Source organism: Lagopus leucura, unplaced genomic scaffold, assembly GCF_019238085.1.
Source record: "Lagopus leucura isolate 7727_CA_CO unplaced genomic scaffold, USGS_WTPT01 Super-Scaffold_100012, whole genome shotgun sequence".
In the NCBI taxonomy this organism is placed as follows: domain Eukaryota; kingdom Metazoa; phylum Chordata; class Aves; order Galliformes; family Phasianidae; genus Lagopus; species Lagopus leucura.
In genome coordinates, this window is record NW_024962267.1 from 2,722,703 (window position 1) to 2,794,791 (window position 72,089).

The following is a 72,089-nucleotide window of genomic DNA, read 5'->3' on the forward strand; positions in this document are numbered from 1 at the left end:
ATAAATCCCTTAGGCATCAAATTTGAAAATATTTGAGAAGAGCCTCATGTTTTCAATGTGCAGAGTTAGCACAGGAATGAGCTACAGATATTCCAAAGAGAAGAAATAGCTTTTGTCAGTATGACTTACAGACCAAACTGAAGATACTCTGGGACTTGAAAATAAAACTGAATTTTAGAAACCAGAGGTCTACAGTTTATCTTTCTTGCACAGCTATTAATGGCACTGAACCATGAGTGCATTAGAACTTCATAATGATTGCTCTGATATACAGTAGATTGAGAAAAACAGTGAAAGATCGTAAATAAAATGGCTTCCTTTAAGAACTTAGCGTGAATGGTCAGTGAAAGATCTCCAATAATGTATCTTTCTTCACAGCTTAATGGTATTGGATAATTGCTATGTGATATGCTACAATGTACGGTTTAGTAGCTTAGTGGGTAGTAATGATGATAGGAGAGCAGCTGGACTAGATAATTTTGTAGGTCCTTTCCTACTTTGTGATTCTACGATTCTATGAATTTATACTTCACACTGGGTCTCAGGCAGCTGGACAACAGCTTTCTTATAAAAATCCAAGACCAAAGCAGCAACTAGTTATACACTCTCATTCTGTTTTATTTTAGGCTTTGAAGGAGTAGTCTGTTGTGGGTTTTTTTTGTATTTGCAATGAATCAATTAATATTTGGGTTACTTTATCACTATTGACTGCTGATATGGCTACAGTGAATCCCAGGACTTCATGTTTCATTTCTGTTTTTCCATGTGGACTCCACAGATCTGTGCTTTGTAAAAGAAGGAAACATCTAATCGCTATAATAAAACGGGCTGCCAGCGCAACCTTTCTGTGTCTCTTTCTTGAAATGAAACAGTAGTATCGTAGATAGAAATGACCTCATGGGCTATAATACACTAAAGATTAATGGAACAAAGGACAGAGGGTACAACTGGAACAGCATACAGTATTGAAATAGAAATTTTGTTCAGATGTAGACGCAGAATAAAAAGAGAAGTACAAATGTGCAGGCAATTAGATGTAACTGAGGATCTCTGCAAGAATATGATTTGGTTCTGGTTCTCCAAAGTCTAAAACCTCTGTGCCAGTACACAAAGATGACACACGGTTAAGTGCCACAACTGAAATGTCACAAAGGGCTCTTTCCTTTGCAAATCTTTCCCTTGCTAGAGAAGGATGACTGGTTCCCTGTTATGATTTGTGTTCTCCAAGTCATTATGTTTATTTTGTTTTGAGATTCTGAATTATCTCAAGATGTTCTCTAAATGCTAATTTCCTTCTAATAGTATGATATAGCATATTTTGAAACAATGTGACCAAAGATATGAGATGCCTTAAGACAAGTTTAAGTATTTTTGAAGTTGGAAATAGGCTTCTATGAGGTAAAACCTATTTGGAAATTAATGAGTCAGATTAAGATACAGAATTTGAGATGATGCTAGTCATTTCTGGATGGAGGTTAACATATATAAGAGCAGAGATGTGTAAGAGTTCATGTATCTACATACTGCAGAGCTTCTGGAATCTGTTGCAGTGGGGTAAAGTCAAATTTTTAGGTAACAGCTAATTTCAGAATTCAAATGCCTAATTTTTTTCCACTTGAAAATGAGTGACTTGATGGAACTTGATTAGTGGTGGTACAGCTATGGTAGATAATGACTGTTGAGATTAAACTCTGACAAAATTATTAAACGCAAACTATGAGAAACACGAGAAACACCAGGAAGCATCTTATTTCAAATGAACTGATGGCAACCTAAGGCAGATACAGAATCATAGACATCTCCTTTAGGCATACCTCAGTGTGTTATGTCCTCTAAATGTTACTATATGTTTCAGTGGAATTCATTTCACGTCACGTATTGAATAACTGATTACACCTTTAGAATTAATATCTTGAAACATTTTAATTTGGTTGAGGCTTAGGAGACTGGAAAAAGTGATTTTCCTGCCACAGAGGAGAAATAGTTTGAAGAAACTGTTGGAACTGAAAAAGTTAGTAATCGTTTTGGAACTGAGAATCTGAGACCTGATAATTAGCAGTTTTTTAAAGCCTGGGCTTTGTGGCTAAAGACAGGGTGAGGTCTTCTTTCCTGCCAGCCCCTTACAACAATGCAAGTTCTTTTGCAGGTTACCCATGACACACGGTTAAGCGTGTCCATCTTCCTGCCCACGTATTACAGAAAAGGTGCAAGTTTACATTTTTCTAAAAGCTCCATGTAAACTTAAAGCATTATCATTAAACATCCTAAACTATTACAAAGCTTACATTTTGTGTGAGCCACAGGGGTAGAAATATTCAGTTTGCTTATGAAGTATTCTTGTCGAAATTTAAAATTTCAATTTGGACAGATATTTTTTCTGCACAGATTTGGAACAGAGTCCCAGGTTTTCAGGCAACAAATATTTACCTTAACGCAGTAACTACAAGTGTATGGGAACTTTGGTTCATGACAAAAGCAATTAATATTTTGCTTTAAATTACATCTTATTGGAGAATGGAAACCATCTTTGCTGTATCATGTGACAACAGTTGAAAAAGTCCTCCACACCTCCTGCCAGCAAGTAAAAGGTAATTTTATGTCTGAACAGGAGCATCAGGAAAACTGCAAATGCAACTCAACTTCTGCTTTACTGTCCAAAATCCTGCTTGGTCTCCTCTAGTAGCAATGTATCATGTACAACTTCCCATATGTTGCCTCTCCATATTAATACAGGGCGGAAGTATGCTTTAGGCAATGGAAGTGACATAAATCATGTAAAGCTCCCTGTGTACAGGCAAAGGGAAAAAACTGGAGAATGGCTAGGAGAACTGCGAGCTGATGCAGCATTCTGGTTTCTCATTAGATAGTGTTATATCTTCCAGTTTGCAATAGAAGGCTAAATCACAAAGCATGTCACAAGTCATTGTTAGAGACAGTGGATTTGCTTCACTGGGCAAACTGCAGCCCCTTTTAGTTGTGCCTGTAGTGACATAACAGTTCTAGTCTCCTTTTCTGTAAGATTTGTTTTGGTTTTTCCTCAGCGCTTTGTTGTAAAAGTCTCTGATTGTTTGGCTGTGCACCTGTGCCAGGATTTGATAACTTTAGAACTCTGTCTTATTTGACTTTGCACTAGTGACAGGGTTTGATAGCTCATTTTGAAGTGCATGAAGTAGTACCATCTGCTCGTTAGCATTTCCAAGGCAAGCCAGGGAAAGGCTGGAGGTCAGCAATGTGTTCTACTTCTGACAAATCTTCATGGACTGTTTTTCTGAGATTGAGTTTACACTTTTATTTCCTCCCATGGAAGCCTACTTATTTTTCATTGATTTCCATTAAAGTAAGAAGAACAGTGATCCAGAAACAGTTCATGAATTGCATTATCCAGTTTAATTAGAGTGAAAGGAACGTTTTTCCACAGACAGAAGACTCAGCATTCAGTCTAAAATGCTACTTTGGACAGTAATGGCTGGTTAGCAATGAACTTAAGTCACAGCTTAAGTGCCAATTACTCCTTCCACTTGCAGTATGTTAAGAATGATGGTACATCACATTTTCACTACTTTACCACTTGGTAGTAGATAGTAAAAATGGTTTAGAATTGAGAAATTTAAACAGACATGTCAGAATCAGACCAATAATGATTTTGTTTGTTCAAATTGTTTATGTTTTTGTGCAAGTTTATCAACGAGAGGGCAGCTCAGCATCACCACACTGCTCTCTAACTCCCCCTCCTCAGAAGGACAGGGGAAGAAAACATGATGGAGAAAGAAAAGCTCATGGAAGTTAAGGAGCAGTTTAAGTGAAGGGGAGAAAGCAAAGGCCCTGTGGAAGCAAATACAGGAAAAATTATTCTCTACTTTCCATCACCAAGTGATGTTCAGCGACTTCTTTTGCAAAAGAAGATATTTTTTATGTCACATTAGAATACCACTCTTAACTGCTCAGAAGTTCACAGGAACTCTTCACAATTTCTTTGTCAATAAAATAATAATCTATCTTTCTAAATGGAGATGCTTACGTGCGTAATATACAGTGAATGCTTAGTATTCAATTTGGTTTTCTGCTGGTGAGAATTTTTTTTTCTGATACTGTGCAACGTTTTCATAATTTGGAAATAAATCTAGCTTTAAAAAGAAAAACAGTTGATTTACATGGTCATTCTCCATATGAATGATATACATGGAGAATGTGCTTTGGGGTAAAACTATTAAAACTATTCTCTCTTCTCCTTTATGCACTATAATGTATCTGTTTCTGTAGCGATAATTTAAAACTCCTAAATGTTGCTAATGAAATCTTCTGTTATTACAGTTCTGGAAAAGAGCTATTTAAATAAAAGTTTCTGAAATGTATGGCCTAGGGAAATGCTAAAAAGGTGGCACTGAATTCTTTGCATTAGAGGGAGCAATATTAATAAGGAATATTACTTATGTATTCTGCACATGGGAATTTTTTGTTACTAAATGCTCCCAAGATAGTTCTTTTCTTACATGTGGTGGTATCCTCTGGAGCAGAAAGCTCCAGAATTAGCCAATATTTTCCATCACAAATATATTCTTGTCTTTGTTATTCACTTTACATTTCTACTACTTCTGTCATCTTCTACCAATATACTAGACATCTAAATGTAGTGTAAATAAAGCAGATTTGTAAGCAAAACAGGTGCCAGATATACAAATCTGTAACTTCTAATAAGAAGTTTATGGAGTTCTTACTCATTTTGATAGTTCTGCTCTTTTTTTTTTCAAGTACTCATTCAAAGGATGGCTGCACAAGGAGTACAGTGATATCTATAGTCTACTACAAAATTAATAACTTGATTTTACTGTCAATGTACTCTTGTGAAAAAATGTCTTGTTACGCCTTGCAGTTGCACACAGACTCCAGGATATCATAATTGCCATATATTTTATATATTTAGTTGTAGTGTTTATTTTTTCTTTATATGTGTGCATGCAGTATATTTTATTTATTCAGTTAATTCTCTAGCTTCTGTCTTCACATCCGTCATACTTCCACACAACTGTAATCACCCCCTATTGATTTTGATGAAAGTAGGGCTGGAACCTCCCCATCTTTTCCAAAGTTTAAAGTAGTCAGATGAGTCACATATCAACAGTTACTCTAAAAGATCAAAATTAATAAACTTTTAGGATTTTCTCATATGCTACAATTCTATATAGTAGCTCTGACTGTTTCATTCTGAACAGAATATTCATTGATGTCTTCTTATTGGATTGGACTGCCCAATCAGTTGTCTAATGCTTCTGGAAAACAGCAACTGATACAACAGATTCTAAGTAGGAAAATGCCACTCTGAATTTTAACAATCTGTTTTCATTGCCAATGAAAAACACAGTGGCTCATTCAAGAGTAATGGACACTGGGCCTAGAGGAGTAAAGATTGGAAAGAATTAACTCATTAGAATCTACTCAAGGATTGAGATTAATTTTTTTCTGACATTAATTCTACTGTACACAATCTATATGGCAAGTATAATGGAAAACAAACAAAAAATAGGATTAGTTTGTGTAAGTTCTTCTAAATATAGAAAACAGATAAAGGCTGTTTTCCTAATTGTTAAAGACACTGTTAAAAGGTAGTGATTAACCAATGCAGTGTGGTGAAAGCAATATAAACTAGGTTAATCATCCGAAGCTCATGCAAGCCATGTTAGCCTCTAGTTAGTCTTTTCCCTAAGGTATAAACATAATTTGAATTTCAAAAAAGAGCTTAACAGAACATAGTTCTCTCTTTCCTATTAAATAAGGATTTGGACCATAAGGAAATAAACTTTATCTTTTCAAAATTTCTATTTAATGATGCAGTAAAATAGTAGGGCGTGTATGTACAGACAAACTACCATTTCTGAAGTCAGCTAAACTGTGCAATATAGGCAAAGGCTGCCTAATCCAATGCTGCCTGCATAATACCTTGATGCTGGACCAGAAGAACTAGGTTTTTTTGCAATTTGAGGTGTTCTGAGAATACATACAAAAAAATTAGTAATTGATACTGATATTTTTCAAATGCACAGTAATAATTAACGTAAGATGATAGAAGACATTTCAAAATAAAAAGAAATAAAAAAGTTTTAAACAAAGAATAAGCCAAAATAATGAGTCAAAGATTAATAAATAACCTCCCACCTTGTAACTGAGCAGTATTTCATAAACTACCTAAAAAGACAGAAACTTCAAACGATATATTTGTGATGATTTTGCAGCTAACAATTACTCTGCTGTACATGTGAACAATATTCAGGGCAAAAGAAAATGTTGCCTGTTGCAACACATAGTAATTAGCAGGTTAGTTGAATACAATGAAAACCATATTAAAGACCATTCCTGACAAGTAATTTCCTATCTCAACATGCAAAATACATAGCATAATCAGTTTCACATCAAACCGCTGTATTATGTGGCAACAATTAGCATCAGAATGAAATTATTAATGATACAATGGTATCAGGATCAGTCCACTTTTCATAATAAGGATTGTGAATACAAATTAAAAGAAAACAATGTGGAAAGTGTAAGCATATTTAATTTTTCAACTGAATTTGAAAAGGCTGAAAGAATAAAAAAATAAGGAACTTCTATTTATTTTTTCATTCGATTAAGCATCAGATGTTAGTTATTATTTCATATGGAAACTGGAGACATGTTGGTTGCATGTCAGCTACTGAAAAAAATCACACTGTGAACGTAAAAATGCCCATTCGAAAAGCACAGTTCACTTAAGCATTGTCCACACAAATCTGTGAGAGAAGGTCGTACTTTACTGACATGTGGGAGTACTGTAAAGATCCTAATGCCAAGATTGGTGAGAGGAATGCAGTGAATTTATGGTACCCTAATTTGACAATGCCCTGTTCTCAGAAATTAACGTCTATAGGACAGTGTTAGAACATGTGGAGTAAATGAGGCTACCTGTTAAAAATGTGCTACAAAGAGGTGGAAAAAATGTTTGTTTTTTCAAGTTATTTTGGTAGGAATTTTAGGTAGAGCCTAAATCCAGTTTCCAGAAAACTTACATTGTTTGGCATAGGACAAAAACATTGACTTTCTCGTCTAGAATTGTCATTGAATTTCAAGGTGTTTCTATTATCTAGATGAACAAGTATTTGACAATCAAAGTCTAGTCAATACAAAAGTAAACCCATATAAAAGATATAGCATGCATATAATTTGCATAGTAATGCTATTGAGAAAGGAGGTAAAGACACGAGAGTCACTGAGCAATAGTGTATAGTTAAGTGCAAGCTCTGATACTAGCCGGATTACAAAACACTGCAAACATGAATTTGTTTTGTACATGAATTTGTATTTAAGACATGTAATAGGACCAGCTGGACAATCACTTATCACAGGAAAATAATCTTTTTGTCACATCGCAAAACCTGAGATCTTTACCAAGTGTTTAGACAATCTCAGCTGTAAATGAACAGGTGTGTACACACATTCAGTAGCTTTTGGCATGTCTGCGTGGCACATACACAGTGAAAAATTATTTTTCATTAATTCTATTTGTGCCTCTTATGGAACAAAAATTTTCTATACAAATAGGTAGGTACCCAATACAACTCAGAAAAGCAAATCTAATATAGAATTTTAAGAGCTTTTAATTATACAGGTAAGGCATCATCCTTTATGAAATCATTAAGTTTTCAGAATAATTGTTGAAGAGCTGTATCATCTCCATGTTAGAAATTCTTCAAAGATTTCCTTACAGCTGTAACTTGTATTATCCCTGAAGTATTTAAGTTAGATAAAAAATATTGATTTTTTTCCTAGCTGAGATTTGAGACCAGTAACCAGAATTATCATCACAAAGTCAAACTAGTCCAGAGAATCAGAAACTACGAGAGCATGAGAAAAGCTTGAAACTAAGATACAGAATAACAAAAGGCTGGATAAAATATTCATAACCGCAGTGATAGAAAAACATCATAGGATTCTTAAAACCAATTAAAACTCTCATTTGCTTTTCTAACCTTTTATTTTGCCTTGATCTGGGCTGAAGGGGAAATTCTTCTACCTTAATGAAAAGCATTTTCTAGAAGGGAGATCCTGTACTTCTTCTGGTTCTTCTGCTATCTTTTAAGAGATAGTACTGTCCTTGGGGCTTTCAGCCCCAGTGTGGTTACTGTACTCACAAGGACCCTTTCCTAGTGAGCTCAAGTCGCCAGAACTTAACATGCCTTATTCTGTACTTCACAGGATGCAATATGTTACCACTGGTCAGTACCCAAATTCTGTGCGTGCAATAAGAACTGATTGATTTGCTTAGTGAGACAGTGTTGTAGGAGGTAAAGAAACTAGAGCAGATGGAGGGACACCCCTAACTGAATGTTGTTGAATAGTGAAAAAGGTGTAATTGAGGTATAGGCAGCCATTCCAGCATTAACATTTTAACCAATTCAATTTTATATAGAGGTTTTAAAACAGAACCAAGTTACCATGGAAACCAATTGAAGCAGAGACTTAAATTCTAAGACTGTAAATTCTTTTCTAGACAAAGATAACAAGAATGACAGGTGGGCTGTAAAAGGAAAATGAGTGCAATATAAAGTTAGGCATGATGGTCTGTTTTCTCTTCCAAAAGGTGTCCTTTATAGATCTGCTTTATCTCTACTGTTTTCCACAGTTATATATTTATTGTATTTTCAAAGAAACTCCCACCCAAATGTACATTTTGTTTTGTCATAATTCTATTTATAAGGGGATGTAAGCACCCTGGAGAAAAGAGCCAAAGGGCAGGGCACTCCAGTTATTTTTCCAAATTATTATGTCTTGCCAGAATCATCAGGGAGGCAAAGCCATCATTCAGAAAACACATTTGCATAAAGTGCCCTTTGCTGCCAGTGTTTATATTTTGCTCCTGAAATATGCGCTAGGTACATTCATATTGCACAGCCCTCTCTTCGTGCAATATGAAAGATTATAACAAGGGATCCATGTGTTTTAGTGAAGAAATATCCCTTTTCACTTTCTCAAAAATTGTGTACCAATTTGTTGCAATCAGATTCAAAGTCAAAATGATTTGGCATGTTAAATATTTTTCTTCATCCTAAGAGCGATGGTAAGAATAACAGAGAGTAGAGTATACAGCCCCCAGAATTTGATGCCAGAATTTTAAAAAGTAAAATGGGCAGAGAATGAACAGCAGCAGAGCTTACAGCCTTTGCTCTTGCAGTAGTTAGCTGTTAGCACTGGAAAATGCATGAATATGCAATATCTTTTGAAAACTGTGCCGGATGTTTCTACCTGCTGTGCATAATTTCAGAGTCTTCTATAATCATTAGAGAAAAACAGTTTTCAGTATAATTTTCTACTGGAACGAAGGAAGGAGAAGGGGCAAATTCGTACTTGAACTTATCCTGATACTTTTCTAGCCTGAAGTTTCACTTCTTTGTTCCAGTTCCCAGCTGGAACTCTGTTTGTATATGCTCTCCTGACAAGATCTATAAAACAAATTTCCTCAGGACTTCAGGAGATTTGCTATCACAAGTAGTCATAGTTGGTCCCAGTGCACTAGAATCACAATAGGTAGCCACTTCTCCAGCATGTTTGCTCTAAAGCTAGGTAAATGTAATGGCTAGAGGCTCTAGCCATTGTCAAAAGTAAATGTGCTGCTTACCTTCAGCATCTGCCTTCCTCAGTACAGTGAAAGTGGGGACATGACAGATGGTTCCTGCAAAAAAAAAAAAATCACAGAAAACATTGTATTTTGTGTATTGCAGGTATTTCCTGGCAAATAACAAACAATCAGCATTTAATATCTTCTCTGTGAAAAGCAGGGCACCTTAATAAAATTTGTTGTGCTCTGTGAAAATGTATGCTAAATATCTTAAAGTTAGGATGTGATTAATCACAGAACTCTGCAATAAATGATACGAATGATCTTTAATCATTATGCTAATGATTACATAGCATAAGAGAATTCTGATGTTGATGTTTGTTACATGTAAAGCCTTTTAGTAATAACAGTGGGAATTGTGGGACCAAATTGCTCTTATCAACCTATCTAAGGTCATCTTTGATGCTGGGCTCTGCCCACTTTATCTCTGTGTCTTCAAGCCTCAGAAGGCTGCCAGTCCACGCCCTCTGGCAGGCAGGCTTACAGTCTCATGCAGTCTTTCAGATGGAATGACAACTATTTTTATCATTTAAAGGAAGCTATCTTAGGTATTTCTGTACTTTCTGTCTTTGTGTAGACAACATCTGTTGTCCTTTTCAAGCAAATAGGTTCCCTGTGAATATAGAAATTATTTTAAAGATAAGCTTTTCATTTTACAAGATACGTCCTAAGAGTCTGCACTTAAATTCAATTAAAATTCTGTGGCACCCTTGTATATGCTCATATTTCAGTTTTTATTAAACATCCCAGGGGAGTTAATTATATTTTGTATTTTTATGACAAAAATGTCATTTCAAGTATTTGTGATCAAATTCCCCATAATGGTGTTTATAACTATCTTGGATTTAATTAAGGAATTCAGAGGATTAGAAATTGGTGAATGCTGGGAATAGCAAAGTTCATAAAATAGAACAATGCAATCTTTATTTATAAACTCTTAATGGTCTGATTGTCCATTCAGAAACAAAGATGGGGAAAAGAGATATAAAAGATGGAGCAATTGTTAGGAATTAGGGAAAAGTCAGGAAATAAGTTCTAGGAAAAAAAGAAAATAATGGTAAAAGAAAGTAAATAGAGTAAGGATAATTCCTGCAATTGTGACCAGAATTAAGAGGTGCCTTGGATAAGACACCTTGTTTTAAACTTCCAGACTAGGCTTAAAAGTAAACACATAAATGCTCTGAAGGTGTTTCTTGTACTTCCAAAGAACAACTTGCCAGATATTTATAATATATCTATGCATTCTTGTTGCCACGTTTTCAAAAAAAAAAAAACCAAAAAAAAAACCATTAACAGATTCTGTGCATGAATTTAAGTTATAAGCAATGCAGAAATTTGGCAGTATTCACATGTACAAACATTATTACTTCAGAACGTGACCCAAGTTTCTCTTTGCTTTATCTCTGTTTTTACGGAAAACAGAAGAGCAGTAAAAATAAGTCTTTCATTTACCAGTATGTAACTCATGGATATTTGTCAATGCAGGTTTCTCAATATGCAGTCTGCACTGGTTTAATATGTGACAAGGAGACAAGCAATCCATTGAAAATGGCAGTGGATAAGATGCAGATAAGCAAGAAAGAGAAATTAAGGATGAAAAGACAGAGCAGTTTGTGAAAATTCAGGTAAGGAACTCAGGTGATTCTCTATAAAGTATAAATTGTACAAATTACTTGAAATAGTTTTTGCTTATTTTCCTTTCTAGTATTTCTGAGAGTTACTGCTATATGTATCCATGGATATATGTATAAATACACACACATACCCTTCTTACACCCACTCAAACAATTAATTTCCTTTTTGAGACAAATTGCCATTACACTCCATGCAAATACTTACTATCTTTGTATTTGACATTTTTTAATAAAATCCTTTTACCATATTCCATTTTACTTTGTTTAAATAAAACATGTTACAATTCGATACAGAAAGACAAACAAGTAATATTTGTACAAAAAAGAGAGTTGTGCTGTGTGTCATAATTGTTTCTCAACCACGCAGCTCCAAGTTCTAAAACCTTAACTTACGCTATCCTAGTACAGAGCTTTTTGGGCATTACATAATACACTGAAACAAAGCAACCACATTCCAAACTATCTCTACCTTCTTACACTGATGGCACAGAAAGTGTTCATTTAGAGCTTTTGCTTAGTTCTCAAGCATGACTGAAGGAAAGTAAAAATATATTTACCAAGGAGCAAAGCTGCACAAACAGTGAACAACAATTCATCCTTTGCTCTTCTATTCCCCTTACTGTGGGGAAAAGTTGCTTTGCCACTTGTCATGACACAGTGGTAGAAATAAATGTGATGGAGAAAGTACATTGTCTTTACAACAAGGCAGGAAGGAAACTACGGGAACCGTAGCTACACAAGGCCTCTCAGCTGCTTGTGACAGAAATGCTCTCTTAACTTTTTCGATATAGCTTATTTCCAGAATGAACTGAAATTACATTTGCCACAAATGTAAGATGAAATGGTATACTCACAACTAAGCACTACATATCCATCATTTGCCTATCTATTTTATCTGCACCTCTCCCTCCTGCTTACAAAATAAAGCCAATGAGAGATAATGAACCAACACGTCAGCTATTAATACATGGTTTACTTACAGGGCTTCACATTCCCAAGTGACATCAGCTTATCACATGTGTTGAGTTCATCCACTAAATACAAGTCCTTGTTGAGTTTGGCCCTTTGGGGGAATTGCTTTAGCCTACCTACAATGCCTATGACAATGCTTATGTTTCACTTTTGTAGAACTACACCTAATGCCTTCGGACAGCACTGTTTAAAAGTGCAACAGTGCTACCTAAATAATACATCCTGTGATTCTCAGGAACTCTACATTATTACTGTTGCATCACAGCAATCACATATGGCACGCTTCATGATTTTGCAAATATTTTGTTGATGCTAAAATACTGCACTTTTTGCAGGTTGATAAGATTACCACACATTAAGACATTCTGCCACTTCCTTTGTAAGCTGTTGATTCCCAGAAAATGGCAGCTGCTGCACTTTTGTTAAAAAAAATTAAAAGGTTCAGAGTATCGGCAAGGATGCCGGTAATGGAAGAAGCAGCTTCACACAGTTGGAGTTTTTAGGTGATGCAATATTCATCAGTTACAAACTCGGGAATGTCATATTGTAAAATGTACATGATAGAAGACACTGTCTGGTATTTCAACTGATTCCATTTGCCATATGGCATGTTATTATTTTGTGTTACCTTGGGGAATGTGCTAGAAGGGAGAAGAAAACAGAACACTCCCAAGGTGTTACGGAATACAAAGTTAATTATAGCAGTAGGGTCTGTAACTGAAATGGGGATGGAACTAAATATGAGAACTGAATGTGTTCTGTACTGCTCTCGAGCTTCTGAAAAGTAAACTCCTATTAGGAACGTTTAAACAGGAAAAAAAATTCCAGCTACCATATATACAAGTCTATGGAAAGTTTCAGAACGTTGACTCAGAAGTCAGTAAATGCCATGTGCAGTGGTATCCATGTTACCTTAATACAGTTTTACATCAGATTTCCTGGGGTAGGCTGAATAAAACATTAGATCACTAGTCTTTAAAAATGACATTCCATATGCACAGCTATAATAAAATCATCAAGTGAATGATTAGAACATTGACTGGGGGGTAGTATTTGCTGAAAACAATCAAAAGAATACTGAACTACATAATTGTGACAACCCGATATCAGGACAAGCAAGTACTCTCAGGGCCTAAAAGATTCCCAAACAAAATCTTCAGACCCCACATTTAGAAAGGCAAAAAATATTTTAGAAGTTAGGAGAAAATTGTTATTGATGTATCCAAAATATATACAATATTTCAGAAAAGTAGGTGCAATAAAAAGTTACTTGGCAACATTTGCCTGTAAATTCAACTCTTCCCAAGCCAGTAATTTGAGCTTTACCCCTTCCACCCTCCAGGGCCATCTTTGGCGGCGCAGTCTGAAGCAAATTCCAAGGACATATTATTTTCTGCAAGCTATTTTTCAGTCATTATTAAAACAGTAAAAGACAGATTTTATGTTACCAAATAATGAAAATATACAGGCTTGCAGGTTTTTTTGAATAGTTTGGCTCTAAACACCATACGCCATTAAATGAGGCATTTCAAGATCTGTTACGGGAGCAGAATATTTTTAAATTGTTTATGCTAACTGTGCAGTACTTGAGATGGCATCTTCAAAGCCATCATCTATTCAAATGTTCAGAATAAGCAGCCAAAATACAGAAGAGTTCCTTTTAGCTAAATCTTTAGAAGGAATAAATTGGACAAATTCTAATAACTCCCAGTATTTTTTATTATTTACTTTGATTTCCGGCAAGTTTTACCAGCTATTAGAAAGATAACTTTTGAAATCAGTCATCTGAAAGATTGAATGTCATTTAAAGGTAACACAACCTCCCCATTTAATAAATAGAGGACCAGGATTATATTGCTCTCGTAAGCTTCTCTCTCTCTGTACTACTTAGCAAAACCCACAGAAAAACAGTTTACCAGTCTTGAGGTTTCTGCACTGTTTGCTCTGTAAGGTTTATGCTATGCTATAACCACGTGCAGCCTGGTGCTGGCAGGAGAGGCTGTGCTGCAATTGCTGTGCAAATTAGTGCATACATTTTCACTCCTCAGCTAATGCTAACACCAACTAAAGATACTTTTTCCACTGTGTTATTAAAACCTTTGAAATTTTCACACATTTTGACCTGAGTACCACTCATGCTTATTCCATACATAATCTGTTTCAGCCACCAGAACAGGTTGATATAAAAATGACTGATGTTAGGAACTGAGAGTTAATAGTCAGAGAGAAATAAGATAGGGATGGATGAAAGGATGGATGGATGGATGGAATAAAGGGAGAGAAGGAGGGAGGGAGAGAGAGAGAGAGAGGGAAGCAGAAATCAGTTATCACTGTTCAAAGGTGTTTGTCCCTGTTAACAGGAATCTTGAGTATGTGTTAACTGACAGCTCAGGTTGGAAGACTCTACCTTGTAAACATACTTACTGAATTTGCAAATATTTGTCTACCAGTATATTCTTTAAAGGACAGCTATGCTATATTACAAGACGAGAGTAATGTCTGTGTATTTTTTTCTATTGGAATGTATTAAATCCCATAATAATGCAAGATAATTAGTGTTTTAGCAGAATTTCTGTTTATCTTAGCTTAACAAACTAAGAATTTTATTTCTGCTATTCTGATAAAACTGTTACCTTAACAACAAGCATAAATGAATGTGTTATTTCATGATACATTTTTGTGTAGGAGTTTTAAGCTGGTAATGGAAAATTTCTTAGAAATAATTAGAAATTTCTTCTGAAAAAAAAAAACCTTAAAAAGTTTAATTAAATGTCAGACATTTAAAGTAAATATGAATTCTTCAATTCAAGATCTTACCACAGCAAGGTAACTATTACTACTATTGTTTTTTAATGAACCAACTCACTGTTAAGTTTCACAAGAAAAACTTAGGAATTCATCAAGAATTCCTGAAAGGAAGAGCTTTCCTTTAGTGAATGGAAGTGTTCAAATCAAGGAAAGAATTACATTCCAAAGTATTCTTACCACACACAAACATTTTTCTCCTGGCTCAATTAACTTAGGCAGTTCATTTCAGCATTTATGACAGTATTATGGGACAATGCTGTTTATTATTTTATTAATAATTATTATTAAATATGTACGCTTTCAAAGTCTTCAATTAGTTTAAGAAAATGCAGACATGCAAGAAATGTTCAATTACAGTCAGCGGGAAAACCATGAGTAAACTATTTTTATTTTAGTATTTAAAAATTGTAACACTGGTTATATAAAATGAAACAATAAAATTGGTAATATGGCCAGCCTCTCACTTCTAAAGACACCAGTATACTCAATTTCACAAATACACTTGAAACTTGAAAAAATGCAACTGCCCTGTGTTCTGGAGGTGCCTAAGATCTAGCTAAATACAATTCCTGTATCTATTTTTAGAGTTCTCTTCATTTGTATCCAAGTGTCAATTCTCATATGCTTCTTCCATAAAGATGCTCTGGTGAATATTTGCAGTACATTATGAACAGATGTTCTGTTTATTCATGTTAAAGCACTTGTATCTTTGAAGGTTTATGAGGAGTGGATGAAACCATTAGTGAACAACACAGTACAATAAATTGTTTAGGATTTCACTGCTTTTTCAAAATGAAGTTATTCTAGAATGTAGACTGGTGTTTTCACACTACTCTAAATTTGAGTCTTTTTATGGCGTCAATAGCTGCTAAGTGCCTTACGGTAACAGTTGGCTAAGAGTCATGTACTGAGCTGTCAACAAGAACCATATTTACTGTAGTAAATTCCAGAAAAAAACCACATACAACATTATTTGAGAGTAAAGACCATGACATGCCCTCAGTGACCCAACAGTATTATTCCCAAAATCAGGAATTTTCAGTGCTGTACTTAGCAGATCAGTTTTGCAAACACAGCTTTCTAATTGCGTTGCCTGAATTTCATATTTGGCCAAGCAAATTGCTAGTAAAGGTACTTAATTGTTTGCTATCCTTTTATTCCCAAAGATGCTTGTGTATGTTTGTAATGTACAGTGTAGATTCTTAAAAATAGAAAAATATTTGAAGCAAACAACAGCATCTGAAAAGAGAACAAGATTAAAAGTACTTAATGACATGTTCTTTCTGAGTGAGTTCCTTTTATTCAAATGCTCAGTACCACAATAAAGGCTCTACCAAAATTATTTATACCTTCAACTCCAAGAACCCTTCACTACTGCTCAATCTTGCTTGCTAAAAATAACATTAACTGGCTTCCTGGAACAGACTAGTGAACTACATGCTCAGATGATGATTATAATTTCTTATTTTTAAAGCCATGTGTCTGCAATAACATCATGCTAGTAACAAGTGATGTTATAAATTGCACTTAACTGTGTAGAAATAAACCCACAAGGTATCTAAGTCTTCACAAAACAGAATAACACATGAGAGCTTTTTTAAATTGAAAAATGTAACAAGACTGAACATTGTGTTTAGAATGAAAATAGCACTTTTGTAATTTCTTGCTTAACCCACAAAAGGATTATCTGATTTCTATGAAATGAGTTAAAATGTGGTATATATTCCTTTTTGCTGTTCGGAATATTATCGATTTTTTTTTATATTTTTTTTTGACATCACAGATGACAGCAAATGTGATTAATTGCTGCTGATAATTGGAGCTTCATTACAGTGGTTATTGCTTGTCAGTAACAATTAATAGCTCCCACAAAAGCCTCATTCATTTCACAATATTAAAGAATGATGACTTGTGGGAATTATGCTAAACTAGCACTTTCAATTAGATTTCAGATTTTTTATTACATTGAATAACAGTTTATGGTTTTATAATAGTGGTGGTTTATTGTTGTATGGTAATCACTCTAATTATGTGTGGTTTATCTGGAGAATTGTGATTTTTAGTCATTATATAAGAAACAGTCAATTACTTGTTATCACTTCTTTGAAAGTATAGAGATTGTTGGTATTTACTTGTAAAGATTATTTGGAACACTGATTGCATATACTTTGTTCCAGTTTTTGAATGGCAGGATGCTACTGTTAAGGGATGCAAAGGTTTCACTTCCTCAGTATCAAGTACCAACTGGTATGGCAAGTGGCATGGCCACCCACTTACAATTCTTCTGCTTACAGCTGGGCTGGGCTGTAAGTATAAGGCGGTAACTGTCTCATCTGATCACTTCCAGAATTATGGGAAGAGACAAGGGGAATTCTTCAATAAAAAGAAAAATATTGATTTTGGAAACTCACTGAGATCTGTCTTCAATTTTGCCCATTTCCCCAATAAATAAGTTTCGATAGAAGGAAAACAGACAAAAACAAACAAAACACACAAACAAACAAACACAACGACAGAAAGGGAGAGAGTCAAAGAACAGCATGCACAAGCACCCAAGGGAAAGAGAAAAGTGAGGTGTACGATAAACTATGACAAAGGCCGCTGGTAACACATAATCCAAACTGAATTGGGACCAAACAGTAAGGAGAATTTGAAGTGAGATTGGAGAGACAACAATTATTTCCTCTGGCATTAAGCTTAATAAAGCAAATTCAAGTATTTTCATTGAGATGGTAGGAAGCTCTGAAACTTAACATACCCATAAGATAAAACTTGAGAATATATGAATATATGTATACTAATAAAAATTCTGGCCCTCAGGAAGACAGCATGCATCTATCATTGACATCTACATTGTCAGGATCTGAGTCATGGATCACATAATACAGTTCAATGAAGAGTGAAAAAAAGAAGAATGTGGAGCTTTAAAAAATTAAGTTCTAAAATTGCATAGCATATGCTTATTTCACTTGCATAAATGCTTTTGCCTAGGTCTTCATGACTTCAATTTTTAATGTAGTTATATAATACAATTTCTATGAGGACTCTACAAATTATCATTTGTTCTGACTTGTCTTTTATTTGAATATGATTTTTAAATTTAATAATTTTAAATATTTTTCTAATTCAATTTTAAGTATATATATTATTTAATGAATCTCCCAAATACAGAAAATTCCAGCAATTCAAGCTTGTATCTTACTTCCAGAAAATTAAATTGCACCGGTGTAGAACAAGGTAAGGTAAGAATCTATCCCATGAAGCACTGAATTGTTTTAGTAGTTAGGTTCATTAAAAAGTCAACAATAAAAATGGCTGTGATAATTCTAAGGAAATTGCAAGTCAAAACTGCAGCTCATTGTACAGACCGTGAATTCATTCTCCGTTCTGTAATGATCCTTTCAATGCCAGACTGATTGAAGTCAATGAGAACAGGAGCAAGACTTTTCTTATTTTTGTTTTACTTTGTGCAAGTTTGCAAAAGCAGAAAATCACTGCTGGTAATACAGGATATGCTAGTTCATTTCACTGGAAAAATCATAATCCAAAAGTTTGGATGATATATAAGCCTTCTTGAATTATTTTAAACCTGGTCTTTAGACCATCTGTTCAAGAATATTTTTCCTACAGTTTCATGATACTGTTATTAGTTATATAGTAAGATGTTTTATGCTAGCACCTACAGGCTCTAATTAGCATTTGTTCTACTCTGGCAGGTGTTGTGCAGACTATGCTGAAATTAAATGCAAAATAATCTGGGACTAAATATAAGAAATAACTATCTTTGCAATTCCCAAGATAAGTTTGGGCTAAGTGCAAGTTAGGTTTTTTAGGTTCTAATTACAAATGTATATTTTGAAAATATACAATAAAGCAACAACAAAAATATGACATTTAGTAAATTCACAATTAAGATATTTAAAACACGATTAAAGAGATAAAAGTATATAAAATGTATGTCAGGAATCTGATAGAAAAGAACAACAGATTTGAACAAACACAATTCCATTTTCATGTTCTTTGATCTAATCTAATAAAACCTTAATCTTTCTATTGAAGGACACAAAGTCAGGCAATGCAGTCCTCTTCATCCAACTCTAATCTCTTACTCAGACAAATCACTTTTATTCCCTGATAATTCTCAGACTTGATATCACAAACAAAAAGAGCTACACAATATATTTCCTATCCTCAAAACTGAATTCCTTGGCTGAAGGCTACTCATTCTATGATTAAATAATTTATTTTGCAAGAGGAAAATGAAGATTTTTCTTCTTTATTTTGTGAATATTTAAACACTGAACTTTTACTTCTTTTCCCCAGAATCCACACTTCTCATTCCTTCTTTGACATTCTAGGTAATTTTTTTTATCAGCTATGGTAAAGCTCATTGTGCTACTCAATATCTTGAAACTACAGTGACATTCAGGCTTTCCTGAAAGAGGTACCTTTTTACTTGCACTCTACATTCAATTCCATTCAGCTACAATACAGTAAAATTAAACAATAAACCACGAAGTTAACAATAGATTACCTTTTGTAAACATACGTAAAAGTAACGGCACTTGAAGTTAGTCAGAGCAGTAGTTGCTTAGCATTTAAGATGAGATATTACTCAGACTCTGCTACCAAAGCTCTCTTAAATTTAAGATCCTAAAAAATGGCAGTTTGCTAGTTTTCTACAGCACAACATTACCATTATGAGTGTATGAAAGCATTTATAGTTTCTTACATCAATTCAATGATAAATCAATAAATTGATTCAGTGAATCATTTTTTGAGGTAACCTTCAAAAATACATAGAAAGAAAGCAACCTATTTGCTGTCAGCATCTGAGACAGTACCCTAACTGGTATTCAGTGGTACAGAAGATGCCTCTATAGTCGTGTTATAGTTGCTTAATGAGGTCTGTTTAAAAGAGGTATTATTACTGGAGCTCGATGCATTAGAAGGGTACTTTTCATTATGAGTGAAAGTTTCAAATTGAAAATTCAGTTTCTTATGCCAGAGCATCTATATTCACATCACTGCTATGCTTATCAGGTGCATGGATTTCAGGCATTTGCCTTCTCTGCCTTGTCCCTCTTACCTTCTATAACTTATGTTTAATAAGCAGGGAAAAGCTCCTCAGAGCTTTACTACCAGGAGATAATTGTTCCTTACTCTCTGCAGTTTCCTCTCCAGCACTATAATATACATCAGTTGGTAATGGTTAATTACTTTCTACCCTTGCAATTCAGTCTCCTGAGGAGTGAAATTAAATTTTGTGCTTTTAGCCAAAGAGAATATGGACTCAAAACACACACACACTTTAAGTTTTCCTGAATATTACTAGGAGTACCTTTATACATGGGACAGGGAGTTTTAGGCCTGACTTATTCCAGGTGGCACTTTGATTTGATGTTCACTGACTGAATCAATAGCTAGAACTATTACTTTGCACCTAACACTGATAAGTATGCCCTTTCTTTCAATGAACGACTGCTTATCCACTCCTCTACTGCAAGAGACTGCATACTAGTATAAGAAAATGATTAGTAATTCAGGAAATTACTTATTCTGTCTTACTCCTCATTTTGCTTACGTTTGTTTGATACAATCTTAGCAGGAGAGGACTAAGCAGCCTTGGAGCACTGCCAGGAAAATAGGAAATATAGGAAAATAACACTTTAATTCATTCATTCTGGAAACTTAGAGACTGCTTTCTCATCCTTTGCCCAGCCTCAGCTGATTTGCTAGCATTTAGCTGTGTAGACTGAAGAGAACAGTATGATATAAATATTTTTGCTAGAAATACTTATGCTTATCCCTATGTGCTTTGTTTTATGCTCAGGTACCTAAGAAAACATTACAAAGGATTACGAAGATATGTTTTCATAAACTTAAAGTATTTCCCTTCAGCGTTATGAATTTGAAGAATTTTCAGTCAGTGGAAGTCAGATTCATAGAATACCTTGTCTGGACCGTGGATGGGGCAGGGTTTTTTAAGTGATGCTCAGAGACAGCACAAGGGGCAATGGACACAACCTGGAACACAGGTTGTTCCATATGAACATGAAGGAAAATCTCTTTACGCTGAGGGTGATATATCAGCACTTGTGGATTTTCATTCTCTGGAAATATTCAAAACCTGCCTGAATGCTTTCATGTGCAACCTACTGTAGGGTAACTGCTCTTGCAGGGAAGAGGTTCCTTCCAGCCCCTGCAATTCTATGATTCTGTGACTCCTAATAGAAAGTCTCAAGAGAACAAGAAATTTCTCAGAATCTTTAGTTTCTGAGAAATTTAAATAAAATGTTCTGAAACAACTTGAGCTCCATTATTGAAAAAACAAAATCCTTTAATAAGATTTCTAAGGTATATTATTTTTTATTTTAATATCTCATTCCAAGATAACTTAAAGAATAAGCTGGAAGTGGTACTTTGAATTTGGGAATCCAAACTGAAAACGTTTATATTAATGCTGAATTTAGTATTAGCTTCCCACAAAAAGTTCTCAGGGAAATGCAGTTATATTAGCATAAAACAAAACAAAAACACAAAAATAAACATCACCACCAAAATGCAGCTTACAACAACTAATTTTTGCCAGAGACTACTTTGTCTGCTTTGGTAAGTTTACTTGATATTCCTACACTAATTACAAAATGTTTCTATAAAGAATAGGCTTCATCTCATGACCAGTGTGACTTCCAATGTTTAAAAAAAAACAGCAATATAAAAAGCTTTTTCCCCCATGCTAGACAGAGCTTAATTTACATTAACTTAATTCTGAAAGCAGCTCTCACTTGGTCCCCATTATTTCTGAGAATAACTTCTGCTGAGAATTTCTTCCTGACTATTGGACAAATGAATCTTGACTTCCTTCCTCTCTCTCTCCTCAGTACAAGTAATTTGTATGAAGTATTCATATTGTTCTGAGGTTAAAAAAGAAAAAACAAACAACACAAAAACCCTTGTTCATAATTCAGTTTGATTTGACTTTGATGATGGCTCTTTTTCTTGAATTCACAAGGAGCCAAGCTGGCCCAAAACTTATTTCCCTCCTAAAAGAAGCAAGCAAAGAGCAATCCTCAAACAAATCAAAGGTGGGTGGGTGTTTTGGTTTTTTTGTTGTTGTTGTTTGTTTTGCTTTGCTTTTTTTCCAGTTAAGATGGGGAATGTATTTGAGAGGAACAGACCAGTTCTAAAATTTTAAAGGAATTTTTTACCAAAGATAATAAAAGAGCTGATTTCTCTTATATCTTAGAATTAGAGTTAGTACTCTTAAATCATAAGATTTCATTTTCCAGAATATTTATAACGATTTAGCTTCCTAAGTATTTCAAATTATTGGCTCTATGTAACTTCATAAATCCATACTGCCAAAGCAACAAACCACATCTCCAGACCCCATATCATGCAGACTCTGTAGCTCTCTGAATCACAGTAAAGTGACACTCATCTCAAATTTTCTATGAAATGTAGTGAATTTTCAGTGAAAGTAGTCTTTTGTGTAGAGAATATAATTTCATTGGAAAACGTTTATGGTTAGGAACACTCCTGACTTTTAAGCATACATGTTACAGCGTTTCGGTTGGAAGATTTCTCCATCCTTTGGTAGGAATGCTTCCTGAAGCAAAAAAAAACATCTTCATTTAAAAGGTGGCAAATATAATAAGCATCTTCCATTTGGAAATGAACTGACAGAAAAACGTAGAGGAACATGCTATAATTGTTCCTAACACTTTTTCAAATGAGAAACATTAACAAAGACATATGGGATTATTTTTTTTCCAAATTTATTTCTAATTGTTTCTTGATAGTAAAAACTGATCAAAAATCTGTAAGATGAAAGACAGAAAGACAGCCTTACTGAAAAAAAAAAAAAAAAAAAAGTGAAGCTGAACGCTTGTAGTATATTTTGCACTTCCATACTATAGTTTTGTTTGCTGGTCTTAGATCTACCAGATGGAAAACAGGTAATAATTACGTCAGGGAAAAAAAATCAACTAATAAAAACAGAATTTCATTTAGTCACCTTTCTCACGTGAATTACCTCCTTATCAAAAATGGCATAAATACATAACTCTTACCATAAGAAAATGCAATTACATTTCAAAAGGAAAGCATCAGAAACTTAATAATGTCTGCAAAAGCCTTCTCTACTGCTATTGTATTTTACTTAATGGAAAAAAATTTCAAGACACAATGGTGTATTCAATGTCATATACTGTGGTTTTATGAGAGAAAGGACTTCTTCAGCCACTAGATTAGTTATATTAAAGTATTAACTCTACAAGAAACTATTTTATCCATTTTGTTTTTAAATCAAGTCAAATTACTTAAAGAAAACTCTCAAATAAGGGCTAAAAATTGGGATTTCAAACTGAAATCAGTTCTGACTTGCTGCCTGTGTTACAGTGTTTGAGTGCTACCTGTAAGTTCTGCTATTTAAAGAAATATCTTTAAGCTCCGTATTTCAAAAATGCATACCTAATTCCTTATTGTGCTCCATTCTGAGATATCTTTTAGTTAGAAGACTCTGTGAAGGAAATCCAAAATTGTTGATCATATTGCTTTACAATATTTTTTTTCATCTGAGCCAACAGTTTTCAAGTGAATAGGGCCTTTATAAAACATATTTTAACACTCCTGCAGATTAATAATGTGTTAACAGCAAAAGCCATGTTGAGCTTAGCTCAATTATCCTTCCATCCCAATTATACTATGACATTAAATCTTGTGACATTTAATAAGAAAGGCCATTTCATCCATGGCTGCCTCAACTGCTGAGGATTTATGCAACAGTGTTCCCTCCTAAGAAACTATTCTAAAAGAAGGCATTCTCACAAGCTGATATGTCTAACTGCTCACGTCAATTAAATAAGGTGCACCAAAATATATAAAATTGTTCTTTTTGCAATTACTGATGCCTTTGACTATAGAAAGAGGAATAGACTGCCATTAGTTCTTTTGCAACTGTAACAGTGCTAACAGATTAAAGTAAGAACCAGAGTTCAAAATAAAAAAGTACTTGTATGTTGATCTCTCTCGTTTCTTTATGATGCTTTACATTTATGTATGTGAATTCACTGGTTTATATTTCTTCACCATTTTATCAAAAGATTGCCATTCAACAAAACTTTTACAGAGAGTGAGCCACTGGAGTAAACCGAAGCATAGTCTTCAGGCAAAAGTGAGTACAAACTTTTGGAATCAGTTCAAGGTTCTTGCCAAAGTAACAAGCAAACACACTCCTTGTCATAGGTTATAAGCAGAGAAATCTTCAGCTAACTGCTTGTCTGGCTCCAAAACTGGAAGTTTTATATAGCTTGGAGTGTATCTGACATAACTAGATTTGTTGTCAGGCAACTAGCTTCAGGGTTTGAGCTAGAATCTCCATGAAGCAGCCAGGAACAACATATGAATGCCAACTTTAGAGACATCTTCAGGCAGTCCTACTGTGCAGTAATAGAAATGCTCAGCTTCTACCTCTAAAAGTTACGAGTTACAAGGCAGGTACATAAGCACCAGTACAACTGCCTACTTCAGCTTTCTAGAACAATGTTTTTATATTTTCAGGTAAGTTTGAAGTAAATGGCTTCGCTTTCAAAACAGGCCCGAGTTCATACAGCAATTTATTTCACTCTATTATGAAATAGAAATCCACAGTATCCTGGAACATCTGGTCTTTTGTTTAGGTAGGACAGATGTTTCAAATCAAATATCCAAGCACTGAAAAGAAGGCTGTTTGCTGTAGGTAAAAATGTTAAAGTCACAAGGATTAAAGGATAGCATCCTACCTGCCAGGATAAGACAGGTAAACTAAGTCAGGTTCATGCTCCTTGAAGAGACTTTAGCATACATGGCTGTATTGTGTTCAGCAATAGCTATTTTGTCATTTTTCTCATCTCTTTAAAATAGAAAGTATAGGAATATCAAGTAACAAAAAGCAAAAAAGAAAAGCTCAATCTTGTCAACTTTTTCAAATGACAAGAAAAAAAAGCTGCTAAGTCATAATTACTCCATACTATGAAAGCCACATTTCTTTAAGGATTTATGGGTGGTAAAAACACCATGCACCTTCACACAAATTGAAAAAAAAAAGAATCCAGCTGCTCCAACTTCAGGGTATGTCACAAACTGCTATATAGGATGGATAAATGAATGAATCGTTGAGCCATGATCTTCACCCTTCTCTAACAATCATAGTTATTTTTGGTACAAAATTAGAAAATGTGTGGGGTTTTGTTTTTTGTTTTTTTTTTGCTGTGGTTGTTGTGGTTTTTTTTTGGTTTTTTTTTTTTTGTTTTTTAGAAAATGCTTGTACAGGAATGAATGCTGCAGATATTCTTCTAAAAATATTTAGTTTAGAAAATGCAGTGCTTTGAAGATGCCACTGGCAAGGACTTCACGCCAAAATTGAATTTTATACATCTTTTCATGTAATACCTCTATAAAGCATTCAGGGCTAATACAGAGGAAGAGAAAGTGTTTACACTTGTGGCAGAAGCAGATAAAATGCTAGGAAACCATGATCAGCAAAACCTACCAACCAGTAGACAGTGGAAAAACCAAAACTTAAACGACAAAGTTCTCCTCTTAATTGTTGTAGTTCTAAGGACAAAGGAGAGGGAAGATAAATATTCCAGAGCTCAAGCCAGTTCATCTGTTTTCATTCCATTTCTCTGGGATACATTTATGTTATCAGAAAGAGTCAGGTTTTTCCGCATAGAGAACTGCAGCTAAATATCTCCAAAATTCCTTTTGCACAACTCCAATTTCTTTAAGAACCAAGTACACACTTAACACTTGTATTTTAATGATAAGATGAATATATACTGGCAAACTTATCCAAGTGCAAAGAAGCCATAGGGCCAGGGCTGTCAGGCTGTGTTGGCACAGAGCAGGCAGCTGTTCACGCAAGCTTGTTGCCTTGCATGCGCCGGGTGAGATGGACTTTGGCTTTGAATGCTCACTCCCTGCTTGTACAACCCTCTGCTGATGGCCTGTGCCCTCATTATCTCCAACCAACAAGAAGCTAGAGCTGCTTGAGCTGGTCCACATAGGTTCTGTCCTTCCTTCCTCTTTTCCGGGGGCTGGTGGCAAAAGCAGAAAGCCTCACATTGTGGGCCCCCTTCACCTGCTCAGTGTTCTTCTCACCCTTGCACCCTCAGTAACAGCCTGGGCATATAGAATGGAGTCTATAGGGATTGGCTCATGCCATTTTGTCTTCTGCCACAGCAGAGAGCTGACTGAAGTTCATGTGCTCATAAAGGGGAGGAAAATGTAGAGGTCCTCAGAAATAGGCTACAACAGTCTGTGTACAGGGAAAGGGAGAGCACCCCCTGACATACACTGACTGTCCAACCAATGCCCCAGGTCTTCCCTCCCCTTCCAAGCTCTCTCCACACTGACTGAGCCCTGCTTGGCCAGCATTGCAAATCTGCCCCTTGCTATTCCAAGACAACAGACAGTTTTCCTCAGCTGAAGGGAGTCCCAGGATGGTTTTGGCTGTATTTGTTCATTTCCTAACCACACGTACACACTGGTAAAAAATTTTTACAAGCATATAAGCTACAAATGAAAAGCAGTTTGCGGTTTGCCATAAGTGGCAATGATATTTTAGAATCATTTGCAAAATTGAAAATAAAATTTATCATTTTTCTTGTTCCAAAAGGAAATTAATGTAACAAATTGTTTAATTTGAAAGAATGCATAAGCACAGTGTTGATTAACATGAGAGAGAGAGAGAGAGAGAGAGAGAGAGAGAGAGTGTAATAAAGTTTTCTTGGTATGTATCTCCCAACAGTGCAGTTTCTGCATGCACCCACCTTCAAAGTTAACTTTTTCTTTTTTGTAATTTGTGTTAACAACTAAAGAATGGGTCCTTAAGTAGGTGATATAAAAGTTAAAAAAAAAAAAAAAAAAAAAAAAAACCATCCAAAATAAACCAGTATCACATGGTTCTGGCATGCACAGTTTAAGTAAAGTTACAAATCTTGATAAGAAGATAATTGTAATTACTCTGATGGCCTTGCATTATTCCTCTGTTCAGTAAAACATCGTTATCGATAAACAACTTGAAGTAATCCATTCTCTCCTCATTGTAGTTGAATTATATTATTGGATATTAAGGGCCTGACTTTTTTTTTTTCTTACAAAGTCTGTGCTAGCTTGTTAGTTTTATTTAAATTCTAACCCCTAGAAAACTTTCCTCCTGATAAGTAGCACACTGACTTTTAATACCTTCCTATTATTATCAATCTAATAACATGACACAAGACACGCTCAGCAAGTCAAAGTACTGCCCTTTGCTGTAAATTAACATACGCCACTGAGAGTTTATTTTACCAAGCATTGAGTTGTGACAGATATAATCCTTACAAGGCAAACAAAGTTTGTAGGCAGAGAGAATGCACTTTATCAAATCAATCTGGAAAAAAAAAAAAAAAAAAAAACTAGAAAACTTTTCACAAATTCACATCTATTTCAGTTGTATCAGCAGGTTTTAGCAAAGTACCCTCTTTGTCTTACAACCTTTCTTCCTTGGATTGTCAGAGATAAAACATGACCATTGCAAACACGTTGAAGTGATGATAATATCGTGGTAACATATAAAAATACTAATCCTCAAGCGGACTGAGGCAGTCTGTCTACACAGAAGGGAGGCTTAAGAAAAAAATATTATGCAAGAAAAACAGTTCCTACACCTGGTCAACTGCCCATCTAAATTTTACAGTTTTGTATTTAAAATTTTTAATTAGAATTCTCTCTCTTTTAATGCAAAGAAAATAATAAAAGTTTCTTCAGGAACATTGTGAAATAAAGTACACCAAGCACTATCAACTTCTTACAGAAAGGAAACCTTTTTTCCCTCCTCTTCAACCTCACTCTCTTACTGAAGATGAACATATTATGAGACTTTCCTATATGAAGAATACAAAGGAACAGACTTCAGAAGGCCAGACAAATATATAGTACTTGTGGAAATGGAAAGAGACATTTTGGGCTATTTTTTATTTGTGGTTTCTTTTATGTAGTTGTATTTCCCAGATATTAAAATAGACTCCTTTGGAAAAAGTATTGCAGTACAACTTTCCATCAGAACTTGCCAGAGGTTTGTTGTTTCTATAAGCACTGATAAATGTTTTCTTCTCACACACAAAAGAAGATGCAAGCAATTCCTTTCCAATAGCCTTCAGCTGTGCAAGCAGTTATTTGTCACATACAGTTGGACCTGTGTGAGTGAAGCAGGCAGGCAGCTGCAAGTGTTTGCAGTCACACTGACTTCATCTTTTGAAGATATGTTTCTTATGGCTTCAAGTGAAGTAACAGTGATAACAGTTATCTAATGCTTCAAGATAATGCTGAATAAAGTTTTGAGGCTATGCAGAAATAATTCACTATGAACACACACCCCCAATCCTAATGTTATAAGTTAGAAATTATTTATGACAAAATACAGCTAGGGTCTGATTCCACTGCCATTAAAATTGATGGGAATTTTACCACTAGCTTCCACGGTAGCAGTTCTTAAAAATGTATTTACTGGGGAAGACAGAAGTAATTCATATGTATGAGAGCATGAATATTTACACATATGCATACAGTTATTATAGCTCAGTGTATTCCTTTTTTCCCCAACATCAAGGTGCTTTTAAAAAAGCCCTCTGTCCTCTGCCTAATTTTGTGTGCCTACATTCTTATGATATATTTTAATATCATGTCTTCATATTTCCCATAAGCTTTCTTTTATGTCTAAAAACACACCAGTAATAAAGTTTTCAAGCTCTTCTATTTCTGCTATGAGTTTTATATATATATATGTATATATAAATTTATATATATATACACACACGTTATAGCCAAGTTTCTGTCAAAAAAAAAAAAAAACCACCAAGACCTTATCTTTGAGATAGGATTTGAATTCCTTACTCTATTTAAATGCCAGCAATAATTACAATGCGCGATTCTTTTCATGCAATTTCTTTGGCTTTTTAAAACCAAGAAATGGAAGGTAGATAGCAAATTCAAGTGAACATATTACATGATTTATCTGAAAATAGAGTCAGATTCAATTAAACAAAATTAACCTCAAAAAACTGCCACCACTCCTGAGCATGAATCATAACCCCCCCAGCAGTTAGGCCTTCATCCAACAAGAGTCTCAGCAGGCAAGTCTGCTGAGAACCTAAATGCGCATTGTGCCCACTTAACACTGCTGCAGGTAATATGTGTAAATGAAGCACAAGCAATTCTCAAACTTGGAAGAGTTTCTTAAGCTTAATGGGTAGAGGAATTGAAGAACCAGTGAGTTGTAAGTTGCATAGGACTGATAAACTCCATCTGGGAAGAGGAGAGGCAAGAGATGCAGATTACCTACTTCAGTGCTAAAATGGAAATCATAATCTGCACCTTAAAAGAAAACTAATTTTGTTCTCTGCAGAAATAGAATTAACAAAGCCAACACTGAAAAGTCCAGCTGCTCAGCCAAATGAAAGATTTGGGTAGAATTTGAGGAGACCTAAATCAGTAAGACTTTATAGAGATGTAGCCATGTTCCTATAGAGGCTACTACGCTGGTAAATAAGTTTGTAGTTAATGACATCCTGGCCTTCGTTATGTGTTCCAACAGTGGAAATGAGACATGAGACCTTATGCTAGCTAAAAATAAGTGTCTCGGAATTCCTGTGCATTCTAAGTCCTCCAGAGGAAAGAATGAAGAAGCCAGCCTTGCAGAATTTCTCAAGAATAAACCTTTCTTAACATGCAACTGAAGTTGTATCTTGGCTTTTTTTTTTTTTTTTTTTTTTTTTTTTAATCTTTTAACTGGACAGTTAGGAACTGGGAGCTGGATGCATAATTTGTCTCCATATCTCCATTTGCTTATTTCCTGGAATCCTGTATTAAGCATGAGATCAATGACTTCTAACATCTCATCCTCAATCAGCCTGCAGCAGTTACACATTCTTGTAACGTTATATTCCAGGTATCCAAAGTAAAAAAGCTAATGGCCACAAAATTCACACTGGCACTCTTTCCTATGCACTGAATAATTGGTCTAACCTACCTCTCAGTGTCGTGATGAATTTTCCAGCTTTTATTTAAAAATACATTTCTTCAGATACGTAATACTTGTTCCTCAATGAAATCTTTTTAATCCGAAAACCAATGAAAAAATCTAGAAGAATATGTAGTGAAACAAATAAGAAAAAATGGATTTTGCCTACTCCTATGTTAACTGAGGGAAGGAATTGGAGTTAAGAAGCCTTAAGCACCAAAAAAAAAAAAAATATCTGCTTGTGAACTGAAAGATGGAAAATTAAAATTTTCAACATACTATTTTATAGACAGTTTTTAAGTGCCTAAAGGAGATATCTTTTAACATGAAGTACCTTCTAACTGGCAGCTATAGTGTCAGTTCCATGCCTGCATTTAATCACTAGCACAACATTTGCAGTTATTCCAACTAGAAAGGATTTCTGAAAAGATGAAACACACTCAAATCACAATCTAACTTCACTAATCTTCAGATTAAGAATATACTCTAATAAGATTTAACGCTAGTGCTCTTTCAACAGATTTAGCCAGAGCCAGGCAGCCAAGGCTGAAGCACATTATTAATGTGGGATGAACCATTCAGAAAACAGAGCATATATTTGATAGAGAATTTTTAAAAAATGTCAAAATATCAGATCAAGGTAAAGAAGAAAATATTGAAAGGAGCTATTCAGACAAGCCATGAAAAATACTGATGTGTTGCATATTAAGCTGCACAGGCAATTCAGAGTTAGATAGTCACCCAAAACATAGGAAAGAGCTGTTCAGTTCTCTATTAGCTTAACCTGACCCTCTCTTTTCCACTCAGACATGACGTTAGGCTCAACACTACTGGCTGTTTTTTCTTTTTGTCTGATAATACTTAGTTCACTTTGAAGCAGCCATTGCGTGCCCACTCCATATTCCAGGTCTCAAATCTGACACTCAGCTTCTGTCTCCTGCCCTCCATAACTGTACAGGCATTTCAAAGTACTAAATGACAAGTTGTGATGATCTTTCCTGCTCTTTATCTTCCAAAATCTTACTGTAAATATTTTTTAAAACATGCTGTCATATTTACAGTTTTCTAATAAATAACAATCTTGTATTAAATCAAAAGTTCTTATTCTCCATTTTCTTGAGAATAAAAGTACTTAATCCAAACAAATTTGTTCTCTCCTTCAGAACCCTACCTGCAGCTGTGAAAAATTAGTCTTTCACATAGTCTTAGTTTTCAGATACTTCACTGTGTGTGTTTTTTATACTACAACAGAAAAGGATATATCTATTTGTCATCTGAATTTCAAACTCATGGGATGATACATGAGTTTATCAGGTAAAGAACCAGAACCAAGTCCTTTGTACTAAGAAAGACTAAGAGTCAGTAATTACATATTCATCCACAGTAAACAATAACATTTCCTTTCCTCTCTTCAAAGGATGTCAAGAATGGCATTGTCAAAAAAAAAAAAAAATAATAAATCATATTTTCCATTAACTCTTTGGGAAAAAAAAGATGAACTAGAGAAGTACTACTGTGAGGTAGCCAAGACTGCAAATATGAAAAGTGATTTGTATTAGAATGACACAAATTTTCAAAAGTGGCATTTGAGGAAGGGCAGTACTAGTTCATCACAGACTAATTCGTGCTGCGAAGTGAAATTTTGTTCTGATAACCCATGACCCCTAATAAGGTATTAAGCAGATATGTCACAGCTGGTCACTACCTTAAGCTGAACATTGGACACCAAGTACCAAATTGGTTTGAATTCTGCATGGAATGAAGGTGTGGTTATACACCATAGTGACATTGCAGAAAGATGGAAAGTAATTCTGGATTAAGTGCCTCAGAGAACGGACATATTACAGTTTTATCGATGCAGCAGTGCATCCAAGACAGCTGTTAAGAAACTTTTTACCCTTTTCTATCTTTTGCTTAATCACATCCAACCTGAGCTGTACTCATGATCTGGGCACATTTAATTAAAGGAAGAGAGTAAGCAGAATTAGGCTGCCTGGTGTCCCAGAGGCAGCCTTGGGCTCCTTCTGCCTGCACTGTAAGTTAGCTGGATACAAGTTCACCTTGCCTAGCTAGTCAGTGTTCTACCCTTTGTATGCTTCATTGTACCAGTTGGAACGCAGGCCCTTAAGCTGAATAAATAGACTTCCTAGGTTTTATGTCCTAAATTAAGGAGCACTTTGAGTTCCGTGGATGATATACAAATACAGCCCATATTTGAGTAAACGCAAGAGTAATGGCATAAAATAGCCATGCTTGCACAAGGCTTAGCCCAACAGATCATACAAGACACTGTGTTCAACTTTCTCCAGCATCTTTTCCTGGTATTCCATTGCGTTTTGTTACACTGGACTGGGATGTTATAATGCACTGTTGTACTTTGTGAGAGAATAACTTTGTCATCCTGATGAAAATTATTTATTACAGGTGTTTCTGAGTTATGTTAGTGCTTACCACACAGTATTTTACAATGCATGTACAAAAGGAGTGCAAACACAGCCATATCTAAATTTCCCCTCTGATATTTAAAGAGGCTTACATGTATATGCTTGACTTCTTTTGAGGCCATGCTCTCAAAGCATTAGTTTAGCTGACAAAAATATTTTAATAATATTAAAAAACACAGTATGCACATCTGGATTCAAAAATGCTGCAGAGCAAGCAAAGTATCACACATTTTATGTAAATAGGTATTATGATAATAGCAAGTATTCTAAATTGTACATTTGATAAAGAAAAAATATCCACCTTTTTGCAAGTGTTTTCTAAATAAGTATTTAAATAGCAGAAGTTGTATGCCGGTATACGTTAGTGATGACTAACAAAGTTTAAAAGAAGCAAAAGATACCTGATAACTAATTTCAGCATAAAGAAATGGAAAAAGAACAAAGTGAAGATGACCAATATTGGGAAGGAGACAGAAAGAACTCACAGAACTACTTTTAGGATAGATATAAAAGGAAAAAATGATACAGGAGATAGTGTGTGCAGTTAGGAGACAGGAAATTTAATTCTGACAAGATGAAAGCATTAAGATGTCAAAATGGAAAAAATAGGAAAAAAATCAAAGACACAGGAAGAAGATCGACAACAGTGAACAGGGCAGCAAACCAAAATGAAGGCAACTATTCAAGTTTTAAACACAGGTCTGATGTGGTGAGGGAAAGAGATTTAAAGGGGGGGTAGAAAAGAACTTGGTCCTTGAGAAGTCAGAGTGGCTATTGGTGAGAAAAGCGAGGAGAAAAAGAGTGAACAGTATAGAAATCAGCCTGTCATGACAGGTCAGAGTAATGAACATGATTGCCAGCAGCAGAGCTGGACATAAGAATTGGTGGAGATACATGAAGAAGGTAAAATGAAATTTGCTTTTCAACATGCTAGTTAAATTTAGGAATACATTAACTTAATATGGAGTACAAAACAGAAAAGACAGCAAATAAGTTTCACATTCAAACCAGGGTATGCTTTCTAGCAGCATAGAGGGTTTCCCATTACCAGATGAAATTCAGGTATCAGATTTCTTATCATTTGTTCCTGCCCAGGACAGACTGCCTCTCTGCTGCTTTGGGCACCAGCAGCACAATTGCATGGAAATGAAGTGGATAAGCTTCAACCACCTCAAAGAGATCCTGCCCAGCTAGGAAGACCAAGGTGCCCTTGACCAAGAGGCTACCTGATCTCTTTCTCCCTGATGCTTACATAGGCTTTTACTTTAACTGTCAGCTTATGAGTAAAAATTACTTTTTTTGTTTTCCGTATGGGGGGGAAGGTAAAATTACAGCACTCATTCAATGAATGAAAATGAACTGCCTTTCAAAAAGCAACCCAAAAACTTAGAAAATATTATCCAGGAAAGAGGTTCAAATTTTGGGCCCCTCATGACACACCTGGCAGATAAAACACTGAATGTAGAAAAGAAAAATGGAGTATGAGTAAAGATATTTTTAGCAATAAGCAACATTTAAATTTAGTCTCAGGCAAGCACTGGAATTTATTTGCTCCTGATATTATGGCATGCACACTGGATTTAATGTATGATCAGTGCTAATCCATTCCAAGCCTTGCAATATCAGCAACATTTAAGACAAACCAGAACTGGAATTACACAAGTAATGAATACATCTCAGCAGGAGAGTTTAGAAAGGTCCTATAAATATCATTCAAGACAACAGTGACATTACAAGAAACGTTATGATCTCAAAAAAAAAAAACATCAGTCTCACTTCATTTCTATCTTGCTATCCTAATTGGGATCTTTGCAGCTGGGTACAGTATCTATTCCCTTTAACAAAACATCCATACTGGAGAAATGTGTCAGCACAACTGCTCTAATTCTTAATCTTAACCCTAACATTCTTTAATCCTGCCTATGATCCACACCGTGCATGGCTGCAGAAGTCTAACACTATTGGTCAACTGGAAAGGAGAACACACACACAGTTTTAAAGGACTTTTTGACCTTTTTTATGGTCCTGCTGCTTCCCTTGTTTGTTTATTTGTTTTAATAAGCAGATATACACGTACGCTTTTAGGATCTTAGGATTTACATATGGTTTAATATATTTAATTTCTTGTAATTTAATTGATGTCTTTCCTCTAAAAAGCTCAGACAGAAGCATCTACAATCATTTAAAATTATTCAGCTTGAAATGACCTACAGTTATTCATGTAACTGTAAAAACAAATCTCAGTAGTTACCTTAAAGACTGTGCAGCACCAACTGAGAAATAGTTAATTATTTTTCATAGTTTTAGACCAATAAAAAAAACAAAATTATTCCAAACTGTAAACAAGGAAGCTAATTTCTCCCTTTTCTACAAAAACTTGTCAAGAAGGTCCACTGAATTTCAGAATAAGTAACAACAGCTGTTAAGCTACACAGAAATCTGAATACACAAATTCCCCTCAACGTCTTCTCCCAGTACATCCTAAAGTCCAGGTTGAGTGTATTTTAATCTTCCACTGATACAGACCTGCTTGCTTCTCTGAAAGGCCACAAAATGCCACTGAAGTTAAAATGGATGAGTTAACCTTTTGAGAAGTACTCAAAGTACCAAAAATTATTCTGACCTTTGACTGCACAATCCTTTAACTTCGCTAGCTATTCATTTCATGCTATTTTTTTTTTAATTATTATTACACGATTGGAGACATTTATTTGCCAATCTATCACTACAACATGTAGCAGTTTGCTAAAATGAAGTATTTTGGTACCAATAATAAGGCATCGCCTGGACAGCAGGCAAAAACACAGGGAGGGTGAGAAGCTGAAAAAGAATTGGTATGAATTATTTTTACAATTGTTTTAATAAATAAAGCTGTTTGGACAGACAGATCAGTAAAGAAATTGCTTCAACAAGGAGCAAAGAAGGAAGGATGCATCTGCACAGTTTTCGCTGCACCTGTGAAAGGGGGAGAAAGGTCTTCAGTCTGCAGGACAAGGCAGAACAGGGATGTCCACCTTAGTTTTGTTTGCAGTAAAAAGACACTTGCCTTTCCTTAGCTGTAAAAGAAGCAGTAGAGTGTAGAAGATTGTAATATCATTCATTTCAAAGAGAAAATAGCCAGTCCAGAAGGCTGAGGTCCAAACCCTGTGTATCAAACATTTATTATGGATCAGGACAGAGTCTGATGCCCTGTGAGCCAGCAAAAGAATGAAAGTTAGGCAATTTAAGCGAAGTAAGACTAAAGATTGCAAGCCAACTTTCAGATCTTGAGCAACCCTGCAACTGCAGTACACTAGCACTGAAGGCAAGAACAAAACCAGTTTTAGAACACAACCAATCCATACAGCTTTGTTTAATAAAGTACTGTATTCAAAATACTCCTGTTGGTCAACAATGTTATTTTAACTGTTTTTATAAGGAATCACAATATTCTGTCTTCCAGCAAGCTGAAAGGATAATACTGGAGTTGACTTTCCTTTAAATTATTTTGCTTTTACCATATTATTTACTGACACTGTAACAACTCTCATTTATCTAACGTGCTAGAGATATACATTACCAAAGATACCTGGGAGCTGACAGTGACCACTGTTCCAACACTGACAATTCTTTCAGCACAAATAACTGTGACAGTCAGTCTTCCACTTAAAACTTGTGGAGATTCTAATGAGTGAAGATGCAACAAAACTTCTCAGTAGACTAGAAACTGGCCAACTTAAACAGGAAAAAAATCCTAGAAACAAGGATTTTTAATGGAAGGGGAAAAGCTATCACTGTTTTTCTGATGATTGAGGAGAAAAGATGTAAAGCTCAACCACCTTCTCTCTGTTCAGTGCAGGAGTGTTATGGTTCCACAATGCAAAGAAAAGGTGAGCAGTCAGGAATTATCAGATAAGTGAAAGTTTGTCATGTATCCCAGACATCAGGTTCTGCTACCCAGAGTGGCAGAGCTTTTTACTGCAGCTCAGAATGAGATAAAGGTGATTACTTCTCATGATCACTAATACTGCAGTGGCTCCAGGAATTAATTAAAAATACATTGAATCGAAGCTCTTTATTTCCTGGACATACATATTTAAAAGCAAAGAGTTTCCAGCTGCCTGTTTGTACATTCTATGCATACTGAATAACCTGATACTGAAGTAATCTTTATACATACTGCATTTTCATGCATAAGCTTTACTGTTACAAGACAGGGATTGTGATCATTTTCCAGTGCAACAGGTGAAAAATAACTGAATGACTTTTAGGAATAGAAGTCACCTATCTTTCTAATAACAACATTTGTACTTCCTATTTAACACCAAATTCAACCAGCCCTAACCTAACATTCCCAGCATAACAGGAGGAAGAAAATACGTATGAACTTTTATTCCTTCCTTAAACAGCATAGAGATGTGAAACTCTAGGCACTAGACATTGAACACGTTCATCTAGGAACCAAAAGTATTTGTGTATTAAAAGTGGGAAGATGCCAAAAAAAAAAAAAAAGACGTGCAAAGAAACGTTTCAAAAAAACTTTTAGGAGATGGAAATTAAATAAGTGCTTCTGTGAGCTGTGAAAAAAATAGCTGTCATCAGGGATGTGGTAAACTGTCATCTATTGCTCTCTAAACATGTGATATACGCGTCTGCTTAATAATGCTCACATTTCATTTTCAGTACGTCCAAACTGATATCTGAAAGTAATACAGTCATTTGTAAAAGCAGCATATGGTCTTGCGATACGTGGGAAGGAATATCCTCTCAAAACTGCATTTTCACTTTACTGGATATAAAACTGCGAGAAAACCCCTAAAATCTGCCAGCTGTTAAGGAGTACAGACAAATTTATAGACTCTTGCGCAAATTAAATATTCTGCAAGTTTCCAAAGGAGTGCTATTTTACTATTTGTTCATTTTTGTGAAGCTCCTATTCCTGGATCGTTCATTCCACTTAGACATTTTGGAAATCGCTTCTACTGATAAACAGTGTTAGAGAAAACGTGGCATTTTTAGTTATTTATGTAAAGTGGTTTTCAGAGTGTCATTTCAGATCTGGCACCCTAATGCTATGTAAGATATTAGAAAATTTGTGATAAGGTAAATGCAATTTCTGCCTCAGTGAGCTTACTTTGAGTACAAACAGCTCAAATAATGGATTTTTTTGTTTTTCTTTTCACAATTCTGCTTTAAAGTGTGTTTTTGTGTAATGAATACTAGCACATATCTTCCTAATTCCCTGAATTATTTCTCACAAAAACTTTATAAACAACGAGAAATTATTACAGTGCAGATGTATACTCACTGCATTTATAGATAAATGAGTAAAAGCCCAGAAGGCCTAAAGCAATTTTGTCTTTATAAGACAAAAGTTCTGATTTCCGTGCATTTGTCTCCAGTCATAACATATCACTATGTTTACTCTGCAGCACATAAGTAGGTTACAACCATCATTTCAAGGACCACTGTTACCTGAGTGGTAACTCAGCAGCAGCTCTTACTGGCATGAAAGTCCAACTGTATTTGAAGAAAACAGCATGAGCTGGATGATCACATCGTCAATTCACACCAAAGCATGCAGCTATGCAGCTGCTATTACCAGGAATTAGTATGTCAATGTTGAACTTGAAAGACAAGCACAGAGGGCATGTCCTTACAGTTCACTGCTGTGACTAGACAGACTGACCCACCTACACACCTGGGGTCTAACCTAGGATCCAGCAAACATTTGGTCATGTACTTACATTAAGATACTTTAAAAATCCAGCACAGTCAACCAGGCCTTGAGTGCAAGGAAGTTCAATTCAATTTTAAGACAAATGCCTTCATCTATGGTTGCGTTCAGAAGAGCAATGTGGTGCTTTGGATTTTGATTTCTTACTGTTTACTGCTCTTATGAATTGTACACTCGTTTTGGTTTCAGAACTTGTCATATCAAAATAACACAAAGCTAGTGAAAAGAAATCACATACCTACTTTGAGTCATTTCAAAGTCAGCATATGATCACTCAAACAGCAAATTTGTGGAAGTGATTAATAATTTACTTGCCATTCATAATTTAGTTGACAATTTTTGTCTTTTTTACTTACTAATGAAATGCCTGTGAGTGGATCACAATTTTCCCATATTTATTATTCATTGCAACAATTTGCAGAATAATTTCTGCAAACAGTTCCTGTTTTGTAGCTCACTCTTTATGAATGTTGATTATTCAAAATTCAGTCTCTGAAACTAATTACCAGAACCATATATTAGATTTTGTTCAGTGTTTGCCTGAGCATTGTTCTTATAAACCAGTGTTCTCTAAATACCTCTCCACAAGTATGAACTTAAATTGTATTCTTCTATGAGCACTCTGTATAAATTTTATTTGCTACAATGTTCATAAAAAGCAAACACCATGGAGCAATTGAATTTTAAAATCTGTACAAATACTGGGGGATATATTTTCTTCAGGACAAAGTAACTCTACTTGCAAAAGACAGCACAGTCTGCTTTTGAGCTGGATTATTCAAATGACCAAAGTACCCTGGTATCTAAAGAGTGAAAGCACAGAACACTGTGGCATCAAAAGGAAACATCTCTTCATTAGCATATTTTTCATAAATCAGTTATTCCAAGTATTCCAAGCATTGCGTAAAGCAGTGCTGCAGCCATCTAAGTGTTACATTATTGAAAGCCAAAATTGCCAAGGTTTTACTGAGAAGGAAAAGGGAAAAAGAAAATATTCACAAATGTACTCTTCACCTCTCATATTGCACGGGGAAATTGACATAACTGACCCCCACATATTCACAGCACAGATTACCACCTCCTTACTGGTAGGAGATTCCCTTCACACGTCAGGAACTTAAAGCATTTTTGCTTTGTTTTTCTGGCTTTATTTGATTTCAGATATTTGAAACTTACAATTTGTTTACTCATTTTTTCAGATCTTTTGGTAACCTTTATACTCTGCATTTTTTGACACTCAGATTTAGCAACTGGGACTTTAAAGAAAAGACCAACTATTCTGACATACATAATAAATTTGACAGCCCCAGCGTTGCTGAAAGGCACTAGCACTGCAGAAGGCCTTTACAAAATTGAGAGAGGTGAAATGTTTGTCCAGCTTCACACAGCTACCCAGCAACTCTCATCAGGCCACTCTTCAACAAAATAACATTAAGAATTAGAACTGAGATAAGATATAAATAAGATACAAACTCACAAAGGCCCTTCAGCAGAGGATGAATTTTGTGCTCATCATTAGTGGTTAGTAATTGCATTTAAACTCAGAGAAACTGTTAATATCAGCAACGATTTCACTGAGGTTACAGTGCTTGCTAGAACAAACTGATTCACTAGACTGTAATGAAATTGTCTACAATTTGACTTTTCACGAAAACGGCACAACTGCAAAACAATTTGTAAACATTTTGCTCTATTTCCACTAGTGAGTACTGAAACAACCCAGACTTAGCTTTAATTCAAGGATCTCACATTACATGGAATTGCTACTCACATTATGTTACCAGCGCACTTGTATCTTTGTGCCGGTTTGGTTTACAGAAATGGCACAGTGGGAAGAAAGCTTTAGAGTGAAAAAGAATTTTGAGAACAAGAATGATTCTTAACAGTAAAAAAGAGATGGCAAGCAGGATAAACTTTAATCAGAAAAATTACAGTGGTGGCTAAGGTATTGTTTTTTGGGGGTTTTTTTGTGACTTGTCAAATTTTTTTTTCTCTACTTCTGAAAATTTTAGGCCTAATATAAGCACTAAGAAAAGGGACAATAGCAACATAAAATGTTTTCTGTCAGCTAAGCATTTTTAAAAACACTTCATTAGTGTTACCAAATGCTGTAATCTATTCACAAATTGTACATATTCTCTAGCTCTTGCCTCTCTCCAGTTTACTGCCCCCAGTAATATGGATAATCATTCTAGAATCACCGCTTCTCACAAGTCTCGTAAAAGTTGACATTTCTTTCTAGCTGGAAATGTGTTCACTGGTTACATTTCAGATTACCTCATTAGATGTAAATTGCAGATGTTTCTCCTTCCAGGTCAGAAGCTGAGATTTTCACTTGTTTGACACAGTGTTCTGGTGTGGATGAATATACAGACAACACCAGACACAGCACTCCCATAGAGAGTTGTAATAGATTTCATGTCACAGGGCCAGCCAGAGTTGAGAAATCGTATGCTGCCAGCTGTGTTATAAACTATCCCAAATATTACTTCTTGCACATTCTGAAAACTCAGTATTTTTACTGCATCATCAAGGAAGCTGATTTGTCTCGTGTGAGTAATTTTAGCTCTACCTTTATGTTACTTCCCAAATCGTAGCAAGGTACCAAAGCTAGAACTGACCATAGTAAAGTACCACTAGATTCTGTCTTCATCAGTTTTAGTGTTCCTGCCACATATTTTAAGACAGCATGAATGCTATTAGGCCCTATAACAAATTTCTGAGCAGTATTTGAAGAGGCATATTACATCATGTGAAGCCAAGAAAATTTTTTTCTAAGTAATGTGTAACTGAACTTTAAACTAAAAAACAAAAACAAAAAAGACTTCCAGAAATCTAGTTGTTTGATTAAAAAAAAATAATAATAAAAAAATCAGGATGCCATCTCTTTGAGAGATAAGTTATATACTACCAGTACCTGATGGCCCACTTGCCTAGATTTCTTCAAGTGCATTTGCTAACGCTTCATGTCAACAGGCAGTGGAGATATTTTAACTAAATACAGACCCTGCAATTCTTCTCTTTCTTCCCACTTACAGTTCCCCTTAGAAATGTAGGTATAGCTATGAATACTGACACACCTTTGAAAGAAATTCTATACATCCAGTGTAATGAACATGCCTGAAATGTGTTTTTCTCAGTGTTGCTAGAATAGGTTCATCAGGTCAATCTAATCTTGTCAGTAGTCCTTCAGAAATCTTTTGCAAACCTGCAATAATGCTACCTTAGAGAAGTAGATAAGTGACACAGATTATAGAATTTTACTGCACTTACATCTAATTGCTGGCAAAAAGATGCTCAGGATTCAGACACATGCTCCAGTGGAAAAAGGAGGAATTACATGCTATTTATTATTAAGAATCTCAAAGGCAATTTGCAATCACAAGACAGAACTGTTTTCTCCTAGATTCTCAAAATACAGACAGAAGTTAGCAACTAGTTATACATGTTCAATTTTGCAGTCTTCTTTCCCCAGCATTAAAGTAAGCTTCAGTGAATTTAACAAAACTTAATATCTAACTAGCTGGCACTGCTGCAGGTTTGTAATTGCATGTCACGTTGCAACACTGTATTGCCTACATGATTTTTTTTTTCCTATCACAGCCTTATTCACAGAATAAGTAGAAACACTGCTGATGAAGGATTATTCCTACATAAATATTTCTTATTAAAATATCACACAAAGTAAAATATCTTATTCAGATATAGACATTTGCTGAAAGAAATTCAGTATTTAGAACCTTCTTACTGGCAGCTGCTCAGCAGGACAGTAGCCCTTCATCAGATCCAATTCTTGAGATTCTTGAGGCAGCCTCATGAAGGTTGCTGCTGAGGAAAAAGCCATTAAGGTTCTCCCTCCTTTTCATCTCCAGTTTATGGGTAAATCCAAATGTGCATCAAGGGTTCCTTTTTTTTTTTTCCCCCAACATATATATTTATTAAGAGTATGACTATACTCATAAAAAAAGCTCAATAAGAAAGAACAAATCAGGAAAGTTTTGTACATTGGGTGTAAAAGTAATGCTTTCTATTTATTTATGTGGAAACTACAACAGATACAAAGGGCGCAGTAACGCTATTCGATAGAACAAATTCTCAGCTACAAAACAGTATTTTTTCAACATACTCACTACCATTAGGTATGTATTTTTGCCAGTGATGAACAAGGGCCTGCATGCTGTGCTAGTAAAATCTGCACCAGCAGAGGTGATCCACTGTTTCACAGCTCCTGTGATGGCAACCTTTATCAGAAAAAATGTTGTTCATACACACCATCTTTCACCTGCCCAAACAGTTGGAAGTCAAAATCTCTACTGTCAACAACCACATCTGATGCCATGGGCAATAAAATCATAGAATGGCCTGGGCTGAAAAGGATCACAATGATCATCTAGTTTCCACCCCCCTGGCTCCATGCAGGGTTGTCAACCACCAGACCAGGCTGCCCAAAGCCACATCCAGCCTGGCCTTGAATACCTCCAGGGATGGGGCATCCACAACCTCCTTGGGCAACCTGTCCCATTGTGTCACCACCCTGTGTGGAAAACTTCCTCCTGATATCTTACCTAAGCCTCCACATCTTACTTTAAAACTATTCCCCCTTGTCCTATAACAATCCACACTCATAAACAGTCATTCAGAGCAGCCCTAATAAAACTCAGGGGGCGCATAAAGCTGAAAATAGTAGAAATTTTGATTCACTGGGAGATCATGTTAGTAAAATAATTGCTTAAAGGTGCAGTTTGGTAATATTTTCTGATGCATTTTCTATACTGCTGTCTCCATTTAGCTGTTTTAATTCTGTCATTTAAGAAAAAAAGAGAAAACTGACTAAAACAAAACTGCCTAACACTTCAGGTTTTTTTCCATTCATTGATCTCTACTGATACTTAATCTTTAGAGTGTGTGTTCTATTTACTCACTGTACATTCTTGCCCCTGCCAGTGGCTGGAGATGAATGAATCTGGCCTAAAAGATTGTAAAGGCCATACGAAGTACAAATGAACAAAGTAAATTAGCTGCTTAGGCTCCCCCATTATTATTTTTTTTCCTAATACAAAAAACATAATTGAAAAGCCTTTCCATCCATCCTCTGTGTCCAGCAATTAATAATGAAAAGTTTTAAGGAGATTTGGCTCAATTTACCAGAACTTTCTGTTTGTGACTATGGTTCATGACTCCCTGTCGTACTGTGGCATATAATGAAATAAATGTAGAAAGCAGCCCCATTCTTGACACATGGAACATTTTCAAAGATGAATTAGATGTACGCTACCTGGCTTCCTAAAGAAGAAAGCACACACAGAAACAGTTTCCTCACTTATATCTCACACGTCAGATTTCTCTTCACTTGGATCACAACTGACCACAAAGCCATATGGTCCCATGAAAGTGCATAAAGAATTCTTCATTCACTTCTTGACACTCTTAATTTAGATTAATGTCATACTGTAGGTATATTGTTTTATGTCCCTAAATGCTCATGTCCTTAGTTCACTGTTTGGCTGGAAAAAACAACAACACACCAGCATTCTGCCTGCAAACTGCTTAAGTGCCTGATCTCCAGCCTTTCCCACCCTGTACATAGAAGCTAAACAAGATAGCTCAGTTGTGCTGTCATAAACACATATCCTGTCTAAGTGGATTTGGATTAGACAAAATATTAATCCTGACAGCATTTATAACTAACCATACAGGTAGACAGGATTTAGAACATTAATTAGGAGCCATAATGCAATGCTTAACTCTTAATTCCACAATCAGTGGACTTCAGTAAAAGGCTGACTTAAGAAGTTCCTGACTTTCCTTTCTGCCACCATAACTGCTTATGAAATTCTGCTCCAAATCACGTCACTGATCTAAGTTGGGTTAAAAATAACTCTTCAGAAAATATTTTCACCAGCAGAGTAGGCTTATGCCATAATGATACAGCTCAACCAAAACAGCTGGGCAGGACCGGTGATCAGGAGTGTCTAAACCATCCTCGACACAAAAGCCACTGCATGCTGCCTTTTGCACCAGAGCATGCATGTTTACCTTACCACCTAGTACATATGATTCAGAAATGGCTTTCATTTCCAAACTTGCAAAAGTAGGCTTCACGGTTATTTTCCAGAACAGATCTAATCACAATCCCCACCATTTGTCCCAGAAGCGTATGCAGGTAGTCCTCTCTTAAACCTTCTAATATAATGGCATTAAAAACAGTTGAAACTCTAGCCTTAAAAGAATGGGACAAAAGAAGTCAATTTATTCAGGAATTCCTAGCTTCTATCGGAAAACCAATCTTTCAGTAGAAGTATTTTTTTAAGACTATAAGGTGAAAGTACCATCAGAGAAGAATTCTGTAGAGTGTTACTAGCTCAATCCAATAAGTGTCACTTTGAACCTGCAATGCAGACAAAATTTTAAAATAAACAAAAGGCCTGAACTGCAACTGAGTGTGCTCATGTAGCTCTCATACACGTGCATTTTGCAAGTGACAGAAGAAAAAACATCAATGGAAATTTTAAGTTAAGCTCTAGAGCAAAGATTGTGAGATAGATCTAAATATTACTTTAAAAAGGCTTCTTCTTTAAGAGAGCGAGTGGGGAAATGAAATAATTCAACATATGTCTTGCTAACTCCTATTCATCTGTGAAATATTAAGCATCAGCATCTTTTTCAGCAGTAAAAAAAATCTTAGCACTTCAGCGCACAGGAAAGATGATGTTCTGAAGATGAAAACCAGTTCTACAGAGAATGACCTTGATAGTCGTAAAATCATTTTCCTTTGTTTTAGAAATGTAAATGAAGCAAAGGTCTTATGCTAAAGAGCAGGAAATAATTTTACTCCTAGATCTGTCACTGATTCCTGCATGAAAACAGGCAAACTGCTTCAGTCAAAACTTCCACAAGCAGCCACTGCATATGCTGAGCATTGAGGACATTCTGGACAAATACTCAAGATGAAGTATTTGAAAATCAACTTAAAATCATTTCACATTAGGCACCCAAAGTACTCTGTGCTTTGAGGATATTCTGCAGTGCTATAGCAGAATAATTAATTAATATCCCAGCTATGTTGTAAAACTGAGATAATAATATCCAGTCATTTCACAATAGCATTATAAAATGGATACATCAAAGTTTGTGAACTCTGAGATATTGTAGTTCCAGTGGAGCCCATCTTTCTTATGAGGAAATCAATAGCACTGCATTCAGAGAAAGATCTCCATGTTGCAGCACAAACGGAATGAATCACAACTTTAAATGACATATTGGAAAACTGCCCATTAAATGAGTACTATCCATCTTATGACCTGAATAATTCCCAGGCAGGGAATGAGCTGTAGAAGAATAGTGAGCGTTCACATAATTAAAGGCTGTGTCATAATGCAAACTCACATTTCTGCCCAAATACTTTGTCTGGCTAAGCTCTTAGCAACAGAATGAAGACTCCCATAATGAGAAGCTTCAGGAAGCTTAAATATAGTTTTGTTGTCACATCTAGCATGTTCATATTCACACAGTCCCCATGAAACTAATGGAACAACTGGCAAACTAATACAGGAACAATACAGCATTCCAGGGCTAGAAGATCAGATCTGACAAAAGGCTTTGTTTTATAATGCAAGATCTTTAAGACAGAAATGTTCTTTAAAAGGAGCGAGTTTCTTGGTTATTTTTATGTAAGACAAGAATTAAGAGTGTGACAAAACCATATTTGCATAGGATCTGTTCATAATTGAGTCTGGTTGTAATCACCCAGATTATGATCTCAAAGTTGGTGCCATTTAATTAGTATTTAAGTACATGGACCATAGCTACATTTAATTACAATCCCAGATTCCCGTCTATTTTCTGACAGATGATTGCTACTATTTGGCATTCAAACAGCTTCCAAAATCTAGGAAGTAGAAAACCTAACATGAATAACAATCAGCAGTACAGCATGCTGTCACAAAACAAACCCATAATAAATGCTAGATTGCAAAATTAAATTAAAAAAAAGTCAACAAATCATTTTAAAAGTAATGAATTTGGGGGGGGGGGGAAGACTGGAAACAAAGGTTTTCCCTCACCAGTGGTTTTCTTTTCTCTTACATTCTGATCTTACAATTGAGTCCTATGAAACAAGGTTGTGTGGTGGCAGCCATGAAACCCTGATACCACAGATAAAGCTGAGGAACCTGAACCTTTAAACAGAGGTTTCTCAGGACAACTCTAAGCACAGCACCCATACTGGCATCATATATTATTGACTCCTATACGTTATTCTGCTCATTGTCAGTTTTTGTGGCTATATAGTGTGAATATGTAGTGTTACTGGCTCCACTGGCAAAACTGAAAATATTACGGTTTTAGCTGATATAAAAAAAAAAAGACAGTGACATTTGTGATTAAAAGTAATGTTGCAGTTGAGTTATTCTACCAGCCAATTTCGTACACATAGATTATTTTTCCAAGTTTTATTTCTCCACAGTTCCTCCAAATGCTTTTCTCCACACACGAACCAGTGGAAAAAGTTAAATTACTATGAATAATAACGCACAGTCCAACCTGCTCAATTTCTTCACATCTAAAATCATACTATATGTTAAATTTCATAAATAGCTTTGAGAGATATTTTCTTAAGTGAAATAATAGTAATTTGAACCACACTGTGATAAAGATTACTAAAATTAAAGGCCAAAATTCCCAGAGATTATGCTGATATATTAGGTAATGCTCCTGTATTCTGTAGGAATTTCACAGAAATATCCTCAAAAGCAACACCCTTAATTGTCCCATTGCCCCAAGAGACCTTCCTCATCTGTGCTACTACACGTTCAGAACGTATACTGAAATTTATGAGCTACTAGCAAACAGAATGCATAGACACTGAGTTGTTTTCATTCTCTTAGCAGAAAAAGTGCTTCTGGCCTCCCTCCTCTATCATGCTGATGATTTCCACAAAACATATGTGGGATCCTTTGGAAACCCATCATTTGACTGAATTTACCAGCCAAAAATCATGGTTAAATATTTTTTAATCAAGCAGCTAAAAGTTAAAAGAAGTCAACGCAACTGCATAAGACTCATTTCTTTGAAAGGATACGTTAAAGCTGAAGGCTGCTGTTGAGCAAAATCATTGGGAATTAATTTCATTAAAAACTCTGGGATCATCTCTCTGATCAACAACTGTAATCATGGCAGAGTGAGACAGAGGTACAGGCTGCCAAGTGGGAAGCAATGGTTTGGTATAGAAGGATGCTATATTTTGAAAGTTGTTAAAACATATTATAAACAATCATAAGGCACAGAAATAAACTCATTGGCAAGGGCTCTTCTATTAACCAGCATTGGCTAGTTTTAAAAGTAACAGCTGATAACCTGGGGTAGTTTAAAAAACAAATTTAAAAAGGTAGGTGAAAAAATGCACATGGGTATGAAAAGATGTATACTGAAAGCATATATAGCAGACAGATTTCAGCTTTTAATGGAATTGAAGTTACTCCTGCATCAATGAAATAACATGAGAAATAGTTATAGTGGTAGAAGTTGGGAAGGTTAGATAAAAAATAAACAACAGTTTAGCTCATGGATTTAAACAACAAAAAGCAAAGTTGTTAAAATGCAACACTAATGCTACAATCACAGCACAGCTCAGTAATACAAAAACGTTCATTTAGCTTATGTACATAAAGGCTTTTTATTTTCACCTATCTAAACAGCTTCTTTTACAGACAGGATTACGCTCCTGCGCATTACAAGTGAATACATGATTAGACTGAGCTGTTTCACTTAGAGAATTTGCCTAATCAGTGCTGCTTTCAGAATTTTCCATATTAATTTAGTCATCCACTGACTATTTTGTTATTTTATGACATGAAAATCTGTGAGAACTGCAGTTCAATTGCAATCCCTGCTTCACTGCATTGATTCTTTGGACAGTCCATAGCTACGGTATACAGCAGCACTATAATATCTGTAAAAGAAAATTCTGCAGGATTCGGCCTAACATGTTGGAAAAGGAAATCAAAAATAAAAAGAGCTCAAGGATGAATATGTAAAAAGTGATCCAGTGACCCTAAAAGATATGACTGTTATCACTTACAGACATGCTCATTTATCTCACTGTTGGAGATCTGATAGTTTTTTCCTCATACAACACCATTTTTTTCTATATATTAAATAACATTTGAAAACAATCTAGAGACGCAGCTTTACTTGCATATCTTGCTTGAAAGGAATAAAATTCAAACCAAAGTGTATCAACTACTTCTGGTGACACAAGGTATCCATTCCCTTCCTTAACTTAATTTGCAAATCCTATAGCTTTTTGCCAAAACTGATTGTATTGTCCTGAGTGCTTATGATTCTGTTGAAAAATCACATTATATTTTAGATCGTAATTTCAGATCCCTCTACCAAATGGGGTTTTAGCCTCTTCTTGGTATAAATTAGATCTGCGCTTTTAGGCTTTACAGAACTTAACTGTTATTCTTAAAAAACCTCAAAATCTCAAACCTATAAAAATGACTGCACAGAGAAACAGTAAGAGGGAGCGGCAGAGGGAACTGACAGAGCTTTTCCCAAGTGACCACTACAGTTTAACATACGTGGCATGGTTCAATGAAAATTTCAGTATGAGTTTAAGTCTGCTCAACTTCTCATTTTGTTTAATAGATGGCAAGGTCCAGTTACAATGCAAGTCAAGAACTAGAGAAATCATGAATGTAAGTGCTTGAGACACATGGGTCTTGCTGGTGAGGAGGCTAAGTGAGTAAAATCCAGAGAGAGATTGTACTGCAAGTGGGAGATCAGGGAGAAAAAAATAGAATTATGACCTAAAGAACAAGGCTGATGAGAAAGTCACAAGATATGGATGAGATACAGATATACTTCGTATGAGTAAAAACAGAAGTGTCATAGAGTGTCATATTGATGAGAGAGCTGAATATAATAGAATCTCTTGAGTTGGTACAAACCCTTAACAGTCATCTAGTCCAACTCCCCTGCAGTTGAACAGGGACGCCTACAGCTAGATCACGTTGCTCAGGGCCTCACCCAGCCTGACCTTGAATCCTCCAGGGATGCGCTTCCACCATCTCTCTGCGCAACCTATTCCAGAATCTCACTAACTTTACTGTAAAACAAAATTCATCCTTATGTCCAATCTAAATCTTCCCTTCCTTAGTTTGTAACCATTTCCCTTTATCCTATCACAACAGACCCTACTAAAGAGTCTGTCCCCTTCTTTCTTACAACTTCCCTTTAGATGAAAAGCCACTCTCAGGGGATCCCAGAGCTTTTTCTTCTCCAGATTGAAAAGTCCCAGCTCTCTGCCTCTCCTTATAGAGCAGGCATTCCATTCCTTGGGTCATTTTTGTGGCCCTCCTTTGGAGGTGCTCTAATAGGCCCATGTCTCCTGTTCTGTGGATTCAACACCCAGACTCAGTGCTCCAGGTGAGGTCTCACCAGTCCTAGAGCAATGAGTGGGATCCACACATACACCAGATGGAGAGACAGCTACTTGTCAGGGCTGAGGCCCTGACAGTCTTCAATCCTAGCAGACCAGTTATGGCCACATAGACTGGATGTAGTTGAATCTTGAAAGGAGCCACTAACACAAATGTCTAGCTGAATTTTGCAAACATAGGGCAATCTACATGCATGATCATAGCATCATCACTTAAAATATATTAGCTATTACTACAGACAGCATGTAGTGAGCAAACTGATAAGATTATTGAATGCTCTGAGTTGCCAATGATCTCAACACCCATTCTTGCTTTTTGCTTTTTAGCCTTGCCTTCATTTCAGAGCCAATTTTTATCCTGAGATCCACAAGGTTCTCTACATACGTAGATATATTGCTTGAAATAAGCAATACTTTATATTTGAAGGCATGTGGCTACAGACAGCTTATTTTAAAAGCCAGAGCAGAAAAAATGTCCGTATGCAATGCCTGTGTCAAGGCATCAGCACAGAAGTAGACATAGGGAAGAGAGTAATGGTGTTTTATTCCTCATCTGTAGCAGAGAATGCGTCAATTGCCAGAAAAGGTGAAAAGGGACGTGGGAAAATACAGAAAGGCAGTAGAGACAGAAGTTTAATGGCAAATGTAATGGAAAAAAAAGAGCATGAAATACATTTCATACAGGTGAAAGATGTCAGTTTATTGCTTTTTATTTATAGACTTGCACAGTTGTGTATAGTGCTTCATCATATAAAAATTGAATCGAATCAGAATAGGTACAGGGACAATATTAGGATGCACAAAGCGAAAAAAGGGAAACTTTTATCCTCTGGTCACTTCAATAAGCATAGAAAGAATCCTTCTGAAGAAATATTAATTACCCTGCTAATGAGGCCTGGAAGTGGGGGGTGGGGGAGATTAGGCTCATTGTACAACATAAGGTGCCCTGACAAGAATTAGCAATAAACAGATAAAATTTTGGTTAAAAAAAAAAACAAAATGTGAGGCTTAAGCACATGTAAAGAAGCTGAGCTCATGCAATTTTCCACATTCTGACCCAAAAATACAAGCACATGATGTTAACAAATATCAATTTCTTAAGAGAAATGAAGCAAGTTCTGTGCACATAAATCAACCAGATTAACTTCTGCAAAGTTAATAATAGCACTATTACTTGTTTAATTTTTTTTTCTGTAAAATGCACACAAGGCTTGCGTGCAGATAAGAGACCTATTTGTTGCACTGTGTTGCACTGTTTCCACATACGTGGGATAACTCCTTATAGCAATGCTTTGAAGTTAATGAACCTCCACAGCTCATTAGAGATAAAAATACCATGTTTCCACCTTTTATATGAAATAATTTTCACTTGTGTAAACAACTTGCAAATTTTATTTCTGGTACTAGTACTGCAGGACCGGTAACAGTGATTTCTTCTCACAAGTTTGAGATGTATCATATTAGAATAAGCTCTGACTCATCAAAAACTCTCCCAGTATTTTTAAATTAGTTTTCTTGATTTCTAAAAACGAAGACTTCTTTTCTCACAATACAGAGATAAGCTTTTTTTTATTTATTTATTTTTATTCTCCAGCATTGCGAAATAGCAACAATTTATTGCTTAGCACTTGCTAGGATCAGAGATGTTGTTTACAACTGTAAATGATTTTGAATTTTGATAGTCTTTGATTCAGTTTCACAAAATAGGAAAATGGTTTTTTTGGGTAGGATACGTGGGAAAATATGAACTTCCTGGAAAACAGACAACCTAAGGATATTTCTAATGTGAACCATGTCAGCAAAGAATAAGAAGAAAATGCATTCTCCTAAATAAGGATTTATTTTTACCTCTTCTTTTTTTTAATACCTTTTTTCTTATACTTTTTTTCTTTTTGCCTTTTAATGAAAGTGCTATGACAGAATTCATGTTCTGGTTGAACATGGAACAAGCAACAAGATAAATGATATACTCAATGCAATCTCACACAGCAGTGATGAAGTGTAAAATGACAAACTAAAACAGGCACTTTGTGAACCAAAGTTTTCTTCTATACTCAGTATGCACAGGCAATACAGAGAAAATGGAATACATTTTAAAAAATGAAACTGTAGACTAGACTGACCAGAAGTTTAAATAAGAATGTGAAATATTATGATAAGTCTCTGTTTAAAATATAACCAGCCTTTATCAATGCAGTGTGAAACAAACAAAAACACAGTGAGAAACTGGGGAACAGAGTCTGGAATAGAATTTCTTGCAGCACCCAGCGGGCACGAGGAACCCAGTTCCCAGCCTTTCGCTGGTGACGAGATGTTCTGCTGACTTCAAAACAAGCAAAGAATAACTCAGAGAATTGTGAGCTGTAGGACTGGACTTTGGTCAGTATTTCATTGAAACAAAATAGAGCTTCATTTAAGTAAGGGCAGGATGAACTTTGTGATAAACTGCTATTTAACAGGGAGATCAAAAGTCTGCAGCTGACTAAAGAAGAAACCACTTAATCTCAGGTTTCTTACTGACTACTTATAGTGATCATGTAATGCTATTACACAACGGAAAGTACAGCAATAACAGCTCAGTGGCAAATTCCTTGGCTACAGCAAATGTGGACAAGCCCAAGTGCAGCAACCGTAGGTACAGAAACAAAGGAAAAAGTCTGCTTACCTTCAGAAGATCTCAGGTAGACAGGGATCTCCAGCAAAATAGCCTTGCTTCCACTGTCAACCCTTAAATGAGGTCTGAGAAGAGGTGGATCCTGGCTCCACCCCTTCTAGTCACTCAGGTACACTGCATGCACCTGAGCTCCCCTGGGTTGGCCCTGCTTTCCCACCAGGTGCTCAGTCACTGTTTCAAGCCATGACTCAGCATTTCTGCTACAGATCATTGTCATCCTTGTGTTTTCATACATGCAGGCATACAGAAAATGTTTTAAAGAATATCTGATTCCTGTATTTATTTGTTCTTAACGCTGAGGCTGTTGTCTATCAGTGGCATTTTGCAAAGGGTTTAAGGTTTAAAATCAGGTAAAGTCCATTCAGCTTTGCAAGGATAAACATTTGCATAATAGAGGTGCAATTGAAGATTTTCTAGCAGTAAAACTTCTCCTGAAATACCTGACATTTCCAAATGAAAGTACCATAAGGACAATCAATGCTTAATATTCAGTTGTAAATTTATGGTAACAGATAAAGCAAATAAGAACCACAAAGCATTTTGTTCTAAACATGGAAAGGTTTAAGCATATTCAGTGATTTATTGTTCTTAATCAACAGCTTACTAGTCTTCAGTTTGAAGTACAGTGAGAATTACAATGGCCATAACTGATTTTGGTTTGTTTAAAAATCTAGGTAGTGAATCTTACTGAACAGCTCTGGCCTGATTAAATGTTTGGCAGAAGCTGACCACATATAAATGCCTGTCATCATATGCAAGGACATGCAATGACATGTGATCCTACACTTGTCCTTTTGGATGGAGGCAAAGGAATAGCACAGATGTGTGTGAAAGATAGCTGATGTGAAACAAAGCATACAGCAGACATCATCATCTGCAGAGATAAGTGCTTTAGCAAGCTGAATGCCTGGGGGTAGTAAAAGAGGACTGAGGGAAAACAACGTACCTTGAACATGCTCTTCATCATTCTAATAAGTTCTTTAGTTACACATACCACTCCTACTGCTAAGTAGGTGGCTATATCATGAGTCATTCTGCAGAACATTATCACAAAATCTGATTACTTACAAAATGGCTTCTGCTTAATCTCTTCTTATCTGTGCACGTACCCAACATTTTGTAATTTCTAAGCAAATTCAGAAGTATCCAAGGGAAAACAATATGATTTATCTTAATGGTAAAAAGGCTGCCACTAGTCAGAAGGAAGTACTATCAGAAATTCAGAATTTAGTATTTTTAAAATGATCTCATTAACAACTGAACCTATGCTAACCATATAAAAACAACAAGCTTTTTGGTTCCTTTCTCTTGTAGGAAATTAATACTCAATTGCTAGAGGTAAATATTCCAAAGAATGTCAGCAGTCTTACCATCCTATTTACTTTTCATTGTTCTGAGAATCAGTTTGGATTCTGCCACCCTTTTTTGTCTTATCCCCTTCTCTTCCCACCCTAAACCCTCCCCAGAATGGACATTACATAACTTATTAATCGCTTATTAATCACAAACTTATTAAGCATTTTTGTACACATTTTTAAATAATATATATATATATTTTAAAACTTCTTCACCAGTGCAGAAAAAAAAATCTGAAAACTTCATTTTCTATAGAGGCGACAAGATTTCGCACTTGCAATAACATGAGTTCATTGGTAGATGAACTAAAGCCACATGTATACTGTTTCTCTGGACTCTGCAAGAGACAGGCATCAACTCCTAGTGCAGCGGGTATGGAGCAGCTCATACCCACAGTGTTCAGGCCTAGCTAGCAGCAACAGATGTGCTACATTCTTCCTGCACATATATATGGATAAAAATCTTCTGCATCTCTTATGGCATTTTAAAGTTCGTTGATTCTACTACTATATTTTTTTGTTGTTAGCCTATTTCCTCAGTTTTATTTCTAATTTATTTATAATAATCTTTATTTTGTTACCTTTTACGTTCTCTCATACATTCATTCGCTCTCCTCTTTATCACAAACCTTGCTATATATAATGTTCTATGTTTGAATGCTTACGTTCCACTGTATGACCCTAGCCGTCTCTTTTAGCTTGTCTCTGCATTCACTCAGCGCTTGCCAACTGATATAAACTGGTTTTAGTCATGGCTTTCCAGTTCCTTTTTGCCCCCACCCTCCCAAAAAACCATACCGTTTCAATAAATACAATTAATGTCAGGTGGAAAAGGTATTGCCTGACTTTCCTTTTTTTTTTTTTTTTTTTTTTTTTTGAAAGATTTTGGATTAAGTAACTGAGAAAAGAAGATGAGAATCTCAAAGACATGAGCAGAAGTGGCTTTAACAATCACCAGTAAAACTGAGCACTGTGTTTCTGTTTTTTAATCTACTATTTAGCAGTGCATCAGTAATGTCGACCCCAATTTTCTTATTAAGCACTAATTTAAGCTTTGAAATTAAGCAAAGATCTATTCAGAACAATTCAGTAGCACTTTTCTACAAGAACAGACACATGAGGTGAAAAGAAGATACTATTTACATTCATCTGGGATGAAAAGGAGATAAACTTCAAAAAAGAAAACACATCACCTACAATATCTAATATTCTGTAATTATTTTCTCCAACTAAAAATATTAGGGATTTCTGACTGTGGCAACAGCATGGCTCCACAAGGAAGGATGGCTGCAACACACAGAGTACCCTCTCTGCAGCCAGCCACACCTGGGCAAAGGCACACAAAGTTGAGGTGGGGATTCTGAACTCCCAAGCCCACAAAACTCTTCCTGGTGTATTCTTTTACCAATTATACAAATTATTATATTGCCTTCATAATCTGCTCTATCGTTTGTAGCTGTTACACTGTTGAGATGCAAACAAACTGAAGTAACTATTTTTGAAGTTATTTTCATTATCCAAAATAATACCTATAGCTTAAGCTTAATATTTTATGTTCATATACAGAATAGAGATTGCTGTTTAGTCGATCTTTGTGCCTGAACTAACACGCTGGGATAATTCATACATATTGCATATATATGGAGAATGTATCTGTTTTAACTAGCAGCTCAGATAATGAAGCTCAGCTCATTTGTAAATGATCGGCTGGCTGACAAAAATACAAAAAGAAACAATTCCTTGGCAAGAGCAATTTCCTAAAGAGGAAGATTGCTGGATACTCAGCTCCTGACAGATGCTCCAAAAGCAGTGAATATACTGAGCATTTATTCTCATTTGTAATTGTACAGAAGACGGTGACCTTTCTGTTGACAAGCATGTCCCACAGCTGTTTCACAATGATCTCGTATTACATTAATGAGTTAATGTGTGTGGACTCTATCTCAGAGCAGAGGAACCAAGTATACAGGGAGGATAGCTCAAGAAAGCATTTAAACTAGCATGCCGTTGTTTGTAGAAATAAGATCAAGCACTTGAATTTTGACCACTTTATAGAGATTTGTTCTTTCTTGTAGCTCAGACAAGTTTTAGCACTTGGGTAACAGCCTTTAGTGCATAATAGCTGAGGACTGCCAGATTTTAACAAAGACCTCTTTTCGGCAGTAGATACACAGCCTTTCTCTCTCTCCGCATCAGGGCAAGAAGCTCAAATTTAGTGATTGCTGAGAAGCTTGTACAAGATTGCAGTCCTTTCTAAAAACATTCCTCTGTGGAATTAGAAGCGATCAAGCAGTTTGAGAAAGGGCAGTGTAAGTCTAGGCTGAATACAAATCAAATATATAAACCAAGCTGCACATCACTTACACTTACTGCTGATAAGTACTGACAGCAGTACGTATGGCCTTTTCCATTTCCTTGGTCATCTTCAAAATAATTACAGTTCTGCACTAGTATGACAATGCTCTAGCAGGTCTCAGTAGGCTGAAGGGTTATATATTAGGGCCATTACCAATAAGAAGGATTTAAGAGAGTGTCTGTTTGACTGTCGCAAATTTGTTTTCAATACTAAATTCCAATAAATTAATACTAAATTCCAGTCCAAATTTAATTTCCAAAGTAATTCTATGCTTTCAAAATGATTAAGCTATTATTCCTTCCATCTCTAAACTGTGAAAACAAGAGAAAGAATTCATCACTTTTAACCCCAGTTAAGATTTTAAATTATCTCTTTTAGATGATTTAAGAAAGCCACGTAGTTTATCTCCTATCTGTTTAAAATACTACTACATATATAAATATATGCTATGTATATAAATATATATAAATAATACTATATAGCTACTAAGCTACACTTGGATTGCCTTTATGCAAGAAAACCTTCTGATAAAAATTTTTACAAGCGTGAGAATAATTATGTTCTTTGACTATATTTCTTCACATCTCAAACATTATGAATACAAGGATGATTTCTACTTGCATTCTACAATTTTGAAAGTGTACTAATTGCAAGACATTCTGAAATAAATGCAAATTGCCTGGATGGTCACCATCCAATTTCTAATGGACTGACACTCATATAAAAATCCAACAGCATCAGCAACAAGCTGGCAGTTACTGGTAGAATGAGAGGTGTTGAGAAATGATTTGGCTCACAGCTGAACTTCCTATTTAACCACGGGGAAGATCAAATTAAGTCAAGGTCAAGTATGGGACAGAGCAGCTGTGCCACATAGCAGATAAGGACTCCTAGTATATATATAATAGATCTGTTTTGATTTTCTAATCGTGAAATCTAGAGCTGCTGCAGGAAGAAAAGGGGCCTCCTTGACTCTTAGCCTCACTTTTGCCTCTCCACGTTCAGTTCCATCCCAGGCTGTGCAAAGCCCTCGTGGTGCAGCAGCAGCCCCCTTGCATGTGCAAACTCAAATCAGCAGCCTGTCTCACAAGAAATACTTCACAGCCTTCCAGTATGGCAGAATAACCAAATAATCTTTCCCCTGTTGAATAAGAAAGAAGTTAATATCTCCCTAACAGAAAAAAAAGAAAAAAAAGGACTGGAGTAGGTAGTACGAATCTTGTCTACAGAAAATTTGACTCTCCGATGAAACCCATCTGGAACTCTTACTAATCACTACAAACACATGCTTTCAAAACTGAATGGTTTTGGACTCCGTAGCGCTTTGGCTTCATAATCTATAATTTTCCTATTTCACTAAATGAAAATAAATCAATTTATTGCAGTTAATGCACAGGTACCAAAAAAAAAAAAAAAGGTGGCTATAATTTTTTGCTATCCATCTGTCCTTCTCTTACTCCATCTGTTTACTTCAATCATTGCCGTGGAATCCTGCTTCATGAAATGGAGCCTAACACATGCATGCAGGGCAGTATAAGTTACCTAGTTACTCAGCTGAAGGATGTTTTCAGGATAAATCATTGTCCTTGTACTCTGTAGAAGGCAACAGGCATCGATTTTGTTGTTAATATGTCTGAGCAATCCCTCTTTCAACAAAATATATAACTGTCAGTACATTTCCTGTAATTTCAGATTTTGCAATTCAGAATAATACCATAAAGACTCATCACTTTAATCAGTTATTGATTACACCGTGGGGACATTCTACAGATTCCACTCAATGCTACTTTTAAAATGGTAAGTACCTATATAACCATATGATGTTATAAGCTGTTTCAGATTTTTATAGCTAGTACAACAGTACGAATGCACAATACTAAATTATTTGATTAGGTAGTATAGCTTTTATTAAACTTTGTCAAACTTATTCTTCAATTAAGTTTAACCATTCTTTGGCCTGATGGTAATTAAAGATTTTTGTCTCTTTAAACTAAATATAAATGTTTAAAAGTAAAAGAAAACAAAAGAAAGTCCCCCTATTGCAATCCAAGATGGAAGATATAAAATAAAGGCTAATTTCAGGGGGAATTTTGCACAGAGTATTTCACCAACACAAAAGTCACTGGTAAAACCATCTTTTCTACTGAATACTATAAACACGAGACACTTCCATTCTTATTATATCATTACGGCAGCATGATGACATTGTTCAAACATCAGGTCAAGAAAGGCTTTTTTAATAAATAATCTCACACTTCAAACAAAAGGCTCTCTATTAATCATGCCTTTCTTTTCTGGGGTATCTCAGTGTCCTAAATACTTTGTTTAGCGTATTTCTATTTTGATTATCATTGCCATCATCATCAAAGGGTGCAGTCATGGTTTATTTTCAACTACAAAAGACGTTTGACTAGCACCAAATTTATGCAGAATGCAAAAACATTACCACAGAATACATTTCACAGGAACATGCATGTAGGCACAACTTTGTGCCCAGGGTGATACTAACTCAACTTGTCATTTTTTTTAGAATCCCATATGTGATTTCACCAAAACATCTGTAGTATAACTGCCTATAAGAATATTATTGAGTCAAAAGTATGAAACTACCTAAATCTGCTGAGACATAGAAGGAGCCTTTTTAAATATAAGGTAATTTAAAAATATGAAGTGAGAACTTAAGTTAGAAGTTAAATGTTTTTCCAAGATGACAAATGGCAAGAAGTGCTGGTAGTGGCATTTTGGAAAATAAAATTTTCATGTTAGAGATCCATTAAAGTGATGCAAGTGACTAGAAATGAGGATCCCAATTCTTATTATCTTCATGTATACATTTAAATAATTATAGTCCATTTCTCCATTCTGTAGAGTGAGTTTAAAGTATTTACAAATGAAAGCAAAAAAATAAAGGTCTGGTATTAACCATACAGAAAGGAAAAAAAATGTCTATTAACCATACAGAAAAAAGAGTAAAAGAAAAAAAAGTCTATGTACTTCCTGCGGTCTTTTAAAAAGCATTAATAATAAACTATTTGCATAAAACTAAAGAGAGAAAACTCTTATATCTGAGAAAACATGCATCTTTTTGATACCTGCAAGCTAGTTTTTTTATCTGCTGTATAAATAGAAATTATTTATGGAGAGCCTAAAATACAACAATGCCCTAGAAAATGAGAGACTGTCTTTTTAAAATATATTCAAAATATTGTGAGTAAATCTGCAACATGCAGATATACAACCACTAGATGCATTTGAACAGCAATTGTTTTTGCTTCTAGTCTTCTATAAAAAAGTGATGGTTAAAATTCCTCTAGCTTCATTGAAAGCAGGATCAGGACCTGACACTTTCACCAGTTATATTTTCTGGCCCATAGAGCATCACTATTAACTGTGAATGTCAAAACCTGTACAGCTCTAGTGAAAAATGTATTCAGTCTTCTAAATGAATGCCTGAGCACTGACTTTTAAGTGACGACAGAGATCAGTAAGTCAGCTTTCATTCACGCTGCTTTCTTACTAAAATACCAATGACTTGGAGAGTGCTTAGAAACATAACCTGTTCCTTCCTAGGAATTTAGTCTAAGCTTTCTTTTAAAATAACTTTACTTCTTTAGTTTAAATGTAGCTTCAGAAACAAGTATGTTCCAAAGCTAAATTCCAAAGCCTGAAGCTGACACAATACAGTGATCTGGAGTGAGGTTGAAATTTCAAGTTAATGCACTGAGTCAGTCTTGTCAAGGTAGATGTTATAGCTTCTCAGTTACAAAAAGTACCTTTGCTTCTGTTATCTGACTGACAGACTTTGGAAAGCACTGTTTTCCCAGCCTCACTGCAGAAGTGCATATCAAGTTGTTTCTTAGAGCAAATAGCAACCTGATTATATACTGGAGAAAGGAGGCTGCCAAAGAAGAAATAGAAAGTAGTTCAACCACTCAGAGCTGGTGAGCACTATTACTGAGACAGAAATGGAACCAAGTGTAGAAACGTTATCTTGCTGGGGAAGAAGGGGAGGAGGCAGCTGGATGGAGCCACTGAGTTCATAGGACTTTAAAAGTTGTGCCCTATAATTCAGAGAACTAAATGCAGCCGTGGGTTTATCTTCATTATTTTCAGACATCTGGTCTAAGAGAAGGGAGATTAAGAAGCCAGAAATTACTATTCTTCACAGGCAGAGTCACCCAGGAATGCAATCTGTGTGACTGCAGCTACTTGCATACGTTGATCCACCAGGATCCAGCACTGAGCTACGATTCGCAGTTTTAGCACCACTACAACAACCCAGAGGTCAATAAATCTGTCCCATTAGAACAGTGTACTTTCTGACAATCTGCTACACTGCTTTACAAAATCATCATGGGAGGAAATATCTAGGTTTGACTTAACCGACCATCTGTCTACACAAAAAGTCAAAATGTGTAAATTTACATGCAATGTTTTGCTGCCCAATTGCAGCCATTAAGCATTATTCCTTTCCCTTACCCCTTACTTTAAAAAAGAGACTATTTTCTATCACTTCAGTAGTGGCATATGCATTTTCTGTAAAGAAAATAAGCCAAAGCAATTGGGCATGCATCAGCATGCAAGAAAGCATGCTCTGGGGTGGAATACACAACTCAGTGCACAGGCTTGCTATTTGCTGCTACCCTGAAATGCAGAATATCTGCACGATTATAGGGCATACTCAGTGCCAGCAGGAGGAAGCACATGTAGTTTAGTCTGCTTCTACACTCTGCTTTCACAGATTGTTTTGAACCAGATGGACATTAGTCTAAGTAGCATGTACACAAGTATTACACATTCTTAGTCCTAACTTCCTGCTTCAGTACAGTGTTTTCATCTATCCTGAAGTAAGAATGAAATGAATCATGCACGTCTAAGTGGATGCACTGGGCATGCTAAATAAGGAATAGGTATAATCATTTATAGCAAAAGCAATTAGATCAGAAGTAATGTGCATAAACAAAGCACCAATTGTTTAATTTCCAGCTACTTGAGACTATGAGACCATTACTTGAAAATTCAATAATGTTTGGTTTATAGAGAACCAAACTGCAAGATTTTAGCTTTCCATGGTTAACTGATCACATTTTCTTTCACTCTTGTTTTTAGATTTTATTGTTAATGAAGAAAATCTGAAAGCTGAAAATGCAGTGTGAAATAAATTGAACTTATTAATGAAAAACAGGGCCTGTTGCACTTTTTGGTCATTTTTTCTTATTTAGTTAACTGAAAACTTACAGTTCTGAATTTTAATTCACTGACAAATAACATTATTAAAATAAAATTATGATAGCCTGCGGTGTGTCACATCCTTCCAGACGACTGAGTTTAAAACCCTACAGACTTTGGAGGAAGAGGCTGGCAAGAAATAAATGCACAAAACGACTTTGGTCTCAAAGCAAAATTCCCTGTAAAAATTCAACTTGAATATGAATCTTAGAGGTGAGAAAGGAATGGGGATTATGTAAAGCCAATTGTGGGAACAATGACTGGTGGAGCCTGGAACAGCAGAAAAAGAGAACACTTAAGGCAGGAAATAGAAAGCAGCTATCAACAGTAATTTAAAGAAAAAAATAAAAATGCAGTGTTCATATAGCACTTTCAAAGAGATGAAAGTAAACTGGAAGGATGAAATAGGGATTATCAATCAGTGTAGGTTTATGCCTCTTTCCACCTCTCTCAATATAAGCATCAAGTTAAGCATTGTCAGTAGAATACTTTTATCCTTCTCAAAGTTATGAGCAACAGTCCTGATGCCATGAACATGACATAAGTTGCTCGGCTATGCTTGGTTCTCCCCGCTGCTGAATAAAATATTGTAACCAGTGTAGTGGAAGATTTCACATTTTGATGATGCAACTTGAGATGTACAACAGTTCCCTTTTAAATTTGGTTCAGTGCGATTCCTGCAACCTCAAAAATGGGTGATGGCAAGAATAAACTCACTGACAGTTGCGGCAGTAGAGTATTCATGATAGCAATGGTTAATGATGCATGTATATGCTGGATTTAGGCCTCTGTAGAGAATCCCAGGCTTGGCATGAAGTATTTCTTCAGTTTGATAGGCAGCAACACTAAACTGCACTGATGCTTGGCTTTCTGTAACGATGACATCTACATTGCGAAGCAGGGAGGTGAAATTTCCCTTTACTCAAACATCACATCTCATGTAAAGAAACAGCATTTGCTTGTTTTATTTATTCAAGTGTAGAGGACACTGATTTACATGCAGAAGAAGCAGTGAATGCAGTTCTATTTTATGCTCCAACAGAACACCATATGAAATGGGTGAAAAGGAACTGTATGTAGGCCCCAGTCCCCAGTCCACCAGTTAAGTCCACCATAACTCCGTGATGTGATGTGTTACTGAAGACACCCCAAAACATACCATTATAGTGGTCAACCTATTGCTCGCTTTATTTTGCCAAAGCATTTATAGAGAAGCTCATCCTCCTCCTTGTTGCAGACTGTCTGAAGGGAAAAGAGTAAATAAACATAGGCCAAAACAACGTTTCTCCTCACTCAGCAGAAAGTGCTGAGAAAACACTGTGCTGTTCTTCTGACCCAAGTTCTTTGCAGGACAGAAAACAAACATTCAGATGATGTGCACAGGTTAGCATCTATCTCATCCTTGTAGCAGTCAGCTCTTCAGAGACAACTCAGCCATTTTAAGGGAGGAAAAATACAAAAACCACATACAAAACCCACACAACCGCTTTCACAATGTAAAACAAAAAATGTGACTGAAAAACTATGGGGGAGGTGTGTTGAACAAAACACACTCTTTTCAATCAGTGACATTAATGAACTTCACTCTGAAAAGTATTTGATGCACCACAACAACTTTTTGAAAAGGAAATAGATCAAAAGACTTAATTCAAGACAGTAAGGAAGATTTCTAAAAATTTCTAGGAGTACCCAAATGCTCATGTTGAACCAAGAATCACACAGTCAGGAGCTTTTCTAGCCAGGCCATCAAAGCCAGCTACTGTCTATTTCTTGCATTTAACATTTACCTGTTCACTCTGTCCCTTCCTACTGGTTTGGGCTGAGTCTCTTTTCTATGCTGTCACTTGCATGCTGCTGTTTTGGATCAGTGTCCTTCGTGTTGTAGCTATTGCTATTGCAGTGCTTACACAGTATCAAGGCCTTCTCTCTTGCATGCTATCTCTCCCAGCAACTAGGCTTTGGGTGCACAAAGAACTGGGAGGGGACACAGCCAGGACACTGACCCAAAATGGCCAAGGGGATATCCCATACCTTATGACATCAGGATCAGCAATGAAAATCTCAGGGAAAGGATGAAAGGTAAAACCTTCGGAGTTGCAGTGCTTGCCTTCCCAAACAAACAGAAAACATTATGGTAGGCTTTCCTAGAAATGGCTAAATGTCTGTCTTCTGGGGTTAACCCACAGCCAATACTTAAAATACCCTGTTATTTTGATTAGTAGTAAAAATAGCAATTTATATCTCTATTTTCCTCTTTCACCTTTTTTTTTTCTTTTTTTTCCCCAGTTATTACTAGAAATCTGAATGCATTAACTAAGAGCTACTAGCTACTATGGAAAGAATACAAATGTCAGGCTTACAAGATCACAAAATGTCTGTAACTCTCAGCATAGAGAAAAAGTACCCTGAATACAAGTGGTCTAAACGGCATCATCTGCCTAATTTTATTAATATTTCATTCACACTTCTGCTTCTACTTCACTCCTACAGACCCCCTCAACTTATTAATTTTTTGTTTACAAGGTAATTGAAAATGTAGCCAGAAATATTAGTCATTTATTTTATCTGTGACTAACAAAATAAAAAGGCATTCACAAGAGCAGATGACTCTTCAAATCCCATGCTAAGAGACATAAACTAATTCACTACATTGATAAAGATTGATTTAGATTCATATATACAATAAAAATCCTTTAAAATGAGTCTTCATATCCAGCCAAAAGTCGAATCAAAAAATTACATTACATAGCTCGACACAGAAGTACAATGGTTAAAATTGCATATGCCTGACAAGATCAAACTCCTACTGTCTTCCATTTGAGAGTACAAATCTACGTGAAATAAAATATCATGCAAAAACATTTACCTATTCCCTAACTGTACTTTGCTGTTTAAAAGACTGTTCTAGAACATCAGGATAATATGCACAAAAATAAATATGTTCTGTACTTGACTTATTCCATTAATAATAACTGCTATAGTAGTGAATAATAAACATTCAGGTAGGTTGAAAACCAGTGTTTTGATAGAAATGCATTAAAGATGTAAGTGTACGTCTTACTAGCTGTCAAAAGTTAAGCTCAGGGAAAGATCAGTAATTTGTTATTGTTTGCAAAATAAATAAAAAATAAGTAACAGGCATCTCTGCTACTGAAATTTTCATTAAGCCCATGTAAGATCTTTGGAATGTGTCTCCAAATCAGCCAGCTATCTGCAATAATGACATAATTTTGCAGAGAAGAATTATTTGACAAGTTATTAAAATATTGACATGAAAAGAAGTTGAGAAGGAGGTAGCAAATATTTTGTATTTTGTGAATTTATTGTTCCTGCAGGAACAAAAAGGAATTTCAAGCTTTGAATACTAAAATACGCTACTAAAAATTATCTCCCCTATGTTCCAGGTAAAATAGTATCACACTGAGTCAAAGGAGATAAACGACTAAGTAAGACACCCCGCACAATATCAGAGTGAGGTTGTCAAAGGGAGGGTGGGGAGTAAGAGGAAATTGCATTTTGAAACTATTTTACTGTCACGGGAAAAAAATAGAACTTTCCATCTGATACTACTGCCTCTCAAACACTAATCCCATTAATCAACCAAAAACAGCACTTGATCCTCCTTCAGAATTCATCTAGGAAATAAATGTGTGCACTGTGTATAAAGAACACAAAGCCTGTGTTCAGCTTTTTTTCTGGCACTCATACAGATTTGAAAGACAAGTTACATGGACATTATTACACAGATAATGTTATGGACCAAGTGACCATTCTCTCACGCTCCTCTTATCTTTTTCTGGGAAACTCAAGGGATTGCCATCAGAGATCACAGAATCATAAAATGGTTTGGGCTGGAAGGGACCTCTAAGATCATGTTTATAAACCAATAAATCCTTCCAAATCTTGTTGCTTAACTTTTAGTTACCTTGTTATTACCTGACATGGCAATTAATACTAAATTCTAAATATTTTCAGCCATTGAATAGCCATTATCCTAACCTATAGTCTTTAGTTAGCCATAATTCTTTTTCCACAAAGTACTTCAAAAAGCAGCAGCCAGTAACTGAAATGTTAGCCTTTTACTTCCATATCATGCTGAAAGTACAGTGAATAAAATAAAATGAATTTTGCCACCGATTTTAATGGCTTTTTTTAAAAAAATCTATTTAATAATATTCTTCCTAACAAGACGAGTGTTGATAAGCTTCTAGACTTTAAATCTCCACTTGAAAGCTCCAGTTTCTTCATCAGACACTTCTCTAAGAAATGCTTTGGACTTGTACACACCCAAGTGACATAGGGTGCTGCAGGATATGGCCAGCATAGCATTCTACATATCATCCAGAAATAGAAGAGGTTATTTTGGGATCTTGCCCTTAATCATATTTAAGCATAGATTCCAGAGGCTGTGGAATAATCGCAGCACCCTGAATCCTGTCTCATATCTTCAAACACACACTTTCCTGCTTTTTCCATTTGGAAACTCTACTGAAGAACACTGATTACACCGATCTTAGTTTCAGAAATAGCAAGCTAATGCATACTCTTATAAGAGCTAGAAGACACAAAATAAAACATAATAAAGGTCTTTCGTGGCATATGAATTTACCCTCTGTTCCAACACTAGTCTGAACAAAGGCCTAGGACTGAGCTAAACAAGCCTGTGTACTCAGAGCCCAATGAATTTGATGATTTTTCACAAAGAAAAACATTGTGCTCCTGAGCAAAAAGTTTGCAGCTACAGCTCTAAGCAGTACAAATGAACTTAGGCTTCAGCAGGAATGACAATATTTACACCATCTACATTTCCATTTCCACCTTGAATACAATTCTATGATCAATTCTACTATGAATTGAAATGTACTACATTCTTTCTATAGGAGAAAAAAATAGTTTATTTATAGAAACTAAAACTGTATGACAAATGTTTTTTTACCAAAAACCTCTTTCCTCTAATATAATAAAAGATGAATGAATTTAAGGACTTTATCCAGCCAGGACATTATGAACTAAGAATATTTTAATGCAGTTTTAGTAATGTTCTAACACATCTGATATAGTTAACACCTAGTTAGTTCGTAATAGAATATTTGGTCTATTTGTTTTTGAAATTGTAGGTGAGTGAATATATGATTTTTTTAAGAAAGAAAACTTCAAGTCTTTTATCCAGAATGTCTTTTCCAAATGGAACAACAGCAGTATAACATTACTCACTATCAGTTGATTGTGACAGTTGATAAGACAACATCAAGTATGGAAGCAAAGCTTACCAGTGATAAAAATTCAGCACCATAAAAAGATATATAATTCATGATAGAATGCTATTGCATGTTTGTGGATTATCTTGACAATCAACTCACAAGAGAAGGGAAGTTTGGGACCTAGAACTTTATACAAGAGGCATGCTCATTAATCCTGTCAGTGAATAATAGGATTAGTGTATATGCTGCTCATGTGTGGTTTTAAAAAAGTTCTGCACTTAGACCAAATTTAAGAAAGCAGATGAAATTAGAAATTAAAAAACAACATAGTCTAGCAATATGTCATCCATGATTATTCCTTTCTATTCATAAATAAGCTGTTCAGTGGTACTGTACATTTTGGAATTACTGGTTGGAATTACTGATGCTGGAAAGTAGTAATTTTGACTAGTTTTGATGGGCAGATTTTTTGGTTTTTGGCTACCAGCACAGAAACATTCCTGATCAAAACATGACAGGCAAGAAAGGGTAACATTTCCCACAACAGTGGCTGAACATTTCTGAGGGTGCTTCTGGGACACTGGCCTCTGTGAGGATAGCAGCTATGGAGAGGAGGCATGACAAGTCTCCCCTTTGTTCCCCAGAATCAGCCAGTCATTGAAAGGAAGCGTACACTGCACATATGATGGGGCGTTGTTAAAGGTGCCAAATTTCTGCTGGAAAGGGAATTTTTAATTTTGTTCTATGTGTTCTGTTGTAATTTATTCACAATTGGCAGTCCAGATATAAACTAAGCCCAGAATGGGCTTTCATACAAAAAAGTTAATCACCATTCCATAGAAGATGACTGGAACTAGAATGTAAGGGGGAGAATTAATTAATGTGTACTTCAACAAGGATTGACTACAGGCTGCCTAATTTCTTCATTATGACACGATTATGATTTTACTTCATATTTTCTAGTAACTTCAAACTTGCAGTGCTGCTTAATATCTCCATAAAGCCTATATTATTTTTTTATACACATTTATTTTCCAGAAGAGTATTTGAGCCCTATGGCTACACAGACTCCTTGACCCAAACAGTTGGGTTAGTATTGCACTGGTCAGTAATGGAAAAGTGACTCCAAATAAAAGTATTGGTTAAAAATGGCTTGATACCATTGTGATCAAACAATTTATGAGTCCTACCTTGGGACGAGTAGCTTCTGGCACATGCATGATGTGCTTTTTTTTAATATTTAGATTTGTTTTCAATGTATTTTACACAAAGATGAGGAAAAAAAATCTTGTAAATCTAAAGGAACATAAACTAACTAGCAATGGAATCCATAAGTTACTTAAGCACATTTGCCATTACTTTTGATGACAAGCCTTCATTTACTTCAGAGCTATATCAGTATTAAGTGTCAATTTTACTGCATAAATATGCAATAAAAAAAAAAAAACTAAATATCCATTGAAAATCTCTGTACATGTTGTTAGATAAATGTTCTTCCTTTTACTGCATATATAGCACACCACCTAGCCATTTGATTCACTGTCAGAGAATGCAAAAAGCATTGAAAAAGACTTTCTGAGTAGACTTAGCAAACAGGGTAAAAATGTAGTGAAGTTACATGATAACTAGTCAAAACTGTCCACCTCAATGCAAAAGGACTGATTAGAATGTGAAGTAACACTCTGTTCTAACATCCTTCAAGTAGTCTACAAAAACTACCATTCGTACTGACTTCAGTGGGATCCAGTTCCGGACACATTCCTTCTGCAGTTTTGTAGCATTCTAAGGTCCACTGTGAGATGTGCATTTACCTTTACTGTTCCTCTTCTAGCTTTTTATTTAATTAAACCCATATTCAAAAGGGTAATAAAAGCATTTAAATTAGTGTTTATGACAATTCTTAACATACTAACAGCATTATTATTGCTGTCAATGGAAACACAATTGTTTGTTTACTTGGAATTAAAAAATAGTAAAAACCACATATTTTCTGCTACTTCCAATGCATGGCAACACTTTTCTCCAGTCCTTATAAAATTGTAAGTATAAACTTTAATTTTCACACAGAAGAAGTAACAGTTTTAACAACATGCAGGGAATAAAGTGACTTTTGTAGAATAGCACTCTTCCATCTGCAAGGATTTTTCTCACTGGGCTGAAGAGGAGACCATACAGAATTATGCATGCTCACATAAGAGATGCTCTGGATGGTTAGATAAATATTCAATCTGAAATTGATAAACATGGTGTTTTCTAGACATCACTGTTATGTACGTGAGCTGTCAGAATTTGCAGAAGATGACCTCAAAAAAACTTCCAATAAATAGCTCTGATAGATACTGGATTAGTTCCAAGTTAATTGTTGTTTTATTTTTAAGTAATTGGGACCCTATTTTTAATCACAAAACTCAGAAGTTAATATTCATTTAATCTTACTAAAGATAAGACAACTTTGGAAAACATATGAAAAAATACTTTTACTTCCCAAAGAGAATTCCTCGTCTAATAAAACCTCAAACCACACTACCTAGCTATGACAATAATCTGAAATAATCACTATATTGTTAAAGGAGAATGGGGAAATTCAGCTGTAACAATCGTATGTATGTAGAAGAATGGAAGGAAAGGCAGCTTATGTCAGTCAAACTTGCATGAACTACAACACCAAGTAGAATTTGATAAGCAGATATTTCTGTAACCAGAACTACAGGGTCACAATGTGTTTAAACATGAGAGCGTTATTAAGGTTTAACCCAAAAGAAATGCATCTTTCACAGAATCACACAGAAACACCTTGGAAAAGACCTACAAGATCATCCAGTCCAACCATCCACCTATCACCAATAGTACATACTAAACCATATCCCTCAACGCAAAATGCAAACGTGTCTTGAACACCTCCAGTGTTGTTTCACTTCACTTCAAGTTGTATAAAAGAAGAGGTAAAGAACATTGAGATTGCTGAACCAGAAAAAGACATCCTCTGAAACATCTCAGTTTTAGTGCAACTAGAGAGCTCATTGCACAGTTAAACCAAGATTTTAAAAAGCCACTATGTTAACAAAAAGTAAAACCGGAGGTCTCATTTTTACGTGTCTAGAGTAGACAATAGCAATCACAGTGTCTACAATTAAGCTGTTCTGAAGTTTTCCATATTTTAGATCATTCAAAAGACAGACTTGGATTTCTAAAACTCTCCTTTATTAGTAGTTGTGTATAGGTGGGAGCAGTTCTGTGTAAAATAGGGTCTCTGCAGAGCTGGGCTGAAAACTATTGCTTATTTTTGAGCAATTAGAAAAATACTGTTCCAAATAAAAGTCAGCTTAGAATATTTCTACAAACAATAATGTCAAAATTGAAATTAGTCCAAATGTTTAGTTTGAGGACTTAGTATGCTAAGGAATGAATTTTAAACATGAACAGAAGAGCTCATTTTCAAGTGAAAAGCTCCTATTTTGGATATGGAAATCATGTGTGGAGATTCTTAGATCAAAACCAATTCATTCTAAGAAAAATGTGTGTTGCACATATGAATAAAACAAATTCTTAATGAATTCTTTACCTAGTAAAAAATAAAAACTCCATTTCAGGTTGCAGTATTTTTTCAGTGAGATACAAATGACTAAGTTGGTGATTGTTACACACTCCTTTCCGAATTGAAGGAAGAAAGGATAGTATTGCATAGGCGATAGGTTGATGGTATTATCTTTCTACATACCCATTACTAACACATACCCACATTTCCCCAGTCTTCAATACAAAATGCTCATCAAATTAATCTGATGTGATCCTCGGACAATTATTTCAGCAATACTTTGGCATTCTCCAGATTTATCCGCTGTTTTTTTTTTTTTTTTTTTTCCTGTAGCACAACAGATGGACAGCATCCTCAAAATCTTAGTGAAACTATTACTAACAGAAAACTCTCAAGTTCTTAGTATTTTATATTCCCAGTAAAGTATATAACTCCTAATTGTTTGACTGTGGTGAAATCACTGAACAACAGATCTTTTTGTATATGTTCAGAGAATTATTCAGCCTTATTAAGAGATTTGCCACGTACACAGACTTTTTATTTGGTAGCTTAAAAATTATCAACAAAATAGTAAGCCATGTCTAAATGTCATTGGAGAACGTCAGAGGAGCCTTTGAACAGCAAAAGGACAACCTGCTTTATGTACCTGAAATCCCAGGCAGGGTTGAGAAAACATGACATGAATGTGTTTTTCATCTTCCCATGAAAGTGCCAGCCCATTTAAAACCATCACTCATAACAGTAAATCAAAACCTCTCAGCACTGCTTGTTAAAACTGGATTTCAAGACAGAGAAGGAACAAAAATAAGTTTAAAAGAACATATAAATTGTCTGAACACTGGCACAGACAATCAGTTTTAATAGCACGTGTCCAACAGCCTGCCATGGTTACTTGCTGTTCTGGGAACTTGCCAAAGTAAGAGACTCATCCACAAATTGTGAGGGAGAAAAAAAAAAAAAACATCAAGAGAAAACTGGTAATAAACCTGAACATATACACTTCTTTATATGTTCTAACCCCTTTCATTCAGCATCCATCACCATAAAATCAGTGTTCTTAACACAGCATGGATTAAATCTACAATTTAATAGAGAAATACTTTTTAAAAACAGCCTGAAATTCTCTACTATTGACAAACTGTACACATTCAAGATACATCCTACCATCTAATTTCCCACAAGAGCATCTGGGATTAATGAACGACATAAGCATCCCTGAATCATTGAGTATTAAAAGACAGCTTAAGTTTCGTAGATAGAAAACAGCTAAATGTGGAGGCCATAGACCAAATCAGCAAAAAAGTCCTCCAGCACAATTAATGGATCTTAAAAATACTGCTGTTTTAACTTCTGGGAAATATTTCACAGGAGGAGAGTATTTATTGAAGTACCAACTACCTCTTTTTTTCGCAAATAATTTAAGTGAGCCTCATTTCTTCAGACATTGGCAACTCTGGTAGCCAAGAGCTCATTTTATCACATAATGCAGAATTTCACATTGAGCTCAGTAAACATGCTGCTGGACCCTGCTGTCCTCAATCAGTACTCTGCCCCAGCCCCAGCATTCAATCCAGTCCATCAGTCTGGGAACTGATCTTCGTCAGGAGGGGTGCTTTTCTAAACTGAAATATGTTTGAGTCATCCTAAATCCAGTACTCTGCATCCTGTGTGGCCTCCATCTGGCCAATTGAAGCATTTGAACTCTACAGAGAAATCTGTGGATCTGCAAATGGCCAGGAAGATTTCATAGTCTTTATCACTCTCTCATCTGAGAATGGAAAGCATTAGCTTTTACTTCCAAGACTGATTCTTTCTCTTTTTAACTTTTTCCTTTTTTGTGCGTACTGAGTATAGTGAGGATCAGATTAACTCCTGGAAGATTTGCATTCCTTTTGTGTACTGCGTCCCACTTTACCAGCTTGAGACAAACTCCCATCCATCACTGTGAAGCATTAATTCAGTGTAATTTCTGTTGTGCCTGAAAGTGGTGGCAGTTTTGGGGTACCACACTGTCCAGTGATGGATAGTGATGT

General features: G+C 35.6%; 1 long non-coding RNA gene across 1 annotated transcript; it reads left to right on the forward strand.

The window, feature by feature from the left end:
- The first annotated feature begins 11,134 nt into the window (after window positions 1-11,134).
- Window positions 11,135-58,723, forward strand: LOC122182025. The gene is made up of 3 exons (XR_006179670.1): window positions 11,135-11,268; window positions 57,784-57,888; window positions 58,622-58,723. It is a non-coding gene; the product is annotated as an uncharacterized LOC122182025 (long non-coding RNA).
- Window positions 58,724-72,089: the final 13,366 nt, after the last annotated feature.